This window comes from Oryza sativa, chromosome 1 (assembly GCF_034140825.1).
Source record: "Oryza sativa Japonica Group chromosome 1, ASM3414082v1".
Taxonomy (NCBI): Eukaryota; Viridiplantae; Streptophyta; class Magnoliopsida; order Poales; family Poaceae; genus Oryza; species Oryza sativa.
The window spans coordinates 27,325,525-27,381,779 of NC_089035.1; the positions used below are offsets into that span (position 1 = coordinate 27,325,525).

Consider the following 56,255-nt stretch of genomic DNA (forward strand, 5'->3'; position numbering starts at 1 on the left):
TTGCAAGCCACAGTTTGCCACAGTTTGCCACGCCTAAGGTTAGGCAAATTTGACAGGTGTTTGGTTGTAGTCACAGTTGTGACAAGATTCCCCTCCAACAAATTGGGTCCCACGTGTCAATGGCTCAAAAAAGTGTGGCAAGATTCCCTTAGGCTTAGTAAGTTGTGGCTAACAATTTGATCACCTCACCTTAGGCAAGGTGTGGCAACTTTTGTTGGCAAGTAATGGTAAAGTGTGGCTGGGAACCAAACAGCCCCAGTCATGGGCCCGTTAAGTTTTGTCCCCCCCCTTTCGGAGCTTTTACTTAAAAAACCTAGTAGTAAGCACAAGTTTATATATGAACACACTCACGCACACACAATCTCTATAAAACAGTTTTTTAAACTAGACTGTTATATTTTGAGATTGATAAAATCATCACAATCATATCACTGTCGACGGTCACGTCTACTATTGAAGGAATAGTTAGACGTAAATCATGGTACAATGTAATTTTCATTTTATACTAGTCAGTATAACTATATCAGTCCATCTCCACTGTTATAATTTGATCCACTGTGATATAGTGATTTAATGACTTACCTTTTCTTTTATTAATGTTAGAGAGTCCACAGTGAAACGTCTACCAACAATCATGATAAGATCGTACTTCTGTCCTATATTACGCTATTCCTCCACCTAATTTCTCATATTAATCAATCACAATCATTATTTATTTAATTTATTTATCTATTTTTTTCATCTCAAATGCTATCTCTGTTTCATATTATAAGTATTTTTAACTTTTTTTAGTCAAATTACTTTAAATTTGACCTAGTTTCTACAAAAATATAGTGATATTTTGCACACAAAACAAGCATATTATTAGAATATATTCAATATTGGTTTTCAATAAAAATAATTTGATGTTATAAATATTGCTAATTTTTTCTATAAATTTGATCAAGCTTTAAAAAAGTTTGACTAGAAAAACAGCCAAAACGATTTATAATATAAAATAGAGAGAGTAATCACAACTATTTCTCATCTCAATCTTAATCTCTCGAGAAAAATAAAAGTAACATAGGCGGTAGATCATATTAAAATATCTACCAATCAAGTACTATATACTAATATAGTACTCCCTCTGTCTGGGTTACGGATAAGGTATACCCTCTACCCTTGGATATACATCATGTATCAATATGGTATATCTGCGCGTATATGGACGTTCTTTGTACACGTTAAGAAAATTCACCACGGAGTCATAGATGTAAGGATTCCTACTCGGACAGAACTGGGTCGTTACTATATCGTGTAGGGTCCGATGTCTCCGAGTTCTACTTAGAGACCAACTAACCTGCGGTATAAAAGGGACCCCCGGGAGGACCTAAGGCATCGAATCTTACCGCCAACACATCTACCACGGCCTACGAAGCCGGAGCCTACAGGAGCCAAGTTGCCGGATGATCTAGTCGAACCAACTCGACTACGATCTCGTCGGTATCAACGAGTTCCACTATTCCCTTTGTAATCTGTGTTTTCCGTCATATAATCCCATATCAACTGGATTAGGGCTATTACCTATTAAGGGGCCTGAACTAGTATAATTCCTATCTTTTGTTTGCTTGATGTCGTACTACGTCGATCCTCGTACCAGCGTACTCCAATACCCTCTATATCCGGTCTACGGGTATCCCCCGTCGACAGTGGCGCACCAGGTAGGGGGACTTGGTACTCAAGGTTCTACTACTATGTCATCAAGCTTCGTTGACAACAGCGTCAACCCCGGCTTCAACCAAGGAGTTTCTACTTCAACAATGTTGGCGTGGACTCAAGTCGGCGAAATCGTCTTTCCGGTTTACACCACGGTGCTGATCTCGACTGGTCCATCAATGGCCGGAAGCGAGAACGCCGTAGTTATAACCCTGGACGACTCCATGTCGAAGGATCCTCCCGCTGAAGTGGAGAACAGAACGTCGACAACATCTGAGCCCGAGAAGGATCCTAGTGCGGCCAAATCTTGTCCCTCCGACGAGAATCACGAGCCGACAAGGACAACTTCCGAGGCGACAAGGTCCTGGTGCCCTATCCACAAAACCAGGAAACACACCTTACAAGCTTGCTGGGTTTTTCTCAACGTACAAGCTGAGATCCGTGCCTGCAAAGAGCGTGGAATTCAGCGTACTTCTCCAACTTGTGATGCCTATTGTCCTGTTCACAAGACAAAGAATCACGACCTCTCAAGCTGCAAGGTTCTTCTCAGTGCCATGAGGACGTCACCTCCTAAAGTTCAGCAGTCACGAATCTCTCTTAGAGATATGGACAAGGAACGAGGAGCGACAGTTATCTCTTAGAGATTCGTTGGGGTAATCGACATCGATCCCCATGAGCCGTCGGTTCTACACTTGCTCGAAGACCAGGCCTCATCGTCGACGAGCACACCACGCGATGTGTTTGCTATAGGTGGGACCAGCACGTCTGCATGCGCCGACGCAGAAGCGGAGAATCAGGTGGCAACACTGGCCCAGCACATCAGGGCCATCAACACAATACTGAGGGAGACCCCTTATGATCCCGTTCTGAACGATGATCTTGCGCAGTGGTCAGAACGATTACGGGAATTAGTGGCCAACCTCAGCAACGTGTTCGAGGAGGCCGCTGCCAGGGTACCGCTAGAACAACCGCCAACCGGCGGCGTTAATGGCGAACTGCCTGAGCAGCGGGCGTCACCTCGTCAAGCCACCCCTCCCCCTCGCGGCACCAGCGATCTCCGTGACCATCTGAATGGCCGCCGAGATGTACGACGCACGCGGAACAACGAAAACCGTTCCCGACATCATGTCTCTTCGCGACGTCGCGAGAATGAAGAGCGAGGAGACCCGACGGAAACCGAGACCGTGATAACTGCCACAACCGCCACAATCATGACGATCGCGAACAGCGGATGCCGGGCGATACTAGTCGATGACGCCGCCATAATGATGGTGATGATGGAGATCGGCGCCGGGACAACAACAGTGGGCGACGATAGGATTCTCGGGAACCCGGACGTCATCCTCATAATCGTACACTTGAACCAAGTGACTCATCGTCGTCGTCATCATCCTCATCATCCTCATCATCAGATAGACATCCACGAAGGACATACGATCGCCGACAACCCACCGCCCCCGATGGCGGGTGTAGAGCTTTCAGCCGTGCTCTACATGATGTCCGATGGCCTAAGAGATTCCGACTGTGAGCAATAGAGAAGTACGATGGGAGCACCGACCCAGAAGAATTCCTTCAGGTCTACTCCACGGTACTCTACGCTGCCGGAGCGGACGACAACGCGTTGGTGAATTATTTGCCGGCGGCGTTGAAAGGTTCTGCACTTTCATGGCTAGTTCACCTCCCGCCATACTCGATTTCTTCATGGGCAGATCTGTAGCAGCAGTTCGTCACTAACTTCCAAGGAACTTACAAGCGCCACGCGATCGAAGACGACCTACACGCGTTGACACAAAATCCGGGCGAATCATTGAGGGACTACGTTCGGCGCTTTAATGAGTGCAGAAATATTATCCCCGAGATCACCGATGCTTCCGTGATCCGCGCTTTCAAGACTAGTGTCAGAGATCGCTATATGACCCAGGAGTTGGCGACAAGGCGGATCACGACTGCTCGAAAACTATTCAAGATAGTCGATCGATGCGCTCACGCGGACGATGCACTGAGACGCAAGAACGACAAGCCGAAGACGGGAGGAGAAAAGAAACCAGCGAAAGACGCACCTGAATCAAGCAAGAAGAAGAGTCGCAAGAGTGGGAAAAGGAAAGCTCAAACGGAAGTCCTCGCGGCAGAGTACGCGGACCCTCCCAGGCACCCAGACCCACAAGGCAACGACACAAAGAAAATATGGTGCCCTATACACAAGTTGGACAGACACTCTCTGGAAGATTGCTTTGTCTTCAAAAAGTTGCTCGCAAAGCAACTGGCATTGGAGAAGGGCAAGCGAGTACGTGTAGTCGAGAAGGCCGCTGAGGCAGCTACTCAGGACTCGGACTCAGCATATCCAGATTCCGATCTCCATGTCTCGCACATCTTCGGAGGTTCCACGGCTTACTCCTCAAAGCGAGAGTACAAGAAAGTGGAGCGTGAAGTTTGTTCGACATGGCAGGGGGCTGCGCCCAAGATGAAGTGGTCTGAACAGAAGATCGAGTTCTCAGATGAAGACCACCCCAAGATTGCTGTCATCCCAGGACGATATCCGATCGTGGTCGAGCCCACTATTCGGAATATCAAGGTCGCGCGAGTTCTCGTCGATGGCGGCAGCTCCATCAACCTTCTCTTCGCCAGCACCTTGGACGCGATGGGAATCCCACGAAGCGAGTTGACACCGACTGATCAACCCTTCCATGGAATTACTCCTGAGTCATCGTCCAAGCCATTGGGCAAGATTACGTTGCCTGTGACTTTCGGCCAAGCAAATAACTTCCGAACAAAGCAGATCATCTTTGATGTCGCTGAATTTGATACAACATACAATGCCATCATCGGAAGAACTGCACTTGCAAAGTTCATGGCCGCATCTCACTACGTGTATCAAGTGCTCAAGATGCCTGGTCCGAAGGGAACAATCACTGTTCAAGGGAATGCAAAGCTGGCGGTGCAATACGACTAGCGGAGCCTCGACATGGTCGAGCACACGCCCAGCCCACCCGCCACAGCTGAGCCACCCAAGAAAGTGAGCAAAACGAACAAGACGCCAAAACCAGACGGTGCAATCAAGATCGTTCCGCACTCCAGTGCCAACCCCGACAAGACCGTCAAGATCGGGGCATCACTGAGCGAGGAATAGGAACTCGCGCTCATCACCTTCCTCCATGACAATGCAGACGTGTTCGCTTGGCAGCCGTCCGACATACCGGGGATCCCAGGGAGGTGATTGAGCACAAACTCATGGTGCGACCCGATGCCAAGCCAGTAAAACAAAAACTGCGGAGATTTGCACCAGATCAAAAACAGGCCATACGTGAAGAGCTCGACAAGCTTCTCAAAGCTGGCTTCATCAGAGAGGTACTCCATCCAGAGTGGCTAGCCAACCCAGTCATGGTGTGGAAGGCCAACGGGAAGTGGAGGATGTGCGTCGACTTCACCGACCTCAACAAGGCGTGTCCCAAGGATCACTTCCTTCTTCCTCGAATAGACCAACTGGTGGACTCAACAGCTGGTTGTGAGTTGTTAAGCTTTCTTGACGCTTACTCCGGCTACCACCGAATCAGCATGGCAAAAGAGGACGAGGAGAAAACAGCATTCATCACGCCGTTCGGTGTATTCTGCTATGTTAAGATGCCGTTTGGACTGATAACCACAGGAAACACTTTCCAACGCACGGTCCAAGGGGCACTTAATGATCAGCTTAGGAACAATGTCGAGGCCTACGCCGATGACATTGTTGTCAAGACCAAGACAAGTGACTCATTGATTGACGATCTCCGGGAAACGTTCGACAACCTCCGACGATATCGCCTCATGCTCAATCCAGAGAAGTGCACGTTCGGAGTACCATCGGGCAAGCTGCTCGGGTTCCTCGTCTCTGGAAGAGGGATCAAAGCAAATCCCGAGAAGATCAAGGCAATCGAGAACATGAAGTCGCCCACAAGACTCAAGGAAGTCCAGAAGCTAACTGGATGATATGGGATTGATGTCGTACTACGTCGATCCTCGTACCAGCGTACCCCAATACCCTCTATATCCGGTCTACGGGTATCCCCAGTCGACATCCTCCTTCCCAAATTGATCATCATATAAGTTTATGCACCAAAACCAAGAATAATTTAAATCACATTAATCAAGACACCATGCACACATTCTCCCATAATGCATGCATCGATTAAAACATCATGCCAATTACACCTTAGCATACACACATTCCCCCATGATGTATTAATTGTATTCTGATGAAATTCGTGTCAATGCGGCCTGTAGCCTAGTGGTTACAAGAGCCTCAGAGCAAGTTTAATAGTAGAACTCACTACTTACTATTAGTCAATGTTAAAACTAACATATATAGTAAGTTGGCTATAAGGTTATCTTTATTTTCTTCATCCTCTCTCTTTCTCTCACTACGAATTTAATGCATATTTCTTGGAGCTTGTGTGTAGTTAGCTCTTGCATGAGAGCCAACACTCCACTATACTTTTGTTTATCTCTCTCTTCTACATAAGCATATAGCTTGCTTATAGCCCACTATTATCCTTACTCTCAGTAGCACCTTAGGTCATGGGTTCGACTCCCCATGGGAGCGAATTTTCCAGGATTTAAAGGCATTATGCTTTCAGTGGTAGGCGACGTACCCGTCGACAGCGAGGCGCCTGTGGTGACTAGGATTTGCCGGCCCGGTCTTCAAAGATGCTCATAGGGGTAGGGTTTGTGTGCGTGCGTTCATAGGGGTGAGTGTGCGTGTGTTGTGAGTGTCTGCGTTGAACTGTGTAATTCTTAAAAAAATTGAGAAATTTTAAATTCTATTATATAATGATCAATTTTTGAAGGAGGGAGTACAAATTATGTTACCTCGGAATCATCAACAATTAAGTTACGACTGTACTAAAATAACATTCCATGGCCACTAACGCCGGACGCATAGTTAAGCAAGTTTAGATTTTAAATTTAAGCTCAAATTCTAAAAAGTGGTCGGAGATGTAATTTATCTTCTGTTATCTTCTTATCTCTACTCTTTGAAAGACCAGTCATCCTTCTTCTCTCACCCTACAACGCGCGCCAAAAAAAACCTGTAAAAACCGAATCGGCCCCCCTCCCATCGTACTGCAAGGTTTTTTTTTTTCTTCCACCAAAGAATTAACCGATCAGAAAAAGCAAATAGAGAAAACTAAACCTATAATACAATTATTTTGTCTTATTCCTTCATATATACTTATATCTCATTGTAAAGCACAGCCATAGCGCAATGGGGAAGGAGTCGTTTCGGGTCTCGTTGGTTGCCGATGGACCCTGACCCGAACTTTAGCATCAACGGCTAAGATGGAATACTATACTGTTGGAAGTATTTTTTAGCACACTGGAGCTCTCCCATTAGTTTGTTGATCGCTTTATTAATTGTCTTCTGTGTTTCTCGCGAAAACTTGTTGGTGATGTAGCAAAACTTGTGAAGTAACAGCAATAGAGTTTGCTGGTTCCGAAGATAATAAAGATGAAGTCGCTCCACCATGATGACAAAGTTGTGTTGCCGTGATGAAGTGAACCGGTAGTGAAGACGCGCAGTTGTGAAGATAAAAGCACCAGTCGGCGGCGGCATAACACGAGTCGGCGGCGGAAGACGATGATGTCCATCAGTAGTGGTAGCTGTATAAACCAGATGTAGAGGCGAGGGCACTAGTCAGCAGCAGACGAGACGACCGGCGATGAAGATGGTAAGGCCAATCAACACTGGCAGAATCATGCAGCCATGGAAGTGAAGAAACCAGTCGGCAGCCATGGCAAACGTAGGCAGCTTGTGTTGAAGATACTGATGCCTATTAGTAGTGACAGCGATGTAGCCAGCCGTGAAGAAGATAGCATCAGTTGGCGTTATAACAGGCCAGCCGTGCAGGCGGTGACACCAGTCAGCGGCGGATGCGGCGGCCGGTCGGTGAAGACGTAGACGCCCAACAACGGCGGCATAAAGGCCAGCCGTGCAGGCGGAAACACCAGTCGGCGGCGGCGAAGGCAAGCCGATCGGTGAAGACGTAGACGCCCAACAACGGCGGCATAAAGGCCAGCCGTGCAGGCGAGGACATCGGTCGGCGGCGACAAAGGCAAGCCGGTCGGTGAAGACGTAGGCGCCCAACAACGGCGGCATAATAGGCCAGCCGTGCAGGCGAGGACACCAGTCGGCGGCGACGAAGGCAAGCCGGTCGGTGAAGACGTAGACGCCCAACTACGGCGGCATAAAGGCCAGCCGTGCAAGCGGAAACACCAGTCGGCGGCGGCGAAGGCAAGCCGGTCGGTGAAGACGTAGACGCCCAACAACGGCGGCATACAGGCCAGCCGTGCAGGCGGAAACACCAGTCGGCGGCGGCGAAGGCAAGCCGGTCGGTGAAGACGTAGACGCCCAACAACGGCGGCATAAAGGCCAGCCGTGCAGGCGAGGACATCGGTCGGCGGCGACGAAGGCAAGCCGGTCGGTGAAGACGTAGACGCCCAACAACGGCGGCATAAAGGCCAGCCGTGCAGGCGAGGACATCGGTCGGCGGCGACAAAGGCAAGCCGGTCGGTGAAGACGTAGGCGCCCAACAACGGCGGCATAATAGGCCAGCCGTGCAGGCGAGGACACCAGTCGGCGGCGACGAAGGCAAGCCGGTCGGTGAAGACGTAGACGCCCAACTACGGCGGCATAAAGGCCAGCCGTGCAAGCGGAAACACCAGTCGGCGGCGGCGAAGGCAAGCCGGTCGGTGAAGACGTAGACGCCCAACAACGGCGGCATAAAGGCCAGCCGTGCAGGCGGAAACACCAGTCGGCGGCGGCGAAGGCAAGCCGGTCGGTGAAGACGTAGACGCCCAACAACGGCGGCATAAAGGCCAGCCGTGCAGGCGAGGACATCGGTCGGCGGCGACGAAGGCAAGCCGGTCGGTGAAGACGTAGGCGCCCAACAACGGCGGCATAATAGGCCAGCCGTGCAGGCGAGGACACCAGTCGGCGGCGACGAAGGCAAGCCGGTCGGTGAAGACGTAGACGCCCAACTACGGCGGCATAAAGGCCAGCCGTGCAAGCGGAAACACCAGTCGGCGGCGGCGAAGGCAAGCCGGTCGGTGAAGACGTAGACGCCCAACAACGGCGGCATAAAGGCCAGCCGTGCAGGCGGGGACACCAGTCGGCGGCGACGAAGGCAAGCCGGTCGGTGAAGACGTAGACGCCCAACAACGGCGGCATAATAGGCCAGCCGTGCAGGCGGAAACACCAGTCGGCGGCGGCGAAGGCAAGCCGGTCGGTGAAGACGTAGACGCCCAACAACGGCGGCATAAAGGCCAGCCGTGCAGGCGAGGACATCGGTCGGCGGCGACGAAGGCAAGCCGGTCGGTGAAGACGTAGGCGCCCAACAACGGCGGCATAATAGGCCAGCCGTGCAGGCGAGGACACCAGTCGGCGGCGGCGAAGGCAAGCCGGTCGGTGAAGACGTAGACGCCCAACAACGGCGGCATAATAGGCCAGCCGTGTAGGCGGAAACACCAGTCGGCGGCGGTCGAGGCGAGCCGGTGGTGATGTTCTGACTGATCCATTCCTGGAGCGTAAGAGATAAGCTTAAAGCCATGAATCCCTTTTATGCATATCTGGATCTGGATCCTGCAGAACAAACATATAGGATGAGTAGTATCTGATATAAATATAATACTCGAGAAAAAATCAAGTATTTTAAAATATTTATAAATATGTATTTCTCCTCTTGTCAATTTTGATTTCCCCGAGCAGATGACTCATTACGTTTAAACACTCTGCCCGACTAGTCATAGCCACCAAGCACTGGGAGTCGGCCTAAGCACTTCCCAAACATGCATATGAGTGACATAAGTTCGTCATTAATGGAACAAAGTTTCACGGATCGGAGTTTACTACTCGGGTACTTTTGCAATTATTAAGAGCAGAAAATAAATTATCTTATCTCTATGCTTTTGATTTATTCCGAATAATACTTAGCACCTTGCGTTACTCGGTCCATCCAACGAGCCCCCGGGTGCTAGGAATCGGCCCAAAGGCAACCATCCATTGGCAAACCAAACGGAAAGCATAGGAAGATAGAACTCCATAACTCGATAGGTACTTTTGTACTCAGATTATGTCGCAAGCAATCAAGATAAATATTATAAAAAATATGATATAACATCTGTAGCCCCCGACTCACTACTCAATGGAAGACCAATTGGTGTAGTGAGGCAGAGGAAAAGGAAAAATATCATATAAAGAATAAAATAAATGATGACTTAGCTTTGTAATATTCCCCTTGGTGATGGCAGAAGTGGCCAATGTGGGAACAAAGTAGTCCATCAATAACAATGAAGACACCAGTCGGCGGCGACGAAGGCGGTCGACGGTGAAAGCGAAGATGCCCACTAATGGCGGCATAATAGGTCAGCCGTGTAAGCGGAAACACCAGTCGACGGCAACGAAGGTGAGCCAACGGTGAGGATGTAGACATCCAACAACGGCGGCATAATAGGCCAGCCGTGTAGGCGGAGGCACCACTCGGCGGCGACGGAGGCAGGCCGGCGGTGAAGTCGTAGACGCCCAACAGCGGCGGCATAATAGGCCAGCCGTGTAGGCGGAGGCACCAGTCGGCGGCGACGGAGGCAGGCCGGTGGTGAAGACGTAGACGCCCAACAACGGTGGTGTGACCAACCAACCATATAGGCGGAGGCACCAGTCGGCGGCGAAGTCGTAGACGCCCAACAGCAGCGGCATAATAGGCCAGCCGTGTAGGCGGAGGCACCAGTCGGCGGCGACGGAGGCAGGCCGGTGGTGAAGACGTAGACGCCCAACAACGGTGGTGTGACCAACCAACCATATAGGCGGAGGCACCAGTCGGCGGCGACGGAGGCAGGCCGGCGGTGAAGACGTAGACGCCCAACAGCAGCGGCATAATAGGCCAGCCGTGTAGGCGGAGGCACCACTCGGCGGCGACGGAGGCAGGCCGGCGGTGAAGTCGTAGACGCCCAACAGCAGCGGCATAATAGGCCAGCCGTGTAGGCGGAGGCACCACTCGGCGGCGACGGAGGCAGGCCGGCGGTGAAGACGTAGACGCCCAACAGCGGCGGCATAATAGGCCAGCCGTGTAGGCGGAGGCACCACTCGGCGGCGACGGAGGCAGGCCGGCGGTGAAGTCGTAGACGCCCAACAGCGGCGGCATAATAGGCCAGCCGTGTAGGCGGAGGCACCAGTCGGCGGCGACGGAGGCAGGCCGGCGGTGTAGATGACGATGCCCATCAACGGTGGTGTGACCAACCGACCGTGTAGGCGGGGACACCAGTCGGCGGCGACGGAGGCAGGCCGGCGGTGAAGACGTAGACGCCCAACAGCAGCGGCATAATAGGCCAGCCGTGTAGGCGGAGGCACCACTCGGCGGCGACGGAGGCAGGCCGGCGGTGAAGTCGTAGACGCCCAACAGCAGCGGCATAATAGGCCAGCCGTGTAGGCGGAGGCACCAGTCGGCGGCGACGGAGGCAGGCCGGTGGTGAAGACGTAGACGCCCAACAGCAGCGGCATAATAGGCCAGCCGTGTAGGCGGAGGCACCACTCGGCGGCGACGGAGGCAGGCCGGCGGTGAAGTCGTAGACGCCCAACAGCGGCGGCATAATAGGCCAGCCGTGTAGGCGGAGGCACCACTCGGCGGCGACGGAGGCAGGCCGGCGGTGTAGATGACGATGCCCATCAACGGTGGTGTGACCAACCGACCGTGTAGGCGGGGACACCAGTCGGCGGCGACGGAGGCAGGCCAGCGGTGTAGATGACGATGCCCATCAACGGTGGTGTGACCAACCGACCGTATAGGCGAGGATACCAGTCGGCGGCGACGGAGGCAGGCCGGTGGTGAAGTCGTAGACGCCCAACAGCGGCGGCATAATAGACCAGCCGTGCAGGCGGAAACACCAGTCGGCGGCGGCGAAGGCCAGCCGGTCGGTGAAGACATGGATGCCCATGAACGGTGGTGTGACCGACCAACCGTATAGGCGATGACACCAGTCGGCGGCGACGGAGGCAGGCCGGCGGTGAAGTCGTTGTTGCTATCAGCAATGGCGGTGGCGAGGACAAGCCGGCGGAGTGGACTCGCGGCCGATCGACCGGAAAGCTGAGACGCCTCGAGTCCATGACCAGCATCAATCGCCTCAATAGTGCCGCGTAGTTATATGCGAACAACAACAAAAAATAGCAAGAAATTAATCTGAGATTAAAAATCAATATGATAAATAATGATAAAAATCAGATTGAGTTTCCCCCTGACTGATTTGGATCAAGTCAGAGAAGAGGAGCTTGAAGAAGTGGTCGACGGAAAGGAAGTGAAAACTCCCAAAGCGAAAGCGAAGTCGGCGACTCATGAAATTGATTCCATCGCGCTCGTTGATAGGAAACTCGACGCAACCCCTACCTGGCGCGCCAACTGTCGAAACATGAATTCGGCAATAATAAAACGGGGTAGCGCACGAGACCTAAAAGTGGATGGATGTGGAGACAAAGGATTTAGACAGGTTCAGGCCCTCTCAATGAGAGGTAATACCCTACTCCTGTTTGGGGATTTGAATCCGCCGAGTGTGTATTGATCTGACGATCAGGTTGTCTCATATATGCCCCCTAGAGGGCCTCCTGCCCACCTTATATAGGATGGGGGGCAGGATTACAAGATAGAAACCTTAACCAATACGGTATCGGTTTCCTAAATCAGGACTTTAGGCCGTTCCGTAATATACAAGGAAACGTAACACCCAAGTCATGATCTGTTACATATTACATAGATATAAGTTATCCCCTATAACTAGTCGGATAACCATGCCGTGTGGGTATGGGGTACCCATAATCTCCACAGCGTGCATGCTGATAGGCGATAGCTACTACTCGTACTAGTACTCTATTTCTGCCTGACCGGTACAACAATCTCAGTGTAAAGTACACATGCATGCGTGCATGCGGTGGTTCGGTTTTAGCCTGCTTAGAATCCAAACTCGGTTTTAAATATACAGCCATTTACAATTCCACCTTTTTTTCGAATCCAGAATGACTCACATTGCTCAAACCTATCCACATTACACTATTTTATAATTAAGAATTTAAATCTCCAACTATAACTACCGCTATAGCTAAAGATACCTACTTAAAAAACAACAGCTAAGATATGTACTATACACATTCTATATTGCTATTAGCTATTGTTAGCGAGGGATAGCCACTGCCAGGGTTACGGATACGATATACCCTCTACCCTTGGATATATATTGTATACCGATACGGTATACCTGCGCGTATACGAATGTTTCCTGTATACGTTAAGGGAATCCATCACGTAATAGAAACCGAATCCACACATGAGAGAAGTCCTACTCGAACAAGACTGGGTCGTTACTGTATCATAAGGGGTCCGATATCTCCGAGTCCTACTTGGAGATCAACTGACCCGCGATATAAAAGAGACCCCCCCGGGAGGACCTAAGGCATCGAATCTCACCGCCAACACATCTACCACAGCCTACGAAGCCGTAGCCTGCAGAAGCCAAGTCGCCGGGTGATCTAGTCAAACCAACTCGACTACGATCTCGTCGGTATTATCGAGTTCTGTTATTCCCTTTGTAATCTGTTATTTCCATCATATAATCCCAGACCAACTGGATTAGGGCTATTACCTACCAAGGAGCCTGAACCAGTATAATCCCTGTCTTTTGTTTGCTTGATGTCGTATTACGTAGATCCTCGTTCCAACGTACCCCAATACCCTCTATATCCGGTCTACGGGTATCCACCGTCGACAGCCACCAAATGGATCTTCAATTAGCGCCAGCTAAACTCGACGGGCTGAAATTGGTGAACGACCCATATAACCATACAACCCATAATAAACTTCTAAACTCCAATTCTCTCCACCTATCAGTTTCTTAGTCTCTCGCCCTCTCCTCTTCTCTCCTCAACAGACTATAGCGGCATCTACAGCTGCGACCTGCAGCGGCGATGAGCTGCACCAATCCCTCCATCCCCACTCTTCTCTGTTTCTCCCCCGGGTGCTATGGCGGTGGCTGTGGTTGTGGCTGCGGCCTACAATGACAATGGTGGCGGCTGCGCCCTGAGGTGACGGTGGTTACGTTACTGCTGTGTGGCACCAATCCATCCCCACTCCCCCAAGTGGCAGTGGATGTGATATTGTGAGCCTATGACGGGTGGCGGTGGCTACATCTGGAGATCCACTTCTCTCCTCCAAGCGGCAACCACTACTTTTGTACTAGTTTATTTCTCCACATATCTGCTTTTGTACACGTTTAATATTCACCTTTCAAATTTTATACTAGTTTATTTCCTCAACTATTATCATTTGTCTGATCACTTATACTTTTGCTACTCCCCTAATCTTTAAAATAATATGTATAATTTATTATATTATGGGACAGAGGGAGCTTTAAACTTGCTATTAGCAGCTACTGGCTAGCCACGTACTTCTAATTCGCATTTACTCTTTATATAATGTAAGCAATTGTTGTGACGGACAATGGCGTGACAATCCGACTACTCCAAGCTTTCATCAGTCCGCCGCTCTGAGCCCTTCGCACCTTCATTTTTGATGATGTGAAGCCACTTGACCATTGGCATGTATTCAAGTACCGATTTCGTCTTTCAAACTTATATGGACTATGCTATCAATAGTTACTTTTATAATGATTAACCAATAAGTGGTTGAAAGATATACTTGAAAAACAAAAGGCATATACATTAATACATATGTAATTAAGGAACGTATTTTAGAACCCCATGATGTCAAATTCATTCTAGGGCTCTTCACAGATATAGAGTCGGTATGGTGCCGAGAGCAAATTATTAGCATACAAAAATCCATAATTTTTTTGTGGCCAGAAACCGTAAAGGATAACATCGAAACTTGACGGCTTTCACCACCAATAAAATCAGCTGACCGTCGAGAAAATACTACTCCCTCTATTCTATAATATAAAGCACAACTACTTTTAAAAGTTGTTTCATAATATAAGACGTGCATACATGCATGTCATTAAGTAGCACATATTTTTCACTTAAATATTATTATTTAAATCCTCCACCATCAAGATCTCTAATTTTATTGGGTGCATGCATTCTATTTATTAGGGTAATCCAAACTATGATGTGATAATAATTATTTCTTGGTCTTTGGGTTAAGAGTGGTTGTGCCTTATATCTAGAATGGAGGGAGTAGGTTTTTGTAGTTTAGGTCCGTTCCCCATTTAGGGCCCCTTTGAATCGCAGGGTAAAAAAAACAGAGAAATAGGAAAAACACATGACTCTGACAGGAATTGAAGTGTAAAACAGAGGATTGCAAAACACAAGAAAAGAATGGTCGTTTGATTGGAGCGCAGGAAAAACGCAGGAATCGGACGAGAGAGATTGACTCAAAGGAAATTTTCCAAGAGGTTGGAGCTCTTGCTAAATTTCCTCTAAAATCCACATGCAATGTCCCATTCCATTGGAATTTCATAGGATTTGGACAGCTTCAATCCTTTGAATCAAAGGGCCAAATAAGAAAATTTCCTATAGAATTTAAATACTATAAAATTTTTATATAAATTCTTTGATTCAAATGGACCCTTAACCAGCCGTTCATCCTCCGAAACACGGAGCGCTATCGCAAGAAAGGAAAGTTGGTATCGTGCGCGGGCGTGACACGCACGAACGACGTCTGGCCGAGATGCGCCGCCGCGCGCACGCTCCGTCTGTCTGGTCTCGATCGATCCACAAACCACAGCCCGCTGCACGCAGGCCAGGGGTCTCAAAACGCACGCACGAACGCACGCACGTGATCGACCACCTGATCAGCGCGCGCACACACGGCGCACCGCCCGCCTCCTCTCTCCAGTGGCACGCACCGCGCGGTATGCACGTACTCACGCATGTGCGAGTGTTAAGTGAGATTTGCGAGCCGCATCGATCGATCGATCGATCCTGCATGGATGGCGCATGCAGTGCCCGGGTCACATGCCAAGGCATATACTCAGTGCAGGAGTGTACAGTATAGTGATTGGGTAGCGAGCAAAGCTGAAAGCTTTTGTGTTCTTTTTTTTTTTCGTTTAGATTTCGCAGCAAGTACTGTAGCACCTTTTCGTGGCCACGTACCCTACACGCGCGCGACTTTACGTGCGTATATACTGCGTACAACATGCTGCTGCGCCTAGACGTACGACATATTTTGGTATAGTAAAATACTAGTGTACGTACGACCAGCACACAATATTCATAAGAGACCGACGACCAGGTGAAACATGCTTACCTCCGAAGCAATTAACAGCCGACACAAAAGAAATACATTATGGATTATGCCATTACGTATTGCTGGTGGCGGTAATATATAAATACGATGGGTACATTGCGCGCTCTCTGTATAATAGTACTTCTGTTGGAACTTTTTTAAAAAGAAAAAGACTGAAATTGTTTGCTTTTCACACAACTGGATCATACACAGCACAATTTGACAGTTTGTGATTAGCCGGAGGGATCGACTAACCTTACCGTTGATCATTGGTCTCACAAAATTTGCAAATGAGCCGTTGTCTCAAGAACGCACGATATGCCGAATGCATGGCCAGCCGTCGTCGTCGTTTCCCTGCAAATACATTTGCTGTCTTCCGGACTGGTTCCATGCCCGTACCACCCCCAAAATTCGAGCCAAGACACAAACACTCTTTTTTTTTTGTCAGGCACGTGTATGTACAGTAACGTAAGCACACGTATCAGCAGCTGCTCACTTAGCTAGAGAGCTTGTACTTAGAGGGTGTTTGGAAAAGAGGGGCTAAACTCTCAAAACCATAAATCATGACTTATGGTTTTGAGAGACTCCTAAACATCCCCCTTATATACGCCTCCATATGGCCGAGAATCCCCTATTTCTCTGTGCAATTTCTTAGGATGGTCCCTGCTGATCAGCTACCCGTCTCTCAGCAATGCGAATCGTGGGCATTGGGCAAGCCGGCTATATAGCCAGCAGAGTAGCAGACTGACCGGGGTCAGGGCAGGGTAGGATGCCATTGATTTTCCCAATTCCCAGCTGCTGATGATGCTAAATTGCTAAGAACATGTACAATAGCGGGTTATAAGCCAGCTACAAATATATTTTAAGGAGATAAATAAGGAGAGAGAAGAGCAGCGGGCTATAGATTTGTAGCTAGCTGTAGCACGGACTTTAAGACACAGTGTGTATATGACAGGTGGGACCAGATATTAATAGTGTGGTATGTAACTATTGTATAAATGAGTTATTAGATTGGCTATATATAAATTGGAGCAAGTAGTTGGGTATACTATTGTATTGAACTTTTGATCTAATGAGTGGCGATTAGGGGCTCCACCTCCCAACACGCGTGGCTCGCGCCGACGAGTGCTCGTCGTTTGTTTATCGCAGCCAGAACCATGTTACGCACGCGAGTGAAAATTGGTTGATTCTACATACCAGGCTACCAGCGCCGCAACCACGGTCACTGACATGTGAGCCTTGTACCGGGCGGTTAGCGTGGGCCCGTGTTGTCAGTAGCAGTATCATCTCTTGACGTGTGTGATAGATCGTGAGAATACAACCGTTTTTTGCTCCATTTTTATAAATTATCACCGGCCCATTCGGGTTCTGGCGTTCTGCTACTGTTTTGGGGCACTCTAATGCTCTAACACTATAGTATCATCGATGGTTTTTCTTTTTTTTTTTTAGAAATTACACAGTACAACACAGACACTCACAACACACGCGCACTCATTCTTATGAACACACGCACATAAACCCTACCCTTATGAGGATCTTTGAAGACTGGACCGGTAAATCCCTGGAGTTTAATGGTTTTTCTTCTTCTTCTTTGAGTGATCGATGTTGAGCTTTAGGAAAAGAGAAGAAAATGGTCCTGCTCGTCTGTACAGGACCCCGGCTTTAACTATAATTGCGGTGTCGTCTCCCAGGGCACTGTGCATGTACTCCTCACCGATTAGCAGCTGAAACGATGTCGAGTGGATGCATGCATCAGTATCACGCGGTCAAATTTGGAGGTGAGGCCAGTGTTGGATCTCGTTTCAACCCCCCGGCATTTTGGCAGATTTTTGTTTTCTTCCGAAGGATATATACAACTTAGGAGTACTAAGCTTTAATTGATCTGAGTGTTTTGTGGAGAACTACTTGTTTTTTACTCCCTGTCCCAAAAAAAAATGTTAACTAAGATTAGATATGACATATTCTATTACAACGAATTTGAAATAAGGTATGTTCAAATTTATAGTACTAAGATGTGTCACATTCAATATTAGATTTGTTTTTTATGGGAAAAAAAAGGTAGATGAGAAGTAGTAGTACATGGTGAGTACTGTAATGTGATGAACTCCCTGTTAAAACATGTGTTAATACTATCATCAATTAATGTAGGGACCCGGATCTGTTGCACTTAACACTATAGCACTGCAACTTAAGCAGTCGCACTACAGTAGTCCAATCAAAATCTAAGGATCCAAGCGTCACCTAGCACGATAAGCAACATAGTATCTGCTCCTCGTCCTATAATATACCAATCTAGTATCAGATGGAACATTAGTCCTACCTATGTTCATTGTACTATGTAGTGTCCCATCTGGTACTAGGTTATTATATTTATTATGGGATTGAGAAAGTCCTCCATACGATACTATACTATAATTCTAGTATTGTACTTCTGGTAAATCTGAACCATTCACCTCTGAAATGGATGGATGAAATGGCACGCAAATGTGCAATCAATAACTTGTCGTTACAGGGTTAAACTCTTATACCTCTATTGTTATGAATTTAAAATTAATTAAAGGCTAAAGATTACAATGAAATACTCAAGATCAATTTTAATATTAGATTTTAAAATTTAAGTTTTAACTATGGCTAATAAGTTAATGAATAGACGATGAAACCACTCGAAAAACATGGTCTATTGTTACCATGGTGATGTTAGTCCCGTTCCAACGGGATCTTGCGATCCCGGTAAGACTGTAGCTGCTCGAGCGCTCCATCTTAGAGCTTCCCCAGCAACTCATCCAAATTTTATCCTCCATATTCTCATTAGGATGGTCGTCTAAAAAGATTCTCACTCCATATTTCTTTTCACTCTAATAGATCATCCATATTACATTCACCATTTTGTATCATCCTATATTTTACTAATATCTTTTAACCACCACACATTTTATATTAATTTCTCACTAACTCTTCCTCTCTTCTACTTCGTATAGACGGCGAGGATGAGGAGGGCTGATGGGTGTTTCGGGGGTGGTGTGGTGCGGTCGTTGGGTGGAGAAGCAGCACGACGGGAGGGGGAGGTGCGATAGAAGGCGTTGGCGGAGGTGGAAGTCGCGGGCGAAGGGGAGCGGCGGCGGAAGGCGGGAGCAGAGGGGGCGGTGGTGGAAGTCGTGGGCGGAGGGGAAATGCGGCGGTGGAAGTTGCGAGCAGAGGGAAGCGGCGTCGGAAGGCCGGCACAACACCGGGAAGGGACCGCTTCTTCTCCAACGACCTCCCCCAAATCTGGTTGGTGCCTCCTCTCTACCTCTCTCTCCAACTCTTACAAGTAATCCAGTCGGAGCCACACCTCATTCTCCCTTTCTTCCCATGTCTGCCGCTCCTCATCCTCCCTCTCCTTCTCTGCCTGTCACTAGCACAGATGCTGCGAGAGATTGAATCGGAACTTCGGATGGGGGCAGGAGCTGCGGCGGTTACGATAGGACGTGAGGAGAGAGGAAAGCTAAATTTGACGTTCCCCTCTCTTATTTAGTACACGCACTATTTTTGACATAGCCAATGGTGTATCCGATGAAGGCTGATTTTTTACCCCCCCTACGTTATTTTTGGGAAAAGTACAGACAAGGTCCCTCAACTTGTTAGCCAGATACAAAATCATCCCTCAACCGTAAAACCGGACATCCGGCGTCCCCCAACTTATAAAACCGGTCATAATAGGTCCCTCGGTGGTTTTCATCCTAGTTTTGTCCCACGTGGCGGCTGACTTAGCGTGGGACCCACGTGGACCCCACATGTCAGTAAGCCACATCAGCACCCTCTCTCTCTCTTTCTCTATTTCTCTCCTTCCTCTCGCTCTCTGCTCTTGCACAGGAGGTGGCACGCGCGGCCGAAGGGTGGTGCGGCCGGCGACGACGGCTCTCGGGTGGCGGCGCGCGGGCTCAGGGCGGTGCGAGATCGCCGGCCTCCCCATCCCCCTCGTGCGGTCGGCGATGGCGGCGCGCGGCTGCGGCCATCATAACTGACGCGGAGAGGAGGGCTGATGCGGCGGCGGCGGCGGCGGCGTCACCGACACGGTGGGGAAGAGGGTTGGCACGGCCGACGGGGAAGGAGAAGCGGAGAGGAGGAGCGGCGACGGAGCTAGAGCCACACGCGCGGCCGACGGAGGCGCGGGGAGGCCGGTGAGCTCCTCCCAAGTCCAAATCTGGCGGCGAGGCGGGAGGAACGCGGTGACGACGGCGGGGAGGCACAGGGAGGCCGGCGTCGGCGTCGAGGCGGGAGGAATGCGTCGGCGTTGGCTCAGAGGAGCAAGGCGGCGGTGAGGGGAGCAAGGTGGCGGCGTCAGCTTCCTCTCCGTGCTCGCCAATGAGAAGGAGCGGCGGGCGACCGTGGCGGCCAAGCTAGAGCCACACGCGCGGCCAGCGGAGGCGCGGGGAGGCCAGCGAGCTCGTCGACTGGGCGGTGGCGACGAGGCAGGAGGAACGTGTCGGCGTCAGCTTGGCGGTGGCGGCGAGGCGGGAGGAACGCGGCGACGACGGCGACGCCATGACGGCGCTCGAGGACCGAAGCCGCGACGCCCTCGACGGCTGCCACCCGCGCCCAGCTCCTTCCCCGGTGGCTGAGGCTGGGGGAGACGTCGACGCCGTCTTCCTCGGCTTCGTCTACAACCACGTGCCGCCACCGCCCTTCCCGCTGCCCGTCCCGTGCCTGTTTGTTGGGTGCCGCGACCACGCTGGGCTGCCACCGCCCTTCCCTTTTCCCGTGTTGCCGCCGCCGCGTCGCCGGTCGGCGGTCGTCAGACCTCCTCTCCCGCCTCACCCCGGCGACCTCCCCACCCGCCACCCGGCCCGCCCAGCCTGCCGAGAGGAGATAAGTGAGAGAGAGAGGAAGGGAGAGGAAAGATTGAGAGAGGTGATGACATGGCTTACTGACATGTTGGGCCCATGTGGGTCCCACGCTGAGTCAGCCGTCACGTGGGATAAAACCGGGGTCAAAACCGCCGAAGGATCTATTGTGACCGGTTTTGTAAGTTGGGGGACGCCGGATGTCCGGTTTTGTGGTTGAGGAATGATTTTGTATCTAGCTAACAAGTTGAGGGACCTTGCATGTATTTTTCCCGTTATTTTTCATATGGATGATACTCCCTCCGTCCCACAAAACATGACGTTTTAAGGTTAGCAGCCAAAATTAGCTGTTGTGCAAAATGACCAAATTGTCCCCATGATTTGATTAAGCTGTCATTTACAGCATTTGTACATGCATCCAGATTATTCTAGAGAAGTTTCCTGAAACCACAGCTCAGTGCCACGTGTTAACGAATTGGCGCCTTAGCCACACGGTTGATACAGGGCAAAACCATCATTAACATATTCAAAAATTTGAATCAACCATGAAGCTTGCTTTGCCGCCCAGGAGTGCCTCTTCATTTGCTAGTTCTGGCGCCCAAGAGTGCCTCTTCATATGCTAGAGGTCATGAAAGAGCCATCCATTTCATTCCATTTCATCAACCTACATATCCAACCAAACACTACACACATCCAATCCAAATGATCAGAGATCTAAATTTGCTACTGGAAGAGGAAGGAGAGGAAGGAGATCAAGGGGCTTTACCTGATCTCAATGAAGAAATTGATATGGAAGAAGATGGAAGACATGTTGTTATCCTTGGAGATAACCTTCTTGGAGTTGATGGCCAGGAACATGGAGGTTTTCTTGATCTCAACTTGCATCCTTTTGATCTCAACATGGTGGCTACAGAAGAAGAAGAAATGCAGCAAGGTAAGATTTCAATACTTTTGGAGAAGCACTGGTGCTATGGTTTTATAAAACCAATAAGATTTCAATAACTGAAGATCTACCTTGGCTTATTAGCTGGATAAAATTAGAGCACCAGTCCATCATAACCTGCAGCTGTGAACAGATGGTGTTAGCTTTGAGGTTAAGTGATTTACATAAACCACTTTCAAACAAATAACAGCAAAACTTGATCAGATCAATCTTTTTCAACATAAGGAAACATAATTCATTGAACACTCGCAGCAAAAATAATTCATTGAGCAATGAACTCATTTGATCAGTAATATCTCTAGGAATCTAAGAGGCCATTTGTGATATACAGCAGCTACACCATGCTTCACTTAATCATTTATATAGCAAGAATATATATAGTAGGTGGACAGCAGTACCATGCTTTACTCTTATTATTGACTTCAGTACTAGACTCTAAGGCCTGTTGGATTGCCTACAAGTTGTAGTAGAACTACATGTCAACAGACTTGTCTATCCTTATGGCTGTATTATTAAAATAACAATGTGTGCAGTGTCAAAAATAAATTTACACAGCTAAGCCTTGGAAAAGCATTCTCTGATTGCACATATATTTAAAGTGTGTAGGTATAGTGTGCATGGCAGATTTAAAAGTATACTAACCAACAAGTATTTGGATAGACAACGTGATGCACCATGTGGCGCACATCGTGCATGGGAGTGCACATGTAAATGAGGAACAAGAAGAAACTGAACTAGGTAAAATTCATGTTTTTTTTAGAAGTTTGAATAAATGTACGCATTCTTATTAACCCATATTAACTTACCATGTCAAACATTTTGTAGATGACCATGAAGCATTGCAATTTGAGCTGGAAGCCTTGGAGAATGATCTTCAAGACTACGGAGTGTACGCCGAAGCTGTCAATGTTGTCTTTGATGTAGAGGAGTTGCCCGACTCAGATGACGATCAAGAAGAACATGCAAATGAAAATGTGGCAAGTAAGTCAAAAGATTTGACAAACATACAAAGGCGAGGCATTTATCAATTGTTGCTTCAGAAAAGTAAAGATGGAAAATTAGAAAAACACACCACACGTTTAGTTGCTCAAGAGTTCCATGTTAGCATCCATACAGTCCAACGTATTTGGAAGAGAGCAAAGATTTGCCATGAACAGGGAATAGCAGTGAATGTTGATTCAAGGAAGCATGGAAACTCTGGGCGCAAGAAGGTCGAAATAGACTTGTCAGTTATTGCAGCTATTCCATTGCATCAAAGGAGAAATATTCGGTCACTAGCACAAGCCCTTGGTGTTCCCAAAAGCACATTACATAGGTGGTTCAAAGAAGGGCTGATACGACGTCACTCTAACTCGCTAAAGCCTTATTTGAAGGAAGCAAATAAAAAGGAAAGGCTGCAGTGGTGTGTTTCTATGCTAGATCCGCACACATTGCCAAACAACCCCAAGTTTATTGAAATGGAAAATATTATCCACATAGATGAGAAATGGTTCAATGCATCAAAGAAGGAGAAGACTTTCTACCTGTATCCGGATGAAGAGGAGCCATATTTCACAGTGCACAACAAGAACGCCATTGATAAAGTAATGTTCTTATCAGCAGTTGCGAAACCAAGGTATGATGATGAGGGTAATTGCACTTTTGATGGAAAGATAGGCATTTGGCCTTTTACTAGGAAGGTAAAATATCCTTCTTATTACAAATGTTGTTAATGTACATTTCTTTCTGATATTCATGGGCAAACATAACTAATTTCATATACTAACAGGAACCAGCCCGAAGGAGAAGTCGTAATAGAGAAAGGGGAACACTAGTAACCAAGCCAATAAAGGTTGATAGAGACACCATAAGATCATTCATGATCTCTAAAGTGCTGCCAGCTATTAGAGCATGTTGGCCTCGAGAAGATGCAAGAAAAACCATATGGATTCAGCAGGATAATGCTAGAACTCATCTACCTATCGATGATGCACAGTTTGGTGTGGCAGTAGCTCAATCCGGACTTGATATTCGCCTCGTGAATCAACCTCCAAATTCCCCGGATATGAATTGTCTAGATCTTGGATTCTTTGCTTCACTTCAGTCCTTAACACATAATAGGATATCTAGAAACATGGATGAGCTAATCGAGAATGTTCACAAGGAATACCGTGACTACAATCCTAATACTCTTAATAGGGTATTCCTTACACTACAAAGCTGCTACATTGAGGTCATGAGAGCTAACGGAGGGAATAGGTACAAGATCCCTCACATGAACAAGGAGAGGCTAGAGGCACTTGGCGTTTTGCCTAAAGCCCTTAGTTGTGATCGTGGACTATATGAGAGAGTCATGGAGTCTTTGGCTAACTAGTGGTGGCTATTTTGTGTTATATATGTAAATTGCTATCGCTATCTATGTAATTGTGGTTTGGAGAACTAACTGGTGTTATTTTGTGTTATGCGTGTAAATTGTTAGCGTCATCTGTCACTACGCCATCCGCTGGTTTTGGCAACAACCAATATGTATTGTCAACAGTCATCATATAATATGTGTTATATATGTATTTTCACTGTTCGTTCCATCCTTAACAGATACATCAATGGCTGACTATCATAAAATATTCCTAAACTATATGAATCATGAATCATGCATTTCGTTGTTATTATATAATGATACTTAGTTTACACAAGCATTTACTGCATGTTATCACAAAGAAAATATAATGTCGGTTCGATTGTGCACCAAATGCTTAGCATACTCAACTCGAAATTTTGCAATACTATATTTACAATCAAAATCTTGCAGCATAGACTACAAGAAGTTTTTTTTAGGTTCGAGGTGCAAGGAATACTGAGCTAAGTAAACAAATTCACCAAAGATGACACAAATAAGCTTTAAAAGGTCCTTATAATTAATTAGTTAATTACACATATTGATCAAGCATCTACTGCTTACATACTACGCAAAAGGGAGTGTGCACCAAACAGCCTTGGTAGTCATGCTAGTTCTTCATTTTTTACATATATGCAGAGATCAAAGCGGTTTAGCCAAAACAGGATTCCATCTCTAGCCTTGATCTCCTCATTATTAATGCAATACTAATATGTCTTACTCCTAGTGATATTAGTACTAATACTCCTAGATGGCATATCTTCCATGGCATTATTTGTGAGGTATGGTGAAGTACAGGGGAAGTAAAATCCGTAACATACTTTCGCGAATTTCAGCAAATTCGTCGACGCCCCCATCTCCGGCAGATACACCAACATCATCTTGTAGGCCAGCCACCTCCTCCCCACCGACCAGCTGTTCAATGCCATCCATGTGCTGCTCCTCCAAGTTGGCGAAGATGCCTTTCTCCGGCTTCTGCTCCAAGTTAAGGACGCCGCCACCACTTGCCTCATCCTCGGAGTCAGGGACGATGCAGCCTTCGGGTGGCAGCTCGGAGTCGTGGACGCCACCACTCGTCTCGTCCTCGGAGTCAGGGACGACGCAACCGTCGGGTGCCAGCTCGAAATCGTGGACGCAGCCACTTGCCTCGTCCTCGGAGTCAGGGACAACGCAGCCATTGGGTGGCAGCTCGGAGTCGTCGCCACCACTACTTGCCTCGTCCTCGGAGTCAGGAACAACGCAGCCATCGGGTGGCAGCTCGGAGTCGTCGACGCCACCACTTGCCTCATCCTCAGAGTCAGGGACGAAGCCGCCGTCGGGTGGCAAGTCGGAGTCAGGGACATCGTTACTTGCCTCGTCCTGGGAGACATGGACAAATCCACTGTCCGGTGGTAGCTCCGAGTTGTCGATGCCGCCACACGCCTGGTCCTCCGACTCAGGGACGAAGCAACCGCCGGGGTGCCACTCCGCATCAGACAAGTATCCACATGCATGCTGGTCCTCGGTGAGTAACTGGACGCCGTCGGCGCCGAGCACCCCACCACCATGGCGCTCCTCGGTGAGTACCTGGACGCCGTCGGCACCAAGCACCCCACCACCACGGCCACCATGGCGCCTACATCCACCTCGCCTTGCTCCACTTGCCTGTTGTGCTTCAATGTTCAGTTCCGCCACCCTCCGCTTGGGTGCGGCCCTTCTAACCAGCCGAGCCGTTTCCTCCAAAGCCGCGACGGGCAGTGAATCGACGCGCGCCGGCCGCACCATTGCCACGCGCCCACGCCGACTGTTGAGGGGAGAGGCGAGGTGAGGAGGTTAGGGATTGGGGATTGAAGTTGAGTGCAACATAGGAACCGGATTGAGGTGGGAGAGAGTGAGGATCAGGGTTGGGGGTGACGGAGGAACCGAATCAGGTAGGGAAAGATTGGGGATCGGCGATGGTTGGGGGCGATGGAGATTGGGGATCGGCGCTGGTTGAGGACGACGGAGAGCGATGGATGGGGGCGACTAGAGAGAGGATAAGATCGGAGTAGTACTAGCGCAACAAATAAAAACGCACTTCTTTTTTCTGGTTCACCTCCACGTATACGGAGGGGCCCACCACTTCTCTCTCGACGACATTTTTTCTGGGACAATCCAGGGGCGGTGAAACGGCAGGTTTTGTGGGACGGAGGGAGTAGGATGGAGCATCCACTGGGGTGCTGATATTGGGCTTCGGGCCTTACGTACGGACCAAAGACATGACCTAAGCATGGCCCACTGTCAGCCATTCAGGCCTGCCACCTCGAGCCCGGTTAGACTAGCCCCGACCCCGATGTGGTAACCTCAGATTTCCCTCGTGTTGGTGGTCACCTCAAGCGATGGAATTACGTGTGCAGCCAGCAGCAGGGCAGCTTTACGGTGCTCTCCCCTCTGCGCTCTTGCCACCCGTGAGCGAGGGAGCGGTTGATTGATTTCCGTTATCTCGGTCCGGGGCTACGGCCTCGCCGAGTGGCTGGCTCTGTGTGACCGCGCGCGCGCCTTGGAAAAGGATGAAAAGAACTGTGCGCAGCAGCAGACAGGGCGCGGAAGAGATACTCTAGGCAGATAGCACAGCGCACGGCAGGGCAGAGCAGGAGGAGGATATAGCATCGGGGGTCCCGGCGCGCCGTATCGGAATGGCAGGCAGCGGGCAGCGGCAGTATCCCGAGCGCAGCGGCGCGGGCGACGACGAGACCACCGCGTCACGCGTGAGCGTTGCGGATTTGTTGGGATTGGTCGATGTTTTGGATGCATTTCGGGGGCGGTGCGTGTGCTGCTCCTGTATGTGGCCAACCAACGCACCGCGCGAGAGCGCGTCCTGTTCCGTTTGCTGCGGCCTCGTCGTCTCTTGTCGGGACCGACTCGGGCGCCGCGATAGCCGCTTCCTGTTGCACAACCTGCACGCTGCTCTCTCTCTCCCTCTCTCTCTCTCTCGAATATTTTTTTTCTCCCTGCCCTTGTTGGGATCGTTAACACTTCGAACCCCGTTTTCTTCTCAAATTGGGCTCGGTGCAAGTACTGGAGACTCGAAAGCCTTAAGCTCCTGCGAGTGTGTGGCTTCATCAGTTTCTAACCGAACCCAACCTACCAGAAAGAACTCTTCTAAAGCACTGAGATCCAAACTCACAAAATAGCCTAAGTTTAACTGGTTAAGCTAATATAAACCCTGCGATCCAAACGCAAAGCAGGGGGCATGCGGGCAGCAGGCAAGTCCACCAACCGAAGTACCAACCCCCGTGGAATGGATAGACCGATCGATCGGCGTGCGCCACCACCATACACTGATGCACACCGCTGCAAGCGGCAGTGAAAGCTGCAGCGGAGGCGTGCACGGCCAACCACGTGAGCGCTGAATGATTACGGGCTCATTTTTGGGATGCCGCAACCACCAACAGCTCCTGTGCCGCCGGTATTATTGCGCAGGCACAGCACATCATCCGCTCCGCAACAAGGCTGCTCCGCAGCAGCAGCCTCTGCACCTGCACTACGTCTGCGTCTCTCAAAGTCGCCAAAAGCCGAGACTGCCAGATCAAAGTACCGGCAGTACCACGACTCGGTCTTGCATTTCACATCCTATATATGGCGATAGGCTCATGAACTGGAAACAGGCACATGCACGCGTGGAAGTGAGGGGGTCAAACTGTGCCTCGCCTGCACGACGGCACGAGCAACGTTCGGTGGAAAGAGGTGAAAGGATCAAAGGACGTCTACTGATACTCTGATAGCATGGTAGATTTGGCATCTGCTCCATTCAAGTCGGCCTTGATTCTTCGTTCCATATCTGACATCCCGGGTTTAGTACGGATAGCAAGAAAAAGTTCAGAAAAGAATTTACGAGGGAAAAAAAATCCCACGCGAGACACACCGTTCGGTGAAAGGGAATGGAAGACAAAAGCCTGATCAAATTCTCTCTTTTCGTGCTTTGTAGTCGTAGTAACTTTGGACTGTACGGCCAATGAGCGTCTACTTTGGTGAAGTTTGTAAGAGTAAACTGTGCACGGCTAGAGCAGAACTACTGTAAAAAAATTGCACGCATATACTTCACCCCTGTGCAGAAGACACCGAGCATCTCACTGTATACCCCACTGGATTTACAGCTAAACTTCTGATAACCTCACCTACTTTCTTGAACAAAACCACAGCTTTAGTTGTTTTCGGACCTAGTGCATGCATCCTCCTCCCTCACTTCACAGCAAAGCAAACCGCTGCTGCTAGTACACCAATAATCATTTAACACTGGTAAAAGATCTCATCGTCAAATGACTATGGCCGTCTACATCTGCAAACACTGAGAGAGAAAAGATCTCAAAGGAGAAAGCAGTTTAAGCCTCTAGTTAACGACGATTCAAGGACCACAATGCTGCAAACACTGCCAGGATTCAATTCAAGGAACCATTGCATTTGGAAGCACTGACTTGTTGGCAAGTTGCAACATTATCTGCAGGGGCGGAGCTAGTTAGGGGAGGAGAGGGAGGGGGGAAGGAGGGGGGGGGGGTGCCCATGAACAGGTCAAGAAATTCTTTTAGCTATAGTTTAATTAATTTCATCATATATGCACCCCCTTAATTTAAACTTGAGAAAATCTGAAAATCCCTTGTATACCCCTGCAATCTTAGCTAATCCTTCTATGCCTCTGAATTTTGCTTACTTTCTTGTATGTCTTCAAAATTTGATTTTGATCCCTTTCATACCCCTTTCGTCAGTTGACCATTAGTTGACCATCAAATTTCTATAAAAATAATCATTTTACCCTTTGGATGAACATAGAAAATTATGAATTATATTATTGAAAATATAAAAGTTTGTTGCATGAGACTGTTATAATTATGAGTTTGTTCTGCGTGACAATTTATTTTTAGATAATGAAATAAAAAATATGTATTTATTTTTATTTTTTATAAAGTCATAAAAAATGAGGAGTATTAGAACTACCGATGCTCACGATATTTTTCTATGAATGCTCCCGATAAAAAAAACACTGCCCTATTAAAAGTTCAAATAAAAATTTTAATTTATTACATTTGTTTTATTTTCCAAATTTATGTCAAAATTTTCTGAACTAATTATTTAGTCTCTTTAGTTTCATAAAATGCATGCACTCAAACAAATTTTCAATTGTTTTTCAACGTTATTCAAACATAAATCATCAAGGGCATAAAAGACATTTGCAACCAAACTTAACCATGGAATAAAGGAAAATGTAACGGCAGGAGCATAGAAGGGATCAAGTTGAAATTTCAGGGGTATAGAAGGGATCGGGCAAATTTCAAGGGTATGAAAGGGATTGAGTGAGTTTTCAAAGGTATACAGGGAATTTACTCTTTAAATTTAAGCACTCATATCAGCCTTCTTACTCTAAAGTAGAGTAAAGCAAGCGAGTGGCATCCCTCTCTATTTTGTTTTAGCTCACTTCCAAGGATATACAGGGAATTTACTCTTTAAACTTAGGCACTCATATCAGCCTTCTTACTCTAAAGTAGAGTAAAACAAGCGAGTGGCATCCCTCTTCATTTTATTTTAGCTCATCTCCTGATTATCTAACCGAAAAAGCACCCCAACACCAGTTTGATACTGTTCGAAATCACTGCAACGAGTGGGTGACACAATACAGCAACACCATAGTGCACCGCAAAGCAAATTTTGGTTCGAAATTTCCGAAATCCTCTCCCCCCCCCCCCCCACCGGTATGCTCAAATCTCGCCTAAAATTTTCGGTTTTTTGTAACTTTTTTTTGTGAATTTGGTCAAATTTTATTCAAATTCATTCAGATTTTCAAATAATTTCGGCCAGAAATTTCCGTAATTTCGGTGACCCCGGCATATAAAATCCAATTTCGAAATTTCAAACCCTGAGGAGACACGCCCGTTGGTAATGTTGTTACAGCATCGACATGTTCATCGAAATCTGAGGTGCTACATTGCATACCTCTGAGTCCAGGTCATTGCCTTGTTTCGTACTTGTACGTGTGGGCGATTTCAGGGACCAGAGGATCATCAGGGTTCGGATCAGTCAGTACAGAGCAAATTGACAGCAACACCTGAAAGCAAACAGAGAGCACATGTTTGTCGGATTTGTTCAGCCCAACTGGAGGAACCAAGCAATCGTCTTGCAAAAGGAAAATAGCATTACACGAGAGAGGCAACCTTGGAAATGGTTAGTGCTGTGAAGAAACCATAGCAAGTAACCATCGAGGCATCGACACTGCTGAGGTCTCGCTGATATGAGTAGTGGTGCACGGCTGCGAAGTCACGGGTAGAAGGGAATGGGGAAGAGGAGAACGAAAGGGCAAACAAACGAATGGGCCTGGTTCTATGGGCTTAAAGTGTGCATTGCCGACAAGCATGCACGACTTAGTTTTTCCGGTTTTGTTTTGCCACGCCAATCTATCTATCTATTATATTGCTAAAACAACTTTGAAAGGAGGTATCATATTCATCGTGGGGGCTACAAATTCCCACATTAATCGAAGAAAAGGAAAAGAAGAGTCCAAGTAGAAATATAATTTAAAAATAACTGAAATTCGGAATTAAAAATAAGCAATATAGAAAAAATGCACGTGCGTTGCAACAGGTAAAGACGGTTTTTTCAGTGATATATCAAGAGAATAAGTGGTAAGCAATAAATAAATTAAAATATTAGGATCACTATACATTATAATTGAAAATGTTAATGAAAATTCTAACATTGGGATCGCTATATATAGATTATAATTAAAAAAGGTAATGAATTTTTTTTCTTGGTTTTTGGCCGAAAGCATTTCTTTCTTTTCAAACGTAGGCTAGTCCACTACCTCCTTCGACCCACAAATGGAGCTGTAAGCCCAGCTCGCACCGTATCGTCCACTATCATCTTCAACCTTCCAAACATAGTCACGTGCTAGTACGGTTGCCTGTCACCCAAAATTGGTTGCGGACTTTTAATCTACTCAATACTCTTTCTGTTTTTCCAAAAATCAGAGCGTAAAACCTGGGATAAAAATGACCGGGGAAGATGGCCGTCATCATCGGTAACGGTTAAACGAAGATTAGATCTGGCAAATTAAAGCCGAATCGAAAGGGAAAATCATAAAGAAAATGATGAGGGAGGAGTAGGGAATCGATTTTTGCAATCAAATTGGAGGAGAAAACGCACTATTGATATGGCGGCGGTGGGAGGCATGCGGCGAACGGATCGGATTAAAAATCCGGATGAGTAAAACAAAAGGCACACGGGATAAAAAATGGCGACAAAAAAATGACGAAAAAACTGAGTAAATTGCACCCACATTGCAACAACTTGGTAGGTGGGGTGCAATTTGGTGCAATAACTTGAGAAATGAGCATTATAGTGCAACAACTTAGCAGAAATATGCAATTTAGTATAATAACTTTAGACCATATAAATAAAGTAGGTACGATTTTGATACAATAAATTAAGAAGTTATGTGACAACTTAATTATTTGGAGCATTTTTTATATAAATTTAATTTTTTAAGTATTTATTTTGACAATATAGTAGCGTGGATTTGTATAAGCATATTTATATTTTTATCCTAATAACTAATAACTAAAAGTTAATAAAACTGGATGTAGGAATTATTACATTTTGGTTGATATTTGAGAAGGTGAAGAAAACAAAAAATTCTTAAAGGTAATTGGATGCAAATTTTATGTGCACTATAATTCTTAAAGATTAAGTTCAATATTATAAGGTAATATCTGATTGATATTTGAGAAGGTGAAGAAAACAAAAAATTCTTAAAGGTAATTGGATGCAAATTTTATGTGCAGTATAATTCTTAAAGATTAAGTTCAATATTATAAGGTAATATCCGTAGGAATACTGTGTAATGGCATATTAACATCGTGAAAAAAACTCACCTAGCATATGCTTCGCCAAGTTGATGCACCAAAATACTAAATTGTTAAGTTCTTGTACTAGAATGCACCCACTTGTCAAGTTGTTGTACTCGGACGTCCAATTCTCAAGTTCTTGCACTATATCGTTGTTATACCGTGGGTGCAATTTACTAAAAAAACAAAAGCGCCCGGGAGGCGCGCAGTGAACACATCGGAATAAAAAAAAGACGAAAATAACCAAAAGCCTTAGCGTGTGGGCAAAAAAAAAAGTCTTTCGCGTGCAAAACAAAGTCGGGAAAAAACCGGTGAAAAAAACCAAACGGACTTTTTTCTTTTTTTTTTACTGGCAAGATTTTTTTTCTTTTTTTTTCGAGAGACAAACAATTTTTATTACGACGACATATGTTTTTACCGACTAGAGAAGCTTTTTTTATCACTTTTTAGTTGGACTTTTTCTTTTCTTTTTTCACCTTTTTGAGTCGGATTTTTTTATTTCTTTTTTTACAGTCGGACTTCTTCTTTTCTTTTCTTTTTTACCTTTTTAAGTTGGACTTTTTATTTCTGTTTTACTAACAAAGAAAATTTCTTGTTCTTTTTAAGTAGAGATAGAGATTAGTACCGAAACATAAAATTAAAACCGATTCATACACGAATGTACCGGTAAAAACATCTTTTTTTTATAATAGTAGAGATAGAGATGTACTTTCAGTCAATAAATAGTAGAGACATAGATTGAAAGAAGAGTCCATATAAAACCCAATACAAGATTAATCAAAATTCAGAAAAAAATAAAATAAAATCCGATATTATATATATATATATATAAAGAAGATTCCAAGTAGGAATACAATTTAAAAATAACTGAAATTCGGAATTAAAAATAAGAAATATTGAAAGAGAGTCCTTATAATAACCCAATACGATATTAATTAAAATTTAGAATAAAAATAAAATAAAATACAAAATCAGAAAAAAAAAGAACAGTTCATGTAGGAATATAATTTGAAAATAACTAAAATTCGAAATTAAAGTTAAGCAATATTGAAACAAGAGTCCATATAAGAAACAAATATGATATTAATTAAAATTCAAAATAAAAAATAAAATAAAATAAAAAAACAGAAAAAAATAAAAAACAGAGTTCATGTTGGAATAAAATTTTTAAACAATTTAAATTGGAAATAAAATTAAGAAATATCAAAAGAATAGTCTATATAGAACACAATACGATATTAATTAAAATTCGAAATAAAAAATAAAATAAATTCAGAAAATAGAAAAATAAACATAAGAGCTCAAGTAGAATAAAATTTATAAATAACTAAAATTTGTAATAAAAAAATAAATACTATTGAAATAAGAGAATCTAGAACACATGACAAGATTAATTGAAGTTCAAAAATAACAAATAAAATAAATTTTAAAAATAGAAAAATAATTATAAGAGTTCAAGTAGGAATATAATTTATGAATTAAAAATATCGGAATGAAAGATATGCAATTTTCAAAAAAAAAAGTCAATCTAGAACACAACGATGACAAATGACAATAAAGAGGGAAGAAGCAATAAGCCTATAAAGGAGTAGAGTACTAGTGGTTGATGGGATATCTAAAAACTATAATCAAAACCCCAAATAGAATCCCAATGATGATTAAGAGGAGTGACAATGGGTATGTCGTTAAGCAGCTTGGTCACGACGGTTGGCGGGACTTATCGAGCGTAAAAATAAACCCCAATGATAATCATGTTTGATTTTTAAAATCTCAATAACAATAAGGAGGGGAGGCAGCAGGCAGGCTGTAGAGGAATATAGTGGCGAAGCCACTAACAATTTGGCGAGACATATAGAAAGTAAAAAAACAAAAACAATAATTATGTTCGATTTTTAAAATCGAATGACAATAAAGGGAGGTGGCAGCGGACGGTCCATAGAGTAGTAAATTGGCGATGTTTGACGATACTTCTAAAAAATTATGAAAACGAAACCCAACAAAACAATGAGCTCGAAAAACTATAAGGCCTAATTTTTAAAGTTCTAAAGAGAATGAATAGAATTAGTGGTAGATCGAGTAAGAAAATAAAAAGGTGACAAATGAGCAAGGGTAGTGAGTGACGTGGCTTTTAAAAACTATAAAATTATGGGATGTTTATGTGCTCTAAAAAAAGTTGCACGAAAATTAAAGATCATCAGTAGCTGAGATTAAAAATAGGATTAGCACTTAATCAAGGGTATTTTAGTACACCGATATTGGGCCTATATCCAGCCCACTCCAACTCCATCGATAGCACGATATTCCTCCAGAGCCGTTCCTTCTCCAACCACGATTCCTCTGCCCTCTTCTTCCCTGGCAACTCCATCGCCGCCACTACGAATATGAAGTGATGATCGTAGCTTGTTGTAACCATACGTGAATATATACATGTAGGAAGAGCTATAAAAAATAGGATAGTTAGTTCATGTTAGTTAGATGTGCGTTCAAAATTTAAGAGATTTTGCAACAACCAAAACAATTACACATGCAGTTCTATTGGGATAAAATTCTCTGCGGTGCGTCCCCGATCCGATGTCCTGCTACCGCCAAGCCCTTCCTTTGCAGCTATAGCCAAGCCCTTCCTTTGGAGCCGAGCCCTTCCTTTGGAGCTACAGCCAAGCCCTTCGGAGCCGAGCCGATGTGTTTTTTAAAGTATGACAGTAACAAAGCCATTGGTATTATGAGGAAGAAGAGGGCATATGATTATTTTTTAAAAGTTTTAGTTTTGACTTATATTTTAATCGACGCGGTGCAAACAGACAAGATGAATAGGAGATTGAAACAAAATAGGTAATCGGTTTGATGACTGTCTCGAGATTTTTTAAGCCACAACTCAACGATACAAACTTATTAAAGAAAACAATTGAGTTTTCTAATCCACATATTAATAAAAAAAAATATTTGTTTTCATACATAATTAATTGTATATATAAGCAATTCAGCTTCTTAGTCTAATTATTTCAATTATTTATATAGTAATCAAAATAAAGATGTTGTTGAGCATAATAGATCACATCATTCCAGATGGGTGCATAAACTGTTAAAAATATCTTTTTTTAATCTTATTTAATTAGATTGTGATGAATTATATTTAAAATTAAACCTAAAACTAAAGGTTGCTACAACTAGTTCAGTCGTATAGAAAAAAATGAAACATATTTAGCTGTCAAAATTAGATCTAAAGAGTATTATCTAAGACAAAAGATTGAATCGTATAATATAAGTATTCAGACTTTTATTAATTGTAGAGATACTATGTTTAAGCTGCTATATAACATTTTGTTCATTACATTGCAAATGTTGGACTAAGGTAATCTTAGAGCTGACTTTTTGCAATAATCGGAAGGTGGGCTAAGTTAATTTTAGAGCTAACTTTTTGTAATCATCGAGGCTATGGAAAATGAAATTTATTGTTTAAAAACACATAAGAAAGTAACATTAAGGTAAGCAACTTTGCTATAACCCAATATTTTTGGACCGACTTGAAGATTTAGAAAACTTTTGTACTTTTTTTCAAACAAATAGTAATGGCAAAATAAGTACTTGGATTTGGGATGAATCTTTGGCAAGCAAATACCCTATAATTTACATCTCTATGATCAAATAAGCTTATTAGAAGCTCTCTCCTAGTTACATATGCTTCTATGCTCATTTGGGTATGTAAGTTCAGTTGATGAATCTAGAGTGTTTTCTTCTGATCATTGACTGTACCGTTTATATCATCTATTTATATATTAAAAGTTCATTAAACTTCATTCCTACAAACACTCTTCAACTGCCAAATGGCACTCATACATAAGCTCCTAAGTTGTCAGGTGGCACTCTAATAAATTAGAAAAAAATCCTATAAATTCTAAAAAAAAAAAAGAACCGTTGGATTTTATTAAATCTCATGGATCCATTATTTACAACCATTAGACCTATCTTACGAAAAAAAATCTAGCTCTCAACCCAGCCCCACCCTAAGCTGTAGGGGCAGACGTACATATGTACTTTGTACCCTCCTATTCACATCATCATCTTTTTCCTCCGATTCCTCCCTGTGGTAAAAACACCATCTCCCCGAAGGTAGCATGACAAAGACATGATCTATACTCTATACTTAACATAAGCCAACAGGGAAAAAAAAAAGGATTGTGACATATGTTAGGGGGATGTCGATACTCCAGCAAAATTTTTGTAAAAGAAATTTAAGCAACTACAGCATCTAAATCATATAGGAATTTTTTTATCCGTTTATGTTGTTTAGATTATTTATGACTAAATTTACAATTAGAGACATATATTAATTATAATTAACCTTTCAAAGGAAATATGTAACTGTTGGGGCCATATTTTCTAACTTTGCATGTCATTCGAGCAATTATAAAAATTACGAAAAAAATAACTATATAGATTTTGTCATCGTACTTGACATCACAATAATTAATTAGATCTACAATGATAAAAATATTCATGTTTCTTATTGTAGGAAAAGATAAGTATTAATCAATCAATAATTTTTTTATTCTATTTGTAGTTAATAAGTGTAATAGTTATTACAACCCCTTAAACATGTAAAAATCTTACAATTATATGCACACATACTATCTCCCGTTCGACAATTCCCTTCCCTCCTCTCCTTGTTAATTTCTTCCTCTCCTAACTTTGAATTAACAGTCTAATAAAAAACAATATATCAATAACTATAAAGCTAAATGATTATAATTCTTAAGTTATCTCCAAGTTTTGTTTGTTTGAACTGTTGTTTTATGTATAATTAAATAAATAATTTGAGACCTATATTACCATGTTTCACTATATAAAAATAAAAATACATCATTTCAAAACCCCTATCCTTTGCATGGCAACCAAATAGCAACAAGAATGAAACATGAAAAACATAGACGATAACTATTACATCATCTTAATCATTCTACATCCTCTATAGAGCTCTGGTCATCACATGTTACGTCTTAAATTTATTTTTTAAAAAAATTAGAAGCTACAGGCCATCGATTTCCTTTTAAATCGGTGAATCCATTATTTTCAACCATTAGATCTACTTTTAGAAAAATCTTAAGCCGTCATGTGTTACATCATAAAAATTAGAAAAAATATATTAGAAGTTCAGAGAAAAACAATCAAAACATCGGATCATCAGTTTTTACTTAAATCATTTAGAAGAGAATAGAAAAACAAACTTCCCTCCACCTTGCCCTCCTCCTCACATATGCACAGCTGATCAACTTTAGTTACCTTGCTGATCAACTCCAATCAGACCGATCGACATCGATTCGAGAAACTTTTAATTCCGCTAAAAGTTTTGATTTTTAGGTACTACAACTATTCACCCCCCCTCCCGGGTTGGCTTAGTTCTTGCTGTTCGATCCTACAGTTTCAGCCTCTCTTCAGATATGCTTGAGAATTAACTACTCCCTCTGTTTCACAATGTAAGTCATTCTAGCATTTCTCATATTCATATTGATATTAATGAATCTAAACATATATATCTATCTAGATTCATTAACATCAATATGAATATAAGAAATGCTAGAATAACTTACATTGTGAAACGGAGGAAGTAGTCAATACCTTGATAGACAGACATCTCCTGTACATTTTGGTTGACCGGGTTGTGTTTGGTGAAACATTTTGCCATAGAGAGAACACAGGCTCAAAGTTTATGTGTAGTACTTATGGCTCCATCGATAGGAAGCATAGCACTTAAGGCCATGAACAAGGAGTGCTAGCTCCGTGTTCTTCCTCCTCACTTTGAACGTCAACATACTGGAGTGGGCTTATACTTTCAGAATCAATGCTTGCTCAAGTTGACATCTGTGTAATTTGAATGTAGATGCGCAAACTATCGTCAGTGCGAGGTTATGTGGCTATTCCATTGGACATCTGTGTAAGCTGTTTAGTTATTATCAGTAGCGTGTTCAATCCATTCAACGTATGCAAAAAGCAAAAGGGAACAAGAAAAAAAAGTCAATCGAGCTATGAACTTGGTTATTTGCATCTTGGAGGGCCAAGATTCAAGGAACCACTGCATTTGGAAGCACTGACTTGTTGGCAAGTTGCAAACATTATCTGACCGAAAAAAACCACCAGTTTGATACTATTCGAAATCACTGCAATGAGTGAGTGACACAATGGAGCAACACCAAGAGTGCACTGCAAAGCCGGTTTTGATCCTTACACCACACAAGGCGAGAGGGAGACACACCCGTTGATAATGTTGTTACAACATCGACATGTCCATCGATATCTGAGGTGCTACATGGCGTACCTCTGAGTCCAGGTCCTTGCTGTGTTCTCGTACTTGTGCCTATCTGTCTTGTACATGTGGGCGATCTCAGGGACCAGAGGATCATCAGGGTTCGGATCAGTCAGCAGGGAACAGATTGACAGCAACACCTGAAAGCAAGCAGAGAGCACATGTTTTTGCGGGATTCGTTCAGCCCAACTGCGAGAGACCAAGCAACCGCCTCGCAAAAGGAAAATAGCGTTAAGCGAGAAAGGAAACCTTGGAAATGGTTAGTGCTGGGCTCCATTGGTCCTTAAGGATGTCAAGGCAAATGCTCCCGTTGCTGTTGATGTTTGGATGGAAAACCTTGGTGCGAAACGCCACCTGCATATTGCATATCATAGACGTCACATTCTTCAGTCAGTCTCGGTGCTGTTGTAAAGCTATAGAACTTAATGGATATTCAGACTGAAAACCAGAAACCATAAGAATTTATAATTGAAGTGATATTCTTTCAGAATGAAGTAAAAGAACACCTTAGTGATAAGTGAGAAGACAATCACTACCAAACCATTATTCGGTTATATAGCACAGTCCAGGAAACAACTTTGTTATATACTACAAAGATTCGAGAACACTGGCAACATAACTGAATTAGCATTATTAGACAGCAGCTATGCTTTCACTTTTGCATGACTACAGCCGTAACTTGCAATATTTATCCACCTTGATTTCCCAAAATTTGATCTTCAAGAATCAGGTTCATAAGTGGCTTTGATTTTAAGTTCATTCTAAAGTCTAAACCTGTATGTTTTCAACAAGTTAGTTACTGGCATGACATGCCACCAGTTGCTCTTGTGCACAACTTCAGCATGAACTTTATAATTTATACCACGTTCTCAATCCCTTGAATGCTTTAGAATAGAATAAAAAATATGAATAAAGCACCAATTCAATCAACCACAAATTATAGCATCTGCCAGAGTTCTATTTTTATATGTGAAATGAGCAGAGGAATAGGGTTACAGTTTTACAAAACAGCAGTAAGAAGATATATATGACTAGGAATAGTGGACAGATAAAAAGGGAGTGATAAGTCACTGCCAAGTACCTTGGGTGGTTTGAAGGGATAATCAGGAGGGAAGTGGATGGTAACTAGGAAAACTCCACCAGCATATGGGCTATCAGATGGACCCATTATCGTTGCCTGCCAGTGGAACATGTCTTCACCAACAGGACCTGTCAAATAGTAATAAATCATCACTGTTAAGAAATGTGGCTAGGTGCAGTCCTAGGCTACTATCCATTGCCTGATAACCATATCATATTATGGGCATATGGTCTAGCTCTACAGCTTTGATTAGAGATGAAATTGCATGATAAATAAGGGTATTGAAACAGGGTCAAACAAAACAGAAGTAGGCTGAAGGACAAAAGACAAGTATCCATTGTTATGTGCACAGTTAAGCTCAGGTTGGTTTTTCTTGACCCCAAGGAAAATTGGAAGACATTCCTTTGACAAAATAACAGTATGTTACCATTTTCGCTTAATGGTATACAACTAGACAACATGAAATTGTCACTTCTTACAGGTATGGACAGGGTGAGCTCCAAGCTCAAAGGACCAAACTTATTCTAGCCACACTAAATAGTACTTATGTTTCCAATGTGTAAGCGTGGCCGCCATGGCACATGCGATCCAACTAGTTGAACGAAGTTTAAAGTGCAAGAGTGAAGGCCACCTGTCCATAAGGCGAAGAAAGTTCATACAAGTAGTCTAACAAATTAAGTTTATTCTATTGAATATTTTGGGCCCTGCTATAAATTTTAAAAACTAGTAGAACCACTACAAAAGATAAAAGCATATGAACTGACCAATGGACAGGATGACAGGTCTGACAGATCCTGGGTTCTAGAAACAAAGATGCAGCATGGATGCAGTTGTTTTGGTATAAAAGTTCTCCTGGATCATTGGAAACAAAGATGAAGAATAACAACTAGACAACCAACTAGTTTTCTCTCGAATAAGGCAAGCTAATCACTTTTCTATACTGAACTACATTTCCATTGTTTTATGCTATATTAGTAAATGATGAGCTAAATTAGAAGGAATAGTCCGATTTGATACTCATGGTATTTATAGTACCACACCAGCAACTCCTTTGACAAAGCACTTGACAGGTAACATTTACATTTCAGAATACAAATCGCACAGCACCCTATATGCAATATTCAGCTCAGTTAATTGACACTTCTTGAGCATACTTGGATGGTGAGATTTAGTTTGTAAAGTAGACTAAATCACAACAATAACAACAACACCAGCCTATATCCGCCATGGAAAGGGAAGTAATTCTACCAGAATTCATCAGGGCAAATATAGTATCCCTGTCAATCATAATAGCATAAACTAATCCCTGCATGAGTACGTTCAGACAAACTCTGCCGTATTAATCTTAATCGATATATATATAAAACCTCCATCCGTAATCTTCATAAGATGAAAACTCTAATCATACAGTGATCTGTCTTTCCCCTCTTTTGCTGGGGCAAAGCTGAGTACAGAGAGTTACTCCAGATACTGCTAAGCTAAGCCCCTTTGATGTATATGACAAATTGGAGAGCAATTTTCCATTGCTATTCTACGGCAAAGCAGCAAGCACGTGGACAAAGAAGTCATTCAGAAGCACATGTACAAAAATCTGACTCCTGTGCAAGATGTATGGCCTAGAACTGCAAAATCCACGCCCAAAAGAAGCAAGCAAAAGAAAGAAAGCAAGACCTGCACTGCATGATGTAGGGGGATCCTTCTGCAGATCCTTGAGCTCCTTCTGTATCCTCTTTGACGCCATCCCCAATTCCCCCTTGCTTTTCCTCTTCCTATCTCCAACAACAAGAAGAACAATCAAACCACAAATCAAGCATCATCAAAGCTTAATCAGTGCAAATTAGAGAGCACTCGCAGGAAAACAAACCTGTCTAACGGAGAGATTTCACTTCTTTTCTTGCCTCGCCTCTAGCTGCTCTTCCTCCTTGCAAGAATCAATAATGGAGTTGGGGGAAAGGAACCAAGAGGAAGGAGGGGTATATATGTCAAAGAACTCCCCCCACTTGCTACCACAGGTTTGCGTGCTGGTTTTGTTTATTCCTTTCACCAAATCATCGGTTCCTGGGGGCCTTTACTTTAGTGATGCCATGGCTGATCAACAACGGCAGGTGAAAGCGGAATGGTATCGATCAAATCAAAATCAAATGCCATCCACTAACTCCCCCTTTCATATTAGTGGCTGCTCATGAACAGAACAATTATTCTCCTCTTTTTCTTTTTCCTTCTCTTCTTAAATAAAAAATTCGATTTGATTTGAGATGGAGATGCAGGTAGTAGAGATGTATGCATTGTACCTGACTGTATAGCATTCCGAGCATTGAAATTGACGTCAAAAACGGTAGTGGTTGACCGGTTAGCCGGCCGCGTTTTTCATCGTGGTGATCAAAAAAATAAAAGCGTTGAAATGGCTTGCTGTACCCACAGATTCTGTTGATGGGCCTTCGCCGACTGATGATTGATTCCTCGTGGTCTACATGTCAGTGGCAGGATCGAGAGGATCGAATTCTTGCGTGTTTTTGCCACAAATTGGATTTGTGGATCCCAGTTTCTGTTTGGTAGTGTGAACCGAAAGATTTAAGAATTTGGTTCTCAGAAGTTTCTCGAGTTACGGACTTGTGGTGCTCACCAATACGGAGTGCTTTAGTTGGGAAAATGAAAGCTCCTTGGTTGGGTTTGGGTTTTCTTTTGCATCTTCCTGAAGTGATCGTAATCCATAGGTAGTACAGTACTTAGTACTAGGTACTCTCCAATAAAGGTCTGCCAATGCTTGGCTGTTGCTTTCTAAATAGACCTGATTAAATAGAAAATTTATTTGCATGAGATGCAAGACAAGTTCCTAGTTTTATCACACAACAACAGGAGGGTTTTGTAGGTATGCTTGTGGAAATGAATTAAGTTCTGATTACAGTGTTTTTTCAGTCAAAGATGGACAGGCCAACATGGCATTTAACAGCAGCAGCAGTGAACAGTAAGGCAGATAAATATGTTTGGGGAGGACGTGATCAGCGTCCTGGTTGGCAAGAATTCTCGTCATTCAAAGATGCTGGTCAGGATAATTGATCTGCCACACAGGCCCCAGACACTAAGCCGAAAATTTTACACCTTCATCATCAGCTGAAGTGCCCTTAAAAATCGCTGCTTTGCCCTTCTGTTCCAGTAACTTCAAAGCCCTCATGAGAACACCACGGTCAATTCCGGCAAGTTCTGCAACAGAGGTCGTATCATAAAACTATCCAAGAGCCCAACGGAAAATAAATTATGTTTCAAGCTTATTAAGCCAATTAAGGACATATTTAGTTCAAGTAGTACTTTTATGATTTTCCTTATTGGACAAGTAGGTATTTTCGAAATTTGGAGAAAGCCAACAGTGAAAGTAGGGTGGAGGGTGGTGTAATAGTATAGATTGTGAGAGCCAACGATGAAGTAGGGTGGAGGGTGGTGTAATAGTATAGATTGTGAGAGACAACAGAGGTGATGTGGCAGAACAGACACCACCACTAGTAGTATAGATAGATATAGATAAATCAATTTAAGCCTCACACTTTTAACAGGCCACTTTTAACAGGCCAGAAACATCTTTATTGGATGATGATGATGAAGAAGAAGAAGTACAAAAACCAATTAATGTATATGGGTGTTCTGAAAAACAGCCAATTAGTTGGTCACAGAGGCTAAATTGTGTTGAATAGCGTTCGCTGGAGTGTCCTAACAATGTCGGTCAACAAAACTTATAAATAATGAAATGTTTGGCACACAACTCATGCTTGCTTAGTCACAATTTATCAATCTTTTTGACAAATACCTTATTGATTAATTTTCGGTATGAACAGTATTTGAGACGTTAGCTGTCCATTAAACACTGATTAATCGTCTGTCTTAATTAATGGCTTTGCAGTGTCCCATCCATCCAGAGACTACCTTTGTTCAAAATACCGACGTACAAGTGAAACATCAAGCCAAAATACAAAAACCAACTACAATATTAGTACCCCTACCATAGGTTATTAGGTTTCCACCACAAAATTGTTTTCAGGATAGAAAATATGCTTTGAGACACACAATATTGACAGTTGGAGAAAAGGAAAATTTAGTGCCATGATTCTGAGGTTTGCAGATTACCAGTCCCACGTGTTTCAATTCCTGAACGTATTTCTTCAACAGTCATTACACTATCTTCCAGCCCATTATCCTTTACCTACAAACACAGGGTAGAGAGAAATATTATGACACAATGAAGACAATGCCACTATGTATTGTTCACAAATAATTAATAGATAGCGCCTAAACAAATGCCGAATATAAAACAATCGTACAAAATTTAATATGTAGTTAGCCCAATCTTGTATCCGCAACCAAAGAATGAGGCACTTCTTATGACCTTTGTCCATCCATTCTGCACGTCCTGCATGCAGTTTCAACATAGATTTAAGAAGGTGCAGAGCATCAAACAAATGATTTTGTAATGCACAGAATTACTATAGCTGTGATAAAAGATAAGAGATTTAATGGTAAAATGGACCTTCATAAACAAGAGCAGCAAGGAATACTTCCTTTGCTTCATGGCTAAGAGATCCTGCAGAAGAGAACAATTTATGTGAATTCAGTGCAACAGGTAAGAGTGTAACGAGCTAATCAAGTACAATTATTTTGTTCTTATGTACTCAAAGCCTCCATAGCCCTTTGAGTGCATTGCAGTCATGCCTCGTTGCTGAGTTTTTTTTTTTTTAACGAACCAAACAGTTTGATGATTAGCTACTGCGACACATTTTTTTTTATGAATAACAGAAGAAACTAGTATGTAAGATTAAGATAGGTAAATCTTACTCTCGATCTTTGGATTGGAGAACAATGGGAAATCTTCTTCTAGGGAGATTATATATAGCTTTTGACTTCTACAATAATCAAGTATCAGATCTTTCCACAGCTGCACTTGCTTTTCACGTGTTTCTCGCACAGGCTGCAATCTGAGAGACACAAATTGTCATGCTACCAATCTCAGTTGTGTTGTTTGACCGAATTGTTAAAGAAAGTTTTAACAGAAGTCAGAGGTTTTTCTGTAGAATAATCCAAAAGATTGTGGTTGTGAATATCATAAAATGCAAGAAGATGAAAGCAAGAAAATGGTTCAACTGATACAAACCTGTTGAAACACAAGATATACCAGGTATCCAGATCTTAACATATATAATGAAATTTAATTATAAAGCCAAGACATAAGATATCTACATCTAGTGCCAACAAGATAAGAACATAAGCATACACTTGCAAGATATCAAATCCAATTATCAAGTACTGCCGTTCTAAGTAGAAGTGTTCCATGCAGTGTGACATTGTGAACATACACTTGGGCAAAGGCATACTTAGAATCAAAAGGTGCATATTGTGTTCTTCACTTGCAACAAGTTAGTTGTTAACTTGTTAAGTTCTAGAAATTTTCATTACACCTTATTGATAAGGTGGTCTCAAGAATCACTATAAAACGCGTTCGCGAAAAAGAATCACTATAAAACAGGGGACGATCTGCCCTCAGCAGAGATGAATAAAGCTAACAAAATTTAGAGTTGCTAGCTAAGTAGTTAACTCACAAGATCATATCGTACGGTACCCTAAATACTGATGTTACGATTCCGTAAGCAACTCTGGGAGCCAAACAAGCCAGTCACTTGTAGGCCCTAAAAACTGGAAATTCCGGCGATGCCAAGGACCACTAGTAAGCAAAGATCCTAACCAATTAACCGAATCAACATCCCACGGTCACCTCTTCCTCCTAAAGACCGCAAATTCACAGATCACACTGTACAAACATCTGTACTGAACCTATTGTCACCACGGGAAGAGCTTTGGGTCCCTCTGTAAAACTGAAAGCTGGGGAGGAAAAGTTACGGGGGAGAGCGAGAGCAACGAGGGGGGGGGGGGAGGGGGGAGGGATTACGTGAAGTAAGGCGGGTAGTTGAAGAAGGGCGGGAGCCTGAAATCCCCCAGCCTCTGCATCTCCTCCGGCACGGCGCCCCGCTGAGCAACCCCACGGATCAGGAGGGGGGAACGCGAGCGCTGGGCGGCTGCCTCGCGGCTAACCGGCGCCTTCGTCCAAGGCGAGCGCCGGTCGAGTGCTCCCTGCGCGTGCGGCGCCGTCGGGCCGGCGGCTCGCCGAGCGACGGGCAGCGGCCGAGGTGAGGAGGAGGAGGAGGAGGAAGAAGAAGAAGTCGCGACGTCGCCGTGTCGCCGACTCGCCGTGCGAGATCTCCTCGCGCGGTGGGCCGGCGGCTGGGAGGGAGTTACTACTTGGGCTTTTTTCTGTGGACTAAGCCCATCTAAAACTTACGTTGGGCCCGCGGCTCTCAGGCCGGCCGAGCTGTTGGTTTGCCGTTGTTCGCGTCCAACGGCGCGCGCGCCGGCGTCGGTTGAGGTGCGTCAGCTGAATTCGCCGGGCACGTTACGACGTTTGGCCGGAGGCGTGCAACCGTGCCACCGCGTCAGGTGGTTGGCTGGTGGCCGGCGCACCTAACCGCGCGCAAAGTAGAAAGACAGTATGGGTTGCGAAAGAGCACGTAATCTAGTCATTGCAGTGACCTAGGTAGCATCATGAAATATTAGAGTTCGAATCTTCCTACGAGTGAATTTTAGGTTGGTTTATTTGTGGAGCTAAGTTTCCAATTTAAAAGACTGTATATATCCGGTTGGGTCTCTAGGTCGGGTAAAAAATACATTTTTCTAAAATAAAAGAAAGATAGTATAGATAGAATGGCTGGATTGATGAGAAAATGATCTCAACAGAACCTAGTAGAAAGATAGTATGGATAAAATGGCTGGATTGATGAGAAAATGATCTCAGCAGAACCTAGTAGAGAAGAAAAAGGAAGAAAGAAAGATGGTGCCTCTGGTAACCAATAGGCGAGGATGATGACATTGATTAGTGACATCTGTGCTGAAGAAATAAGAGCAGTAATTTTTTTTTGAGACCAAAATAAGAGCAGTAATTGACAAGCTAGTGTGAGAAGTGGATGGCAGCCATGTGTCTTGCAGTTGCAGGTTGGATTTGATCAAATGGAAGTCAAACATATGGCGATGCTTACACACGACTTTTCAGGCGATCTGTTGCATGCACTCACACTGCCGAGGAGTAAATCAAACATCGGACTAGTTTGCATTTGTTCTATAAACAAAATAGTATAGTAGCAGGGGCGTATATATCGTTGGGGCTTGTCAGGGCTCAAGCCCCAGCTCTGCCGCCAAATCTATCATCCCTTGCAACATAGTACAGTACTGATAGCCAATGAGAATGGTGAAAACTTAAAAAGCTGTGAGTACTAATTAGCTAGAATATATGCCAGATTGCTTCTTACTAGTAGTTTGATAATTCTATCACATAATCGATCCCAATTTGTTAACGTTGAGATTACCAGTTTACTAATTTTGGTTGATTTTTCATTGTAATGTTCAAAAACCTCTAAAGTAATAGATAATTCGGAAATTTGGTTATACGGTTAAACTTTTGATATGGCCATGCGCAGCACAAATAGTTTTAAATCATACTTTGGTTAAACAATGCATATTTCTTTTGTTTTATTTATGTATTAATTAATTGAGTTAGAAAAGTGATAAGCATATGTATATTTACTTTTGCCGCTAAGATAATTTCTATTATGTGAGCACACCCTTAATTTGTATCCTAAATTCACCACTGTACAGTAGAACACACTAGCCTATATATCTCCCTCTCGAGTGCAGCGTGAGTTGACGCGCCAAGGCCTACTAGCAACAGAGCTGCAAGCAGAGTGGCAGTGTGAGTCGTACCGAGAGTTGAAGCACACATAGCCATCTCTCTCGTTGTTTCTCCACGTAAGCTTTTTGTAGCACTAGCTTTCTAGTTGCAACGATGGGGTTCATCAGCGGCGAGGAGCTCGCCGTGACGCTGGCGCCGGTGGCCGTGTACTGGCTCTACTCGGGGATCTACGAGGCGTTGGGGAGCGTCAGGGCTCTGGACAGGTACAGGCTGCACTCGAGGAGGGACGAGGAGAGCAATAACATGGCGTCCAAGAAGGAGGTGGTGAAGGGCGTGCTGCTGCAGCAGGCCATCCAGGTCGCCATCTCACTTGCCGTGCTCAAGGTTTGTCGTCTCACAACCCTCGACGTTCAGCTAGCTAGCTTTTGATTGTTGAGTGATCTTTGTTTGGAACCTCCTGCTGTAGATGGAAAATATTACTGTGTTTATCCATAATGCAGAGAGCAAGAAAAAAAAAAAAGCAAATCCGTCGCATTATGGACGTGACGGCATACTGGTACACCACTGAGTACAGTCGCTAGCTCTAGCGGTTTCTACCCCACATCAGTAGGTGATACGGCTGCATTGTTTAAGAAGAACCCCCTGATTCACCCATATCGGCATATCTGCAGACTGCAGTGCCTAGCTTCTTCCGGCAAGAAGATGAACAACAACAGTGCAACACTAACTTCGCATCACCCTGCACTCCTGCCTGACAAAACGCATTAATCGATCAAGAGTAACCTTGGCCCTTAAACTACACTACAGGTTCTGTACACGCGTGCGCACGGTGGAGCAGAGCACAGCTCGTGATACGTGATAGTTACAAGGCTGCCTAGTTACAACTGGTTGATTGATCTTGTCTTTCTTTTATCGATCTTACGCAGCTGACAAGTGAGAAAGACGGTGGCGCCGGCGACGTCAAGGCCGGTCACGCGAGCGCCCCGGCAGCGGCGCCATCGTCGTCGTCGGCGGCGGCGGCGCTACTGGACGTGGCGGCGCGGTTCGGGGTGGCCATGTTCGTGCTGGACGCGTGGCAGTACTTCGCGCACCGGCTGATGCACTCGAGCCGGTACATGTACCGTCGGTTCCACTCGTGGCACCACCGCGTCGTGGCCCCCTACGCGTTCGCGGCGCAGTACGGCCACCCCGTGGACGGCGTGCTCACGGAGGCGCTCTCCGGCGCCGCCGCGTACCTCGCCTCGGGCCTGCCCCCCCGCGCCGCGGCCTTCTTCCTCGCGTTCGCCACCGTCAAGGGGATCGACGACCACTGCGGCCTCCTGGTGCCCTGGAACCCGCTGCACGCCGCGTTCGCCAACAACACGGCCTACCACGACGTGCACCACCAGCTCAGCGGCGGCCGGCGCAACTTCTCGCAGCCGTTCTTCGTGGTCTGGGACCGTCTGCTCGGCACGCACGCCGGCTACACCGTCACCGCGCGGGAGAGGAACAACGGCGGCGGCCTCGAGGCCAAGCCGATCTGCAACGATCGCCACGTTCTCCTGTAATGTCAACCTGTTTTTGCTGAGACTTTGTTTGTAGCTACCAGCCGTAGTGTCCGTCACGTTGCTGTGTACAAAAGAAGGTCTTCACGGCAAATACTTTTTCAGAAAACTCAAGTGAAGTCTTGTCACAACAACTTTGCATCTGAATATATAGTAGTATCTGACAAATGACACGGGTAGACTGATCAGCAACAGGCTGATCAAGACGACGGACCTAGCTAGCGCCCCCATGTTGTACAATGAAAAACGTAGTACACACTCCCATGTACAAGGAAAAACGTAGTACATGATTTTCGATTTAGGGGGGGCAAAACTAAGCATCTGAATATAGCTACTGGAACGCATTATAGGAACACTGGAGCTAGCTACAAGGGTAGTCCAGATGGTCGCTGCAGTTGGTGGAAGCGACGGCGGACAGCTCCAGCTTCCCCGTCCACTCCTCGCCTGGCTTCAGCGTGATGGCTCGCTCGACTGCGGCAGCGTCCACACACAGCATCTGCTTGTACTCCTCGTCGCCAAAATCCGCCATCGTTTTCGACTTCTTGTCCCATGGGTTCCAAACAACTGATAGCCAAGATAGAGAGCATGAAACCCATTGTTTATTTATGATTACCAGGACAGAAAGTAATTTTTCATCCATCCGGCTTAACAATGCTAAAACTGGTTTGGAGTGGTACATGAAGGAAATCATCTTACCGACGTCAGGAAGCCCTTCTTTCCTTACAATGAAGGTGCGTTTCTTCTCATGGTCAAGCACAGCAATTACGCTTGGGGAACCAACGTAGACTCTGTCAACCTGTAAACATGGTTACTTTTTATGAATCAGTAAATCTGTTGTCATGCGCATCATTTTGGTGCAGAAGTTCACAACACACAACTGAGGATGAAAGGACTGACCAAATTCAGATTCAAGATCATTAGCTATTTAGTGTTCAAATGCAAGCACGCGGTATAGGCAGGCTTGCTATAGTATACCGACAAAATGCAACACCCATCTCTACCAAAGAAATGTAAGACCTATAAAGTTGGAGTAAGTACACAAACATATAAATAGTGAAAATTTACCTCAGACTCAAATGTTATAGCATCTCCTTGTTCTGTAAAACGTTCTCTTTGGCTAAGGTTGTCAAGATAATCAAGTGTCTCCAGACCTTCTATTCTCACCTCACTGCAATGAGAAAGGTGCAGCACACCATCTTATGCACATTGTTCATCAGAAAATCACAAAACCCCAAATGTTCTATTGATTGTGAAAGCATGAGATGTACAGCTTCAATGGATGACAGGAAATGTTATGCTACATTATCTAAAAAAAAGGAAATGCTAATTGCTTATGGCATAAATATGTACTATACCTTAAGCTATTATTATATTCTACTGAGAAGGAATAATATTTGTAACTCGAAAGAGTGTATAGCATCAGCGGTAAGCACATAACATGAAATTCAGTGAGCAACAAGATTTATTTGCTCAAACAATGCCTTACCTGATGTCAGAGACTGAAAGATATGTATGGTAAGCAAACGAAAAACTGAATGGCTTCCCATTAACATTCCTGACTCGTGATACTAACGAGAGATCTCCATCCGTCGAAAGAGAAACTCTGAGACGGAATTCAAAGCTGGAATTCACATTATAATAAGTATATCAGACAAATGACAAATCTTCCGGAATGAATATGCAGATATCAAAATGCTCAATGAAACTACTAAAGCATTCCATCCACTATACGCTTGAAATAGTTCAGATTTACAGTTTCAAATCTCATCAAACAGAACATCTGCCTAACCCTAAACTCTTTTTTATTAATCCTTGAAAGTTCATCTATCATATTTATAAAATATATCACAGAATTAATGTAATATAGCTCGAGGTTGAAGTATTGAGCTTATTGCACACAGAACATCCCTGTCCACATCAATAACAGGTGTACACTATTTAGACTTAAGATTTCCTTGGTAATAAAAATATATATTTGGTATAATATTTACTTTGGTACTAAAAAACCTTTGGTCTGAAGCAATATAATATTTAGTTTGTCCAATGTTTCTGATCCAAAAAGTAGTTTCTCTCATTTCTACCCAGTTGCTATATTCAACAGAATCAGTCTATTCTGATGAATAGTCATTTAGAAATTTTTATACCGAAGGCCCATAGAAGTACTTATTACTTTATGGCCTGAGCTATTTAACCAACCACCTCCCTGACACACTAGCTAACCAGAATTGGACATTTTACTCACCTAGCTGTAACAGACAAACTACTCAAGGACAGTTAAATATATATGTCCCCAGAATAAGTTATCATACCAGTGTGGCCAACATTTGAGATCATCTTCAGATGGCTTTAACAGAAGGTCAACAGAAACTTTGCCGTTGTTATCATTATGATTTAGTGGTGGAGCCTCATCATCTATGGCCCATAGCCTGTTCCTTGCAAATCCATGCTGCTCCAATGTTCCACAATTTCCAAACTGACAAAGTTTTACAGTTAAAAACGTTCATTTTTTCACCAGTTCAGAAGTAAAATTGCATCCCCTCAAGGGATGAAAATCCATCTCCCAAACTGGTGCAGATGTGCACTTTTCACTGCAAACATATAGGGAATATTGCAGTACCTGTGGAAAGCATATGGGAATTCCACCTCGCATCGCTTTTGGTGGCTTGAAGATAGCCTGTATGTACACACAATAGCTATCAAAAATCTTAAAACTAACTGAAAGCACGCAAATTATAATGTGTTATTATATCTACTTTTCTAGCACACAAATATTTCAGAAACAAAGGAGAATCCAAGGCCTTAAGCAGGTAATTCAGAGGTAGAGAAAAAAGAAAACCAAATTTGAGCCTGTAATTTACCATCCTAAATTAATAATAGATTAGTCTCTCCTTTCAAAAAAAATAAATAAATAATAGATTAGTCTCATACTCTCATTATACAGTATGCCCCAAAGAAAGGCTTCTACTGTTTTAAAAAAAAGTCTACCTTTCTTTTACCCAATCACAAACAGACGAATTTCAGTTCACATGCATGTCTATCAGAGAAATTTCAGCACAAGGACGTTGCTCCAGCATAAATTGCATCAACTAAGCGCAAAAAAAAAAAAGGAACACGCACATTCCGGCTGCAATTATGCAAGTACTTCGTATATCCACAAGAGAGAAACCTGATGAAACCAAACCCTTCCCCAACCACATCGCACGAATCCGATCATCAGTTGCAGAAACAACCACATTGCCAGGAAACAGAGGCAGGATCGGTACGCAGAGGCCTCACCTTGCTGCTGGTGAAGAGGAGCTCCTCGCCGCGGTCGTTCCTCCAGGAGACGACCTGCCCGCCGTGCAGGCTGACCTACAACCACCGCATCAACCCAAGGGACCCGCATCAGAGTAGCGCGTGCGCAGGAGATAAAATGCCGGCGAGCTAATCTAATCGCCAGCCAGAAACCCGCAAAAAGAAGAGTGAAAATTTGCGCGGCGACTCACCAGGACGGACGCCCCCCGCGGCGACCGGATCATGACCTGGTCGGCGCCGTTCCAGTCCTTGGTCACCTCGAACCCCGGCCTCTGCTCGGAGTAATGCCCCATGCTCATCAACCAATGGCAGGAGCGAGAGAGCACACGAACCCACCCCACACGATCGTCGCAAGAACTTCGCTGGCGCGCACGAACGCACGCACGCAACCCACAAGACTACGACGACGACAACCACCACTTGTACCACTACTACTACCCCCTCCCCTAGTACCGGCCTCACCAATACATCGCGCAAAGCAACGCCACCGCCACCGCCCCCCAGAGGGTCGCCATTAGAACAGTTCGGATGTCTACGGCTCCCCCAACACTTCCCTTGCGAGCAAAAGCAAACCACCCCCTGAATCTCGTGACCGCAAAGCGCCACGGCTTTTCTCTCCTCTGTCCTAGCTTAGTTAGCCTTTTTTTTTTCCCGCTGCTGCTGCTGCTGCGCGTTGCGCGCGCACTCACCAACCACCCGCGCCCGCCCGCGCGCCGGGCTCCCCTACTCCTACCACGCTACGACGACGCCCGCAAGGCAAGAAAGCAGGATACGGCGAGCTGCAGCCGGGAGGGGGAGAAATGGAGAATGCGGCGTGGATCTCTACGTTTTTTTCTCTCTCTCCGTCTCTCGGTCTCGGAAAAGCGGCGTGGCGCGCGGGTCACATGGCGAGGCGGCGAGAGCGCATCATGGGAGCCACCTCGGCAACGCCATGGGTACGTGGGGCGGGGGAGCCGCGGGCCGGGGGGCGGGGGAATCCAAGAAAGGCCACGGGGGAACAGCTGGAATCCGAGAAGAAGCGGATGGAGCGAATGCGAATCAGGTGGCGCGCGGGCGGGCGGGCGGCGTGCGGGGCGGAAACCCATATGCGTCGCTCACCCGCAGCGCCGACCCGGCTCGCTCGCTCGCCTCCAGACGAGGAGCGAAGCCAGCGAGACCAGCTGCTGGGGACAGCGTCGCAACGGAATCCGAGAGGCGCGGACACGTGCACCGGCGGGCGCCACCTCGATCAAGTGGGAACAGGCGTGTGCAGACATCGGCCGACCGCTTAACATTTTCGCTCTGTACACGCATATGACGATATGATTAGTACTGTTTTTTCCTATATGATATACTACAAATGAATTGTTTCTTTATATTTTAGAAAAATTAGATCTAAGTTCTTACGTTTTGAAACGGATAGAGTAGTTTACACTACTTTAATAGGTTTAAAAGTATATATCTGTATTTTACTAGTTTTTTTTTTGAACACGTAAAAAAATTACACGTCAATATATTAGAAGAAAAGAATAATTGTTACACAATACATTAAGCCAGACCGACTTATGCTAAGAGAGGAGGGAAATAGAAGACCAAAGAAAAAAAAGACTCGGATACTACGACACTAAACATCGGGAAGGGGGTGTATTTTACTAGTTCATAGCCCTCTATATCATCTGCATACAAGATACAACTTCAAGAAACATTGGAGCATTTTACTCATGTTGCATCAATCAGTTTATTTAAAAAGAGTACCAATTTTATACTTTTCATAATATGTACGATATAATTTTATTTTAATTTATTTTTCATAAAGCAATGCGAGTGTCAACATGGGCTATAAAGGTGCTAGATTTGACCAGATCACCAGAGACGGCAAGGATAGCAATTTGTGGTGAGGATGCAATGCTCAACAAGGCGTGTTTTGTCAGTGGCACCAAGCATGACCTCGACGGTGGCCAGGGGCAATATGCGGCCAAGGACAACGAATGTGTCAGAAACTTGAAGGATATGTAGTAATCTCATAGGGCATCGATGGATCTTCAAGATGGTCCGGACCACCCAAAAATGTGTCGGCCCAAGACATGCATAGGTAGGTATGGTAAAAAGAAAACTAAAGTTGAAGTGACGTCAATTCGTTTCTGCTCCTTCTTTGTGACCGCGGCTCCGCCTCATGCCCATCTCGTACAATTGAGCGACGATCTATCGTACCCATGACTAGGGTTAGGGCTCCTACCTCTTGGTTTGCTCGGCTACTCCTTTCCTGGTTTCCTATTTACACGTTCCCGCCGCCTAGCCTATAGTGATCAAGTGACGACAGCAAGGCAGCAAGGGCGGGACGCGAGTGCGCCGGCCGGTGACGGCACGGTGTCACAGTGTGCAGGGACACATCAAGAAAGAAAGGCAAGTGGCCAAGGGGTAAGTGATTATTGATTAGCTGAATAGGTCTTCTAGACTTGTACTCTTCTTTTCAATTTTTTACTTTGGATTCTTCTCATCTCAAAATGTACTTATTGTATTACGGATTGTTAAGACGTGAAGAAAGATGAAAATATTACATCTTTCTTTAGTAATATGGAACATAGAAGAATGCTTCTTGATTGCCTCCCACAGTTATATCAGAAGAATAAACTCAGAAATAAGATGATGGGGTAACCTTCTTCAAACTTTTGTAGCCGTATAAGCTTCTTCAAGTCAAATTTCTTACTTAACGTTAATTTTAAGATGTTTGTAAGATGATAGTAATATATCATGATGCATTTTTGGCCAATTCTATTAGATATACATGTATTGTATATGTTGGCATAGTTATATTTGTGATGTTTAATTTTTTTCTATCAATCGGACCACCCATGCCCTTCTAGATACACAGCTATCGCAGGGTCATACGGAGCAGCAAATAAAGAGAACAACCATGAGAAGATGGAGTGATTAAAAATGCATATAAATATCCGCTAGTCAATTTTACCTCGTATGTTTTTAAAAGACAGTGGCTAGATAATGTGAACAATGCAAAAGGAGATTACTGGATTTTCCGTCACCTTAAATATTCACATGTTTCAACCTATATGTTTGGGTTTCGAGGGTTAGGAGGTGATGAAGGTAGTAGGAAGTAACAAGGGTGGCTTTAGAGGATGGCCTAGGACGTGGTGGACACAAGTAGACAACAAAGTGAAGCCATGAGTTTGGAGAAGGGTAGTAGCAGGGGCATCATATCTACAAAAGGTTAGGAGGCAGAGACGTCTCCACGGCATGAACTTTATGTTGCTAAGACAACGAAGAACAACAGGGGCTAGGGCACCTTGCCACTTATTAGCTTCAAGAGAAAGGCGCCTGGGGGGGAGGGGTAAGTCGAGATCGGTTTGGTAGGCCTCGCTGGTGCCATTTGCAGGCTCTTGCACTAGCTAGGCAGAAGGAGGCGATGCATGTGGGGAAGAGACAATGGATTACAAGGGAAAATGTGATTACGTCGATCGACAACAATATAGGAAAATAAGGAGATACAGTTAGAGAAACATGTGTTACATGAATCTTAAAATATCTTCCTATCTAAAATTGGATGAATTTAAAATAGGTATATAAACATTGGACATTCTCTAGATTTAATCATTCTCAAATGTTGGACTGCCGTTTTCTTTTTACTAATGGAAATGGCCTACTGTGGTGTTTGAATCTTCTGAAGATGAAGATAAAGATTAAGTATTTCACGCAAAACGAGGTGGTAATAATATGTGATTAATTGAGTTTTAATTATTACAAACTTGAAAAATGGGTTAATATGATATTTTAAAACAATTTTCATATAGAAAGTTTTCGCACGAAACACACCGTTTAGTCGTTTGAAAAGCGTGCCACGAGTATACAAAATTTAATCCTTTACTTGCAGAAGAAATGAACATGGCCTTTGGCCAAGATACATAATAGTGGTATTGTTGCGCTCCTTATGCCCTATTTAATTCAGCTTAGGATTATTATAATCTGGATTATTAGGAGTAAGCTGAAACAAACAAGTAAATTATTATGCTAGATTATTATAATCTATAAGTCAGATTATTATAATCTAATAATCTCCTCTAGAGAAGCTTTTTCTAGATTATTGAGTGGCTAAAGACCCAGTACCCTTAGATGCCTCTAATAATCCAGAGAAACAAACAACTCGTAGTTTATTTTATATCAGCTTATTATAATCCAGCTTAGAGTAATCTGATTTAATAATCTAGATTACAATAATTTTAAGCTGAAACAAACATGGCTTTAATCACTTCTGTATTAAGAGATGAAAGCTGTATTAACAATTTTCCACTCGTACGTGGCGTGCGCCTGCCTGTTTGCCCATTGCCATGAGCCCTTGAGGCCTTGACAGGTGAAAATTGGTTAGCATGTTCGGACTCTGGGTCGTGGTGGT

The 56,255-nt window shown here is 44.5% G+C and overlaps 6 protein-coding genes across 7 annotated transcripts; 2 read left to right on the forward strand and 4 right to left on the reverse strand.

Annotated features, from left to right (window-relative positions):
- The first annotated feature begins 2,906 nt into the window (after positions 1-2,906).
- Positions 2,907-4,645, forward strand: LOC136355459 (uncharacterized). Its single transcript, XM_066308049.1, has 2 exons — positions 2,907-3,193; positions 3,538-4,645. The coding sequence occupies exons 1-2, from the start codon at positions 2,907-2,909 to the stop codon at positions 4,643-4,645; spliced, it is 1,395 nt and encodes a 464-aa protein (XP_066164146.1).
- A 16,482-nt stretch (positions 4,646-21,127) lies between these two features.
- LOC4327161 (uncharacterized) lies at positions 21,128-26,373 on the reverse strand. 2 transcript variants are annotated; one of them, XM_015794963.3, is made up of 5 exons: positions 24,906-26,373; positions 22,517-22,647; positions 21,782-21,827; positions 21,534-21,674; positions 21,128-21,450 (listed from the first exon to the last, which is right to left on the reverse strand). In XM_015794963.3, the coding sequence occupies exons 1-5, from the start codon at positions 25,846-25,848 to the stop codon at positions 21,380-21,382; spliced, it is 1,332 nt and encodes a 443-aa protein (XP_015650449.1). In that variant the 5' UTR covers positions 25,849-26,373; the 3' UTR covers positions 21,128-21,379. The 2 variants fall into 2 exon arrangements, with proteins under 2 accessions (XP_015650449.1, XP_015650442.1); XM_015794956.3 differs by having other exon boundaries at positions 21,782-21,833; positions 24,906-26,357.
- Positions 26,374-37,949: 11,576 nt separating this feature from the next.
- LOC4327162 (ubiquitin-conjugating enzyme E2 5A-like) lies at positions 37,950-41,358 on the reverse strand. Its single transcript, NM_001406305.1, has 5 exons — positions 41,178-41,358; positions 40,985-41,082; positions 39,314-39,441; positions 38,482-38,586; positions 37,950-38,372 (listed from the first exon to the last, which is right to left on the reverse strand). Exons 2-5 carry the CDS (start codon positions 41,052-41,054, stop codon positions 38,232-38,234), a joined length of 444 nt encoding a protein of 147 aa, NP_001393234.1. The 5' UTR covers positions 41,055-41,082; positions 41,178-41,358; the 3' UTR covers positions 37,950-38,231.
- A 742-nt stretch (positions 41,359-42,100) lies between these two features.
- LOC4327163 (vacuolar protein sorting-associated protein 25) lies at positions 42,101-45,576 on the reverse strand. The gene is made up of 6 exons (NM_001406304.1): positions 45,243-45,576; positions 44,135-44,274; positions 43,830-43,883; positions 43,624-43,712; positions 43,430-43,505; positions 42,101-42,514 (listed from the first exon to the last, which is right to left on the reverse strand). The coding sequence occupies exons 1-6, from the start codon at positions 45,299-45,301 to the stop codon at positions 42,393-42,395; spliced, it is 540 nt and encodes a 179-aa protein (NP_001393233.1). The 5' UTR covers positions 45,302-45,576; the 3' UTR covers positions 42,101-42,392.
- A 1,486-nt stretch (positions 45,577-47,062) lies between these two features.
- LOC107276244 (sphinganine C4-monooxygenase 2) lies at positions 47,063-48,692 on the forward strand. The gene is made up of 2 exons (XM_015795013.3): positions 47,063-47,417; positions 47,960-48,692. Exons 1-2 carry the CDS (start codon positions 47,187-47,189, stop codon positions 48,578-48,580), a joined length of 852 nt encoding a protein of 283 aa, XP_015650499.1. The 5' UTR covers positions 47,063-47,186; the 3' UTR covers positions 48,581-48,692.
- Positions 48,693-52,768, reverse strand: LOC4327164 (putative glucose-6-phosphate 1-epimerase). The gene is made up of 8 exons (XM_015795005.3): positions 52,063-52,768; positions 51,854-51,928; positions 51,195-51,251; positions 50,887-51,050; positions 50,064-50,198; positions 49,643-49,745; positions 49,274-49,373; positions 48,693-49,141 (listed from the first exon to the last, which is right to left on the reverse strand). The coding sequence occupies exons 1-8, from the start codon at positions 52,168-52,170 to the stop codon at positions 48,939-48,941; spliced, it is 945 nt and encodes a 314-aa protein (XP_015650491.1). The 5' UTR covers positions 52,171-52,768; the 3' UTR covers positions 48,693-48,938.
- Between the last annotated feature and the right edge of the window lie 3,487 nt (positions 52,769-56,255).

Bases quoted from the DNA above. Each gene is read 5' to 3' on its own strand.
- LOC136355459 (XM_066308049.1), top strand. From the start codon at position 2,907: ATGACGATCGCGAACAGCGGATGCCGGGCGATACTAGTCGATGACGCC. The intron at 3,194-3,537 runs GTCCGATGGCCT...TAATGAGTGCAG, and splicing joins TCAGCCGTGCTCTACATGAT to AAATATTATCCCCGAGATCA.
- LOC4327161 (XM_015794956.3), bottom strand. From the start codon at position 25,848: ATGGTGCGGCCGGCGCGCGTCGATTCACTGCCCGTCGCGGCTTTGGAG. The intron at 22,648-24,905 runs GTATGTTACGGA...TCGTCATCTGAG, and splicing joins ATTTGCTGAAATTCGCGAAA to TCGGGCAACTCCTCTACATC. The intron at 21,675-21,781 runs GTAGATCTTCAG...CTTCTTCTGTAG, and splicing joins TATCCAGCTAATAAGCCAAG to CCACCATGTTGAGATCAAAA.
- LOC4327162 (NM_001406305.1), bottom strand. From the start codon at position 41,054: ATGGCGTCAAAGAGGATACAGAAGGAGCTCAAGGATCTGCAGAAGGAT. The intron at 38,587-39,313 runs GTACTTGGCAGT...TGCAATATGCAG, and splicing joins ATCCCTTCAAACCACCCAAG to GTGGCGTTTCGCACCAAGGT. The intron at 38,373-38,481 runs GTTTCCTTTCTC...GCTTGCTTTCAG, and splicing joins CAGCACTAACCATTTCCAAG to GTGTTGCTGTCAATCTGTTC.
- LOC4327163 (NM_001406304.1), bottom strand. From the start codon at position 45,301: ATGCAGAGGCTGGGGGATTTCAGGCTCCCGCCCTTCTTCAACTACCCG. The intron at 44,275-45,242 runs GTAATCCCTCCC...TGTGTCTCTCAG, and splicing joins AACTACCCGCCTTACTTCAC to ATTGCAGCCTGTGCGAGAAA. The intron at 43,506-43,623 runs GTACGATTGTTT...CTGTGTTTGTAG, and splicing joins CTAACTACATATTAAATTTT to GTAAAGGATAATGGGCTGGA.
- LOC107276244 (XM_015795013.3), top strand. From the start codon at position 47,187: ATGGGGTTCATCAGCGGCGAGGAGCTCGCCGTGACGCTGGCGCCGGTG. The intron at 47,418-47,959 runs GTTTGTCGTCTC...GATCTTACGCAG, and splicing joins TCTCACTTGCCGTGCTCAAG to CTGACAAGTGAGAAAGACGG.
- LOC4327164 (XM_015795005.3), bottom strand. From the start codon at position 52,170: ATGAGCATGGGGCATTACTCCGAGCAGAGGCCGGGGTTCGAGGTGACC. The intron at 50,199-50,886 runs GTATGATAACTT...TGTGAATTCCAG, and splicing joins CTCAAATGTTGGCCACACTG to CTTTGAATTCCGTCTCAGAG. The intron at 49,746-50,063 runs GTAAGGCATTGT...TTCTCATTGCAG, and splicing joins CTTTCAGTCTCTGACATCAG to TGAGGTGAGAATAGAAGGTC.